General features: G+C 38.6%; 4 protein-coding genes and 4 pseudogenes across 6 annotated transcripts; 5 read left to right on the top strand and 3 right to left on the bottom strand.

Annotated features, from left to right (window-relative positions):
* Positions 1-10,651: 10,651 nt before the first annotated feature.
* Positions 10,652-12,956, bottom strand: LOC103328393 (ankyrin repeat domain-containing protein EMB506, chloroplastic). The gene is made up of 7 exons (XM_008230784.2): positions 12,429-12,956; positions 11,870-11,949; positions 11,551-11,649; positions 11,353-11,451; positions 11,172-11,270; positions 10,973-11,071; positions 10,652-10,845 (listed from the first exon to the last, which is right to left on the bottom strand). Exons 1-7 carry the CDS (start codon positions 12,877-12,879, stop codon positions 10,741-10,743), a joined length of 1,032 nt encoding a protein of 343 aa, XP_008229006.2. The 5' UTR covers positions 12,880-12,956; the 3' UTR covers positions 10,652-10,740.
* Positions 12,957-35,092: 22,136 nt separating this feature from the next.
* Positions 35,093-36,334, top strand: LOC103328392 (microtubule-associated protein). Its single transcript, XM_008230783.3, has one exon. The coding sequence runs from the start codon at positions 35,383-35,385 to the stop codon at positions 36,136-36,138; it is 756 nt and encodes a 251-aa protein (XP_008229005.2). The 5' UTR covers positions 35,093-35,382; the 3' UTR covers positions 36,139-36,334.
* Positions 36,335-36,402: 68 nt separating this feature from the next.
* Positions 36,403-41,947, bottom strand: LOC103328391 (mannan endo-1,4-beta-mannosidase 2-like). 2 transcript variants are annotated; one of them, XM_089049882.1, is made up of 7 exons: positions 41,797-41,947; positions 41,517-41,665; positions 40,610-41,165; positions 39,607-39,804; positions 38,558-38,680; positions 37,895-38,106; positions 36,403-37,233 (listed from the first exon to the last, which is right to left on the bottom strand). In XM_089049882.1, the coding sequence occupies exons 3-7, from the start codon at positions 41,003-41,005 to the stop codon at positions 36,828-36,830; spliced, it is 1,335 nt and encodes a 444-aa protein (XP_088906008.1). In that variant the 5' UTR covers positions 41,006-41,165; positions 41,517-41,665; positions 41,797-41,947; the 3' UTR covers positions 36,403-36,827. The 2 variants fall into 2 exon arrangements, with proteins under 2 accessions (XP_088906008.1, XP_088906009.1); XM_089049883.1 differs by having other exon boundaries at positions 40,610-41,135.
* A 3,897-nt stretch (positions 41,948-45,844) lies between these two features.
* LOC103328390 (uncharacterized) lies at positions 45,845-46,849 on the bottom strand. Its single transcript, XM_008230780.2, has one exon. The coding sequence runs from the start codon at positions 46,672-46,674 to the stop codon at positions 46,171-46,173; it is 504 nt and encodes a 167-aa protein (XP_008229002.1). The 5' UTR covers positions 46,675-46,849; the 3' UTR covers positions 45,845-46,170.
* A 3,417-nt stretch (positions 46,850-50,266) lies between these two features.
* Positions 50,267-50,783, top strand: LOC148917680 (protein FAR1-RELATED SEQUENCE 5-like; annotated as a pseudogene).
* A 963-nt stretch (positions 50,784-51,746) lies between these two features.
* On the top strand, positions 51,747-53,890 carry LOC148917679 (protein FAR1-RELATED SEQUENCE 5-like; annotated as a pseudogene).
* A 6,185-nt stretch (positions 53,891-60,075) lies between these two features.
* On the top strand, positions 60,076-69,177 carry LOC103328422 (uncharacterized; annotated as a pseudogene). Its single transcript, XR_016126098.1, has 9 exons — positions 60,076-60,199; positions 61,249-61,418; positions 61,681-61,772; positions 62,000-62,106; positions 62,868-62,974; positions 63,201-63,256; positions 64,550-64,727; positions 66,168-66,458; positions 68,100-69,177. The product of XR_016126098.1 is annotated as an uncharacterized LOC103328422 (transcript).
* On the top strand, positions 66,465-68,075 carry LOC148917678 (uncharacterized; annotated as a pseudogene).
* Positions 69,178-71,775: the final 2,598 nt, after the last annotated feature.

Here is a 71,775-nt window from a genome sequence, read left to right as displayed (position 1 = left end):
CTATTGTGTTTTGTCTCTAAATCTTTTTGACTTTTGTTATCACTTCTAATTTTGAAATCTAAAATTAAAATTTTCAGGCATGTAAGGGGGAGATATTGACTCAATGAGTGCATAGAATTTGTCGGTTTATTTTTGGAATTTTTTTTAATATATTATGAATATTAGTAAATAAATACAAATAAAAATATTTTTTTAATTAAATTTTTTAAAGATGTAGGGGAGATAAAATCTTTCAATGAGTGCATGGTAGTTGTCAGTTTATTCTATGGAATTTGTTTTGAAATTATTATGAATATTAGGAATAAAATATAAAAGTCATACAAAAATTAAATGACAAATGTACATAACCGATGCTGCATCCATTTACAACGACGTTAAATAACACATGACGCTGTCCTAGAATACATTAGACGTCGTAAAGTACTCCCCGACGTGGTTAGTATGTTACAACGTCAACCTTTTCTTAATAACCGTGGTAAGTAGAATTTACACCGTCAATTATTATGTTGATGACGACGTTGTTTAGATATACAACGTCATATTTTACCCTGTAACCGACATTGTATGCCTCTAACACGTCCACTATGTTGTACTAACGGACGTAGTATATCTATACAAATTTTTTCGTAGATTTCAGATTTAAATAATTTAATTTGAAAAATATTTTTAATTTTATTTAATTACTAATGAGTGCTTGGTAGTTGTTTATGGAATTTGTTTTGAAATTATTATGAATATTAGGAATAAAATATAAAAGTCATACAAAAATTAGTTTGTACAAATGTACATAACCGATGTTGCATCAGTTTACAACGACGTTAAATAATACATGACATCGTTCTAGAGCCCATTAGACGTCACAATGTACACACGGCTGTGGTTAGAAAGTTACCACGGCAACCTTTTCTGAATAACCGCCATGGGTAGAATTTACACCATCGATTATTATGTTAATGACGACGTTGTTTATATATACAACGTCACATTTTAACCTGTAACGGACGTTGTATGTCTATACAAAAATTTTCGTAGATTTCAGTTTTATATATTTACCATCATGTATATCAACCTTACATGACGTGTTTGAGAAATGCAGTCGATGTTTTCTTTCCCGCTATAATAAGACGGCGGTTGTTTATAGATATAAGATATGTAAATAAGAATGAGACGTCGGTTTTTGGGAATTAATTTACATTTTTATGATTTATTTTCATTTTATTTCATTTAACGACATAAATATCTTATACCCAAAAAAAAAAAAAAAAAACTGGAAACAAAAATATATTTCATTTGATTTTTTTTATGAATGTTCAATTAATTACCAAAAATATGTTTATATACATTATCAAAAAATTAAAATAAACCTAAACATTTTTAATATAAATTATATCACTTATTGTTCTGTAATTGCTTTTTCACAATTACCTATTTCACTGACTTCGTCAATATGTTCTTGAGTATACACAACTGGTTCCTTTTTCTTGTCAAACAGTAAATAAAGAACAAAACCAACGTGTCATAAATATTAAAACGACGGTTTTTAAAGAAAACATCGTGGTATTAAAATAAAGAAATTATATCTTAAATTTTACCTTCTTCTCAAATGCTAGGCCTTTATCATGAATTATATCTCTCATGAAACGCATCACGTAATAGCCACACTCTACATTTGTTGGTTATCTAGGAGTGCCTTGTAGATTTTTCCATATGGGTGATTTACGTGATGATTGTTTGCCTCTGTGAGAGTTATACATTTTGATTGAACTATTTCAAGAAAACAAACAGTGTTAGTGACAAAACTGAAAATCATCATAAAAAATATTAACCGCCGTGGTATATAAGTGAAGACGACGGTTTTGTAAAACAAATGACGTCGTAATTTATTTAAAACATCAGAAAATAAGAACCGTCGTTGTGTATCATTCTAACGTCGGTGAAGAAGAAAAACGACGTATAACCAATGTTGTTTTTAAATGAAAGTTGAACAAAAAAATTAAAACGTTCTAAAATGAAAAACACAAATGATGTGGTATTTCAATGAAGAAAACGGTTTCAAGAAAATACTGACGTTGTAAATGATTTCAAACGTCGGTTATAATATACAGTCGTTGTGTTTTCACTACAACGTCAGTATTTGAAAAATCCGTCGTATCATTCAAATGTAGAAATAAAAAATCTTCGATTTTCATTAATAAACTTACGTATTCACTATATTTATCACGTCCTCGTCAACAGAGCGGTTTGGCAATGAATCCACTTAATAGACAGTCTCCTTAGCTGGTCTCACAATTATTAACACCCAATGACCCCTACACAAAATGATCCATATAGATTAAGTATACTACCAAAAAAAAAAATATTACAAGGGACCAATTATAGAAGGGGACTAACCCTGGATTATAAGGCACCAAGTAAAATTTATCCCCATCTGCGTTTTTCAAGCATTCTAAGAGATGTTTTGAACGGTAGATAACGTTCCAGATTGAGAGCTAACTTGTCCAGGGTCCACGAGGCCAACAAGGTTTACCATATTTGCCATTTTTAAATAGTCAAATAGGTACCTAATTAAATATATGAAATTCAATTAAATGAGATTTTAATTTAAAAGAAAGGAAATGTAAAAAAACAAACTTGGATTTCTAGAATTACCTCATGTATATTGCAATCACTGTGGATCCAATATCAACCATGGAAGCAAACTGTAAAATGTCTTCACTCAAGAGCCAGGTATCATGATCAGTGCCAAACATTTCCTCTGGCATGTGAATTCTAATGGTCTCGTTACAATTTGGTCTCGACATATTGGCATAAGGCAATAGAGGAGCTGGCATGTCAAGCTTTGAGAGATCCTGTAACAAGAAATAAATAAATAAATAAAAGTTACTTTGTGCATGAAGTCAAATAAACGACTCCAACAAATCAACAAAACCGACGTGGTATATAATATCAACAACGGTTTCTAGAACATACTGACGGGGTAAAGGTTATAGACGACGGTAAATACATAACAGTCGTTGTGTAAATGTTATAACGTCACTACACAATAGAAAGGTCGTCTAGGTTAAAATAGACGACGGGTTGTAAAATAAAACCCAACGTCTATTTAAAATTTAAAAATCAGAAAAAATCAAATGCCATAGATTTACCGTTTCATCTTGACGGTTTTCAGGAGCATCAGCATCATTCGTGGGATTGTCTTCATCCAATTCAAGGGCTCTCACATTAGAGCAGCTCGCTTTGTTAGACATTGGATTTTTTGGGCTTTGCTCTTGAGGAATTGGATGGATTGAAGTAATTGGTGTAGTTGGAGTTTTACCTGAGCAAGTTGGGATCAAAGTTGGGAATTAGTTGACTAAATTGTTTCAACAAAATTTTCCTCTCTGCTCTGATTGCCTCCATAACACTTTCCTTTGCCCTGGCCTCCATCTTTTTGGTTTCCTCTCTCACTGCTTCCATAACACTTTCCTTCAATTTGTCAGCAAATTTTACTCTCTGCTGTCTCAGCAAATTGAAGAATTGAGTTTGGGAAACCCCAGCTCCAACACCTCTGACTCTCCCACCATGCTCAGGGGTTCCCAAAGCCAAGGTCAAAACATCATTGCTCCCAGAGACAGTCAAAGTGCCCTCGGAGACTTGTTTTTTCAAATCATCCTAAAAGTGAGAGAGAGAGAGAGAGAGAGAGAGAATGTTAGTGAGTGAACAGATAGTAAAACTAATTAAATTAATTAATATATTAACCGACGTGGTAAAGGGGTTAAGACGACGGTTTATTTAAAAATGATACAGAAAATCATTTAATACGCCGCCCAAAACTACCGTCGTGTTGTATACGTTAAAATGTCTGTCCATGAAAAAACCGTCGTTTATTTGACATCAGAGATAATAAAAAAAAACTTAACCATATTCATTGATCCAAAAATAGTGTACAAACCAATTGCAAAGAAATGGAAAGTGAGAGAGAGTGTGTGTGTGTGCGTCTGTTCAAAATTTAATTTAAAAAACCTAACACAGAAAACCGTCGTTGTAATTCAATACAGATGTCGATTTTATAAAAATACTGACGTTATATTTTTTTTAAAGGCGGTAAATAAAAACCGTCGTGCGGTTTCATGTCTAACGACGGTTACTAAAAAGATCGACGTCTGAATGAAAAATAAAACCTCTGTTTTACAAGTTTAGAATAGAGTCAATGAGACTTACGATTTATTTTGCCTTCTCTGCAACCTTTGGATCAGGGATGTTTCCTTGTTTATCTTCTCTTGCCTTCTTCCATAGTAGAGATCGATCAATTTCTTCAACGGCATGGTTTCTTCCAATTCATCCTCCAAACCAACATACCATTTTCGAGACAACTTATGGTTGTACTCGCATTTCTCCCTTCTCTGTGACTACTCAAAATCTGGGGATAACCTTGAAGCTACAAAGGCATCCCATTGAGATTTCTCTATGAAGTTATAAAGCTGAGGGGGCTCTTTTAACTTCTCCTTCTCATTTGCGAATGGAAGGATAAACTGCCTAGTTAAGGTAGACTTAAAATCCTTCCATTTTTTGGCTGCAGACGACAACACCATCTTCTTTCCCCCTTCCCCAACAACATAAGCCATTTGAACAGCTTCCCAAATCTGCTCCTTCAAGTCCGTGGGCAATTGAGTCAATTTCTTGTCCACAAGATGGACTCTGGTGTGTGCCAAAACACCAATGTAACTTTGCATCTCAATAGCAGCCTTGCCATGTGGCCTGCCACTTTTATTGTACTCAACCATAAGCTTAATCTTCTGGATTTTTCTCTTCACAACACGGCTCATTGTGTTGATATCGCGAGTCGATTTCGTCACTTCATCAAATGTCGCAGAGCTTGGGTCTTTCTCGGAGGATGAAGTAAATCTCATCTTCTTTGCGAGATTGCTTGGAACAGATTTGATTTCAACCATTTGTGCATTTGAAACTGCAATGTCCTTGCCTTGACCTTTTGACGCTTGAGCCTCCTTACTTTCAGATTTCGAAACCATGTTTAGAGAGAAATACAAACTGCAAGAAATACGACGATTAAATGAAAGTTCAGACGACGGCAACCAAACAGAATCGTCGTTCTAATCTATAGAAACGTGGATGTGCTAATACGACGTGGTCATTAACTAACACGATGGTAATTAAATAAACCGTCGTCGTATTATAAGTTCATAAAAAATTAATATATAAAAACCGCCCAGTTTTCTCTCTCCCACGTCACGGTTCCACTCGGGCGCAGTTTTATCTTTCAAACATCGTATTTATTAACACACCGCATCGGTTATTATGAACAGCCGTGCTATTGAAATAGCATGAATGTAATTACCATCAAATTCGAGAAAAACTCGTCGTCCTCACATGACCTGTGAGTGGGAACAGTGAAAGATTTGGCCTTTTCAAACCTGAGTCTTGTTTCAAACATCAGTGGGACTCGTTCTTTAAAAAAAAAAAACTTCAAATGATATGGAAAGCGAAGAAAGAAAAAAAAACGGAGTGAGAAAATACCTTTGGCTTGCAACAAAAGTTTTCTTCATAATCAAATTTTGGAGACGAAGACAAGGAAGAACGTAAAAGAGAGGGAAACCGAGAATCAGAAACGCAGCTTTTCGAAAATGAGAGGGAAAGTGAGAGAAAACTGAAAATTTTAGAGAGAGCGTAAAAGTTTAGGTCAGGTGACCAAAAAGTTTATATAGTGACCCAAAGATAAATACAACGATGGTAGTCACAAAAACCACCCTAAGCCTTTTGACTTTTTGTATTCCAAAAACGACATGGTTAGTTGGGCGCTACACGTCAAAAGTTTACTTTTGAAGAAGTATTATAATAAGTTACCACGTCGTTGTTTTATATGGAATTGACGTTGTTTGTCTAAACCTCGTTGCCTTTAGTTTAATGACCAACGTTGTTTGGATGTTGATGTGTGTGTATGTTTGTGTATATGAAAGACACAAACACACACACACATCATCAACTTCCAAAAAATTGTCTCTCTGAATGCAAATCTGTTTCTGCCGTCGTCAAATTTTAGTGGCAATTATTTGGATGTTGATGTGTGTGTGTGTGTGTTTGTATCTCACGCATCATCAACTTCCAAAAAATTGTCTATCTAAATGCAAATCTGTGGCTGCCGTCGTCAAATTTTAGAGGCAAATTTTTGGATGTTGATGTGTATGTGCCTTCGTGTATCTCAAAGACACGAAGCCACACACATCATCAACGTCTAAAATATTTTCTTTCTCTCACATTGGTGGTCCGATTATGATGAGGAACAGAGTTCCATCTAGTAAGATTTCGTAACTCTTGGGATCTCAAAAAAATCTAATTCTGTCAGTGGTTTTCAACATAAACCGTCATGGTTATTCTCAATTCTTGTCATTAAGTTGATCTACCGATGTAGGATACCAAAATCCAAGAAATAAATAGTTTTAAAAAAATTACTATTAAGACAACAGTTTAGATATAAGGTGATACGTATAAAGTGAATAAATACGACGGTAATTTTATCTTCACAACGTATCTCTTGGGATCTCAGAAAAATCTAATTATGTCGGCGGTTTTCTATATAAACCATCATGGTTATTCTCAATTCTTGTCATTAAGTTGGTCTACCGTCGTAGGATACCAAAATAAATAGTAAAAAAATAATATTATTAAGATGACGGTTTAGATGTAAGGGTAGACGTATAAAGTGAATAAATACGACGGTAATTTTAACTTCACTATGTGGTAAATTTTATTATACGGCGTTAATTCAACAAACCAACGTGGTTAGAGTTAAAGATATCGTCGTAGTACGCTACAAGAATTAAGTCAATAAATTTATCTTTATCGTCATTATACATTTATTTAATACAACGGTATTTTGTAATATACCGCCATGGATTCTTTTGAAGTTATATGGCGCGAGATGCGAAAACTTAGTCGTGTTTATTACGGAGTAAAAAGGGCGGTTGTTTCTCTACACCGTCGTCTTTACTTTCTACGTCAGTGGATTCATACCTTCTGTCGTTGTTTGTGGGCTCGAGTTTACTCGAGGAAAACCTTCAATAAGACGTCACTTTTTTAATTAGGTGTGTCGTTTTTTAAAAACTCCTATTGAATCTCCATTTTTAGGTGTTTAAGTTAATCATACACGGCTGTTTTATAAAACTGTCGTCTTTTCAAACACAATGATTGTTTTCCTTTGAACCGTCGTTGTTTTCTGGTCATCTTTTTCACTTTTTGTAGTAGTGATGGTGTTGGTTTTCTTTGTGCATTGGTTTCTGACCTAGGGCTTTGGTGCCGTTTCTTTTTCTTCTTCGATGTCTGATGTGATTAATTGCATGTGGACAATATCGTTCAAATTAGTATAGTAGTAAATAGTGTATCGTTCCAGCAAAGATCAAGTTAATCCAATTAAATATTAAAGTGATTTATTTCTAATTATATTTGAATTAAAAAAATAAGAGAACTATGATGATTAAATCTAATTAAGCAAGTAAAATAAATCGAGATTAAGTAAATAATGTAAAAGATGAAAACAAAGATGATAAAGCACTAGGGCACCGATTTCACCTAGCTAATCCCACCTAAATCCTTTTGCCTTGTTAATCATAATTACCTAACATGTTGATAATTGTTTTCTCTTACCTCACCAATACTCTCTTCCGAGTTATATTAGTTGTATTCCTTACCATCAACCTACTCTATTCCTAGTTATGGATTTAGATAGCTAAGAACCCATTAAGATTTGTGGAAAACATTGAAGATTACACAAACCATAACCTAATCTTCCGAGTCGGCTATGTAATTTATGGTACTTGTTATAAGAAGCTATTTACTAGGAATCTCCTTCCGGTATCAACCGAATTCTTCCAATCATACAATTAGTGGCCAATTAATTGAACGCATTAAGAGCGGTAACAAGCACTCAACATGTATAGATAAATAAAATTAACAATATCAAAGAATTTGAGTATTCATAGCTAGGCTACATCATAGCCCTAGTAAAGCAAATTAGTTCATGAATGACTTATTGAGAATCATGATGGTTGATGAAGAAATGGAAGGCACCAAATTCTCCAAGTAGAACGGCAAGGTTGCGCAAGCTCTCTTTGTATTCTCCTTTGAGTGTTTCGGCTATGAGTATGAATATGGAGGAATTTGATAGTGAAGGGATGAAGGATGATGGATCCCTGGCCAAAACTCCCTATTTATAATACTCCTAGAAATCCTATGTATCTAAGGTAAAATCACAATTGTTATAAAAATAGGATTCCTTCTCATATAAGGTTTTCTTTATTTCTCCTCATTTAACTTGGTAAGACTTGAATCATCTTGAACTAGGAAATTTGACAAAATTCCATGTGACAAAAGGAATGACTTAGCTTTTTTTTAATAATTAATCTCCAATCTTCATCTTTTTGCCCCTTTTTACCTCAATTTCTCATATTTCACAATTCCTTCACAAATCTCACAAAATCAATTAAAACAACCAATTTAATCCAATGAAATTAACAAATAAATAAGTAAAGGAGGTATAAAATATATATATATATATATATATATATATAATATATAGGCTTATCAATGTCGCTTCAGGTCCTCATTGTTGCGTGTTGTCACTTTTTATTTCCTTTCAATTATTTCTTCTAGGTTTTTGGTGTGTGGCTGCTTGGCATTTGCTCGAAGTGTTTGGGTGTGACGGCTAGGGTTACGGGCTCTATACCTTTGCCTACCTCCACGCTTTAGGGTTGGTCTATGTCAGTTGGTTTCTTGTATACTTATGGATGTCTTCCTACGTCTTCCTACGGTGATTCACAATCGCGATGTTTCTGTTGATGATATTAAGCGCTCCTTTGGGAGTCGTTTGATGCTCACCTCATGTGAACAGGCAGGGGTGGTTATTGGTTCTTCAGCCGTCTCTAAAAGTTTTATTGGATTTACCTATAGTCTTGTGGCCAAAGTCCTTGTGGATCACCGTGTCAACAGTGATGGTTTTATTAAGACTTTTTCGAATCTTTGGAAGGAAACTGAGGAGGTTTTAATCAAGGAAATATAGTCTAATAGATTCTAGGTTCGCTTTGTGAGTGAATTCAAATTTGATCTCCTTCCATACTTCACAAGCAGCAGCTAGTTCAGGACTCCATTTGCTAGCCTCGATAATAATTTCATTACCCTCACGAGCAAGATCACATCCCTCATTACGAGCTTAAACACATGCTTCTAGAGCTACTTGATTAGCTACTGCACCAAGTGCATTTCCCCAAGGGTGTCCCAAAGTTCCGCCGCCATGTAAATTGTAGTACAGAATCATCTCGGGATTAGAAAAAGGTCCTTGAAATGGAACCCTAGGTGTATCGACGCTCATTAGTCTTAATGGTCAAACCCCCAAATGATGATAATATGCACTCTATGCCTTTGACACATGGCACTTTTTGGGTTCAGTTACACGGGGTTCCTGGCTTCTATATGACAATTTTGTGGAGACTAATCTTGTGGAGTCTCCTGAGGGTCCACCTTAGTGTGCCGCTAGAGTGTGCAGGGGCTTGGCATTCGGCGAATGCTCTTTGCCACTAAGTCGTTTTCTTCAGGTTAAGTGGCCATCATAGGGTTTTGTTTGTGTTCTTGCTTTTTCGAGGAGCTTTCTTGGGTTTTAGTTTCTATTTTGATGTCCTTTGTTTTCCCCTTGTTTCATTGCAACTTTGCAGCTCTTCTCTACTCTACGTCATCTAAAGAACTGCACTTGGTCATAGGAGGTTTTCTTTGTCATGTTCTGAGTTGAGTTGGGGTGCTTCACAAGGTTCATTTTTACTATTGTCTTCTGTGTTCTTCAGCCTTGTGCTTTCTCGTGTTCTGCTCTTTGGTATGTCTTATGTTCATGATCGCAAAGGACTATGAGTTCTCTCATAGAAAGCTTCTTTTGACACTTTGGGATGCGCTATTCTTCATATGGGCTCATCATACGGTGTCTCGCTGAGTTTTCTTTTCTTTTTTTTTTTTTTGTTCTTGTAACTGCCTTTTTGGGTCTGAGTCGGACTCTTCTGTTAGTCCTTGGCATGTGTGGTACTCTTTCCTATCTTATAGTTTGTCCCATGTAATTTTCCTATGAAGATTTTAACAAGGCTACTGTTTTTATGCCTTTCTTTGTTTGCATTTTTTACTTATGAATGAAATCTTCTTCCTCGAAAAAAAAAACCTATGTAGCATAAATAACCATCACTAAATATCTAGCTACCTATAACGTTATTTGTTGGAAAGATCCTGTTAATTCTAAAAAACTTCTGCTGAATGTTCAACCAACTTTCTGGTATTCATAATTATTTGTTAGAATGATTTCCTTGTCCTCCATTCTATCTTGTAAATCTTCGAAATGCAGATTTTTCGTACACGTTGCTCATTTAGCACACCAAATAAAATTATGCCTTGGGATGAAATATTACACTAACAAATTATAGCAAGTCATTTATCCAGCAGCTCCTGTGCTGCCATACTCAGCAAACCAGTGCATCCAGCACGTTTGTATTACCTGTTCACCCTCTGATAATATATACATGCCTCTACTTACAATGCATTCAACCAATATGCTTCTTTTTGCATTCTCTCTGCCCCCAAATATTCCATCCATGTATTTTCAGCTTCCCACAAGATCTAAACAACGAGATAAAGTCGGAATAATTAGTTGATAAAGCCATCTTGGATGCAGGATTTTTGAACATATAAATACGAAAAACACACAATCGACTGTGTATTCTAAAACTCTCTGTCCATTGGCACTATCTTCAGTAGCTTGGTGAGGTCATAGGACTTGAAGTCTTTCCCATAACATAAGCCCAGATCTAGGGGAGTTCTGCCATCCTGAAAAATATGAAGCAACTTTGTTAAGATCACTTTTACAGATAAAAGGAAAGAAAAAAAAACGGAGTAGAAAAATCCTTGCTTCATCTCTACTAGAGATCCCTGTTCTGTATCTGGTTAATCCTACCTCATTTCTTCTACTCTTATCTGCACCATTGACTAACAAAATTTTTGCAATATCTCTATTTCTACTTTGTACAGCAATATGCAACGGAGTCCATCCATCCTGAAATACAAGCATATGAAGTTGTTAACAAGCTGGAGAAAATAAAAGAAAAAAGACAAACTGGATACAGCTTTGAGAAATTTCAAAAAATAAAACTCACATTATCTGCAACATTGACATCAACTTTATATTTGATCAATAACTTGACAATCCGCTTGGTGCCTACTTGTACTGCATAATGAAGTGGCGTAGCACCATCCTATAACACAATAATCATAAAAACTTATAGTTCCCCCACAGAAAAACGGACCAGGAGACATTAATCAAAATCTTTTCCTTACCCTATCTCTGATATGAGGACTTGCACCTTTTCTTAGAAGATGACTAATAACAGCTTCCTTTTTGGCTATGATTGCAGTATGAAGAGCAGTTAAGCCATCCTGTTTCACCAAATGAATCTGAGGTTTACTAATCCAGGTACTACAGGGTGCTATCAAATTGGAGATAGATATGGGAACTCCATTATAGATAAAACTCACCTTATCAACAACATTAATATCTACACCATCGTCAAGTAACTTGTCCATGAAAGTTACCAGCCCCGATAGTGCAAGAGTATGTACTGGATTCCATTTTGCCTGAGTAATGAAGGTACATGACACAATAAATGAAGGAAAAAAAGTAATCACTCTCTACTTGCATATTTGACTTCTTATTAACAGTTGTTTTAGGGAGTGAGAAACAGTTCAATCAATCTGCTCAATCTACAATTCATCATTTGTACTATAGGAGGTAGGTAATGGCATGAGCAGACTACTAGAAACTCATTTTAGTTAAAACTTGAACAGAAAGCATTACAGTTGATATTTTCTTCATATAGGGAGTCGCATGCTTTTGCAAAATTGCTTTTTCTTCTTGCTCCAAGAGCTGTTCCACCTCTGAAATAAACAGATAATACCAATGAATATTTGGTGTTTACCAGACACTGAGATGCCCAAAAACGTGTTATTTCATTGAAGAAGAAAATTATTAGACCAGTGTTTTAAGATCTACATGACCAAGAAATTGTAGACTACAAATCATCACCAGAACTGAATAATCTTACTACAGCAACAAATGTTCTAATATTGCAAGATAACATGGTAAGTCTAGGAAAAATGTTATTTTGTCAAACTATCAATTTTAACACAGCATGTCTGATTCTCTGCAAAGAGAACATTACCCCCAATAAGACTTTTCTTAAGAAATCATTTAAAAATAAATAAATAGTACGGAAAACTAGGGGTTTTCCATAAACTTTCCAGAAAGATCATAAACGCTCTAGAAACCAAAGCTTCTTTTAACTTTTAGAACACCAATTTCAGAGAAAACTGTAATATTGATGCAACAAGAAAATAAAAGGAAAGTAAGAATAAACCTTTCACAAGTTCCTCTTCATACTTGTTTGTTGTGGACCTGTCAACAGCAGCAGCAGCTGGAGCACCCTTCTCTTCGTCTCCTTCTTCTTCCCATTCACTTTGGAAACCCAAGTCATGTTCTTCTGTTTCTTCCTCATCTTCACTGCCGCTGCCATCGTCAGGATCTTCCCACGTTCCCCTGTGGGTCTGTAGTGAAGATGAAGATGTTGGGTTTGACTCAACCAAAAAATTTCTCAACTTGGAGTGCCTCTCAGCACCATGGAAGCTGAAGCTTCCCCTCCTTATACTATACGCTTTCAAAACATTGGTGTTATGAAGCAATTGTAATTGATGGCTATTTTCTTTGGCCGTGAAATGCTTGAAAGAGCTCAAAATTACAAAGGAATGGTAACGTTTTGGGGCAGAGAGTGAGTGTAGAGCTGAGAATGGTGAGATTGAAACCGTGCCCATTTGTTTTCAGCGACCGAAGTAGCCACTGTGTGAGTCAATGAGAGAACCCAAGGTAGAAGGGAGTTTGGGTATAGAGGAATGGATTAAAGGATACAGGGTTAAGAACTATCAAATGGGTCGGGTCGAACTGAATTTAGGAATTTAAATAGGGGTGTGTAAAATTTGATTCAATTTTAATTGATTTTGATGATTTGCGGATTGTTAATTTTTTGTTTCCCTCTTTTCTTTAGCGGCTGACGGAAGGAACTTTATCCTTCTTCTTTTTGAGCATTACGTACTATCGCTTCAACCGAATTTGGCTTAGATGGAATGTGAGTGTATGTTGCATCCGAGATTTGATTTTAATCAAACGATTGTTCGGCCGAGCAAAGAACCCTCACGGCCGAGGTACTTTCACTACCTCGATGTCAAGGCTTTATGTGAGTGACCAAATAATGTGGAGTGGGTGGAGATGAAGATTGAAGGTGAAACGTAATGAAACAAAGAACAAATGCATAAAGTAAAGGTGCTTAAACTTAAATATAATTTAAAGATAAATGCATAAAGTAAAGTGCGTAAGTGTTTGGGGGTGGTCAAAATTCACCAAATTTGCCAAGGAAGAATTCCTAGAGGCCAAGAATTCCTAGCGGTCGAAGAATTCCTAACGGGCGAGAATTCTTAGCAGGCGAGGATTCCTAGTGGCCGAAGAATTCCTAGCGACCGGAGCATTCCTTGCGGGCAAAGAATTCCTAGCGACCGGAGCATTCCTAGCGAGCGAGGATTCCTAGCGACTAGAGAATTCCTAGCGGGCTAGGATTCCTAGCAGGCGAAGAATTCCTAGTGGCCGAAGAATTACTAGCGGTCCTAGCGATGGAGAATTTTAGTGGGCGCAGGATTCCTAGCAAAGAAGAATTCCTAGCGCATCAAGAATTACTAGCGCCTAGAATTCTAGCGACCGAGAATTCTAACGGGCGAGGATTCCTAACAAAGAATTCTAGCGCCAAGAATTCCTAGAGGCCGGAGAATTCTAGCGGACTAATAATTTCTAGTGGGCGAAGATTTCCTAGACGTGAGGATTCCTAGCGGAGAATTCCTAGCGGCAGATTCTGTGCAAAGAATTCCTAGTAGCCGAGAATTCCTAGCGTCAAGAATTCTTAGTAGCCGGAATTCCTAGCGCGTAATGCTTTCTCAAAAGTGGTCGAGGTCTTTTCTTTAAAGGCCATGGTGCCTTCTCAAAATGCAGTGGTGTTATCTTCAAACATGGTGCCTCTCAAAATATGGTCGCGATTCCTTTACAAAAGTGGTTGGACATATCTTGCAAAGTGCGCATATCTTACAAAAGTGGCCAAATGCTTCATTCTCAAAGTTGGGCCGGTACTTTGAATACCTTGGTCGGCCACTCTTACAAAGTGGGCTAGGTAAATTCTCTCCTTGCTCACCTTGGCGCCCTCCTCTCAACACTTGGGCAAGCAAAGTCGGGCCAAGGGAGTTGAAGTTCGACGGGATGTATGTCCGCCGAATTCCCAATATTCGAATATTTGAGAACTCAAATATAGTCCAATGTAGGGCCAAGCCCAACATCCAAATATTTGGAGTTCCCATACCACCCATCTTGGCGGATGGTCGACGGATGGTAAGCCAACTCTAGAATTCTAAAAGCTCAAGGGGCACAAGTTTCCACCAGATGTCAAGATGAAATCTCGGAGGTTAAGGCCCAAGCCATGGATTCACGCCCAAGATTTTCGGAGGTCAATGTGCATGTGATGGAGGCCTCACAAGGAAACAAATCAAGGAGATTGATGATAGTTCAGCTTACTCCAAAACATGAGACAATAAAGCAATCAGAATATTTCCATCAATGTGATCCCACGAATTTAAGGGGCTTCAAAAGGAAAGAATTTTAAAAAGTTGACATTTAGCCATTCAATGGTCAGCCCATGGCCTGACGTCGAATCCCTATATAAATCTCACCAAAAGAAGACAGAAGACACACAACATCAGACAAACAAACTTATCTGTCGTCTCACACTTTTTCTTTCCCTAGACTTAGGATTTTACTTTTCATGCACCTAGTGTAGCGAGTTCTTCCTTTTCTTAGTGTAAGTTTAAATTCTCGTTCAATTTATATTTTCTTGTCATTTAAATTCAAGTTTATTTCAATTCCATTACTTTTCATTGTTATCGCACTTCAATTAAGTTTAATTACAAGTTCATTTTACTTTATCGTTCTTATCGCTTTCATTTATCGCTTTGATTCATTTTATCGCACTTTAATTCTCGTCTTTACGTTATTTATCTTTCGCACTTTACTTTACTCATTTGTCTTTAAATTATATTTAAGTTTAAGCACCTTTATTTTACACACTTGTTCTTCATTTCATTACATTTCACCTTCAATCTTCATCTCCACCCACTCCACATCATTTGGTCGCTCACATAAAGCCTTGACCCCTAGGTAGTGAAAGAATCTAGGCCGTGAGAAGGTTCCTTGCTCAGCCGAACAATTGTTTGATTAAAGTCAAATCTGACGAAAACATTATCTATCTACTTCCATTGAAGCCCAAATTGGGCTTGGTGGCACACCGCACTAAAAAAAAAACCAAAAGTTCCTTCCGTCGGCTGCCCAGCCGAAAAGAGGGAAACAGTAAGATAAATAATGTAAAGATGAGAATTAAAGTGCGATAAAATAAATCAAAACAATAAATAAACAATAATAAAATAAGAACGATAAGAACGGTAACTAAATTAAACTTGAATTTAAACTTAATGAAAATTCAATAACAATGAAAATGAAAGCAATTGAAATAAGCTTGAATTTTAATGACAAGATAATGTAAATTGCAAGAATTTAAACTTACACTAAGGAAAGGAAGAACTTGCTACACTAGGTGCTTGAAAAGTAATATCCTAAGTCTAAGAAAAGAAAAATGCAAGACAAAAAATAGGTTTGTGTGTCTTCTGTCTTCGTTTGGTGAGATTTATATAGGGCATTCGTCAGCCCATAGTCTGACCATTGAATGGCCAAAGGTCAACTCTTTTAAAAATTCTTTCCTTTCGAGACCCCCCCTAAATCCATGGGATTGCATTAATTGAAATATTCTGACATGCTTGATTCTTCCTTGCTTTAGAACATTCGGAATTATTATCAAACTTCTTGATTTCTTTCCTTGTGAGGCCTCCGTCACGTGCACACTGACCTCTGGAAATCTTAGGCGTGAATCAGTGTCTTGGGCTTGGACCTCCGAGATTTCATCTTGACATCTAGGGGAACCTCGTGCTGTTTGAGTTTTTAGGCAACTCCAGCAGCCGATTCCATCAAGTAAGGCATTGATCTTCATCCTTTTCCACTTTCTATCCATTTATGTAGTTGATTTGGATTGATTTCCTGGTTTGAAGAGTTGATTTGGACACCCAATTTGGCCGGTAATTTTGGCTGTATTTTAAGCCACCCCGAAACATTCATCTAGTTGTGCTTGACCTTTTGGTATAGGACTTGACCGGTGGTTTGGAAATTTTCCGATCGCCAAAATCTCTCATGCCACCTACTATTGGAGGCGGAGTGTGGCCGTGCATCAGCCAGATGTCGACGACTTGTGTCCTGCAATCCTCCTAAGCACGATGGTATACTAGAAGTAGCTAAATTCGACCGTTTGAGGGTTATACCAAAACTTACCTATTAGGCGTTTTCGGGTTCGAACCTTTAGACCTTGACGAAACTCTTGGGATATCTTAAAGGGGTTATGTTGAACCTGTAGAACTCTCATATTGATGATCGGAGGTCGTGAGCCCTGCGGGCCCCATTGACCAATATGAAAATTTTGACCACACAGTTAACCACGGGTCTTCTAAAATCATTTCTCTTTGCAAAGTGATAGAATGGGCCTAGGAACTTTCTAAGGTACACACTTTAAATTTTGGGAATTATGTTTTTTGAATAAGGGCTTGAGGCGGAGCTTTTTTATTAACCAAAGCTTGTATTCTCTCAATAGGTGTTCAGACTCCATGTGCCCAACCGGAGGGACCCTCGAAGGGTCAAGCAAGCTTGGACCCACAGTGAGTGGACATTTGTTTTATAAATGATTTTCATGCTATGATGGTTTTATAAAATATTTTATGAATTAATTATTTATGGTGTTTACTTTCCGAGAATTGGGTTTTGGTTGAGATTATTATTATTATTATTATTATTATTATTATTATTATTTATTAAATGAGATTAGTTCTGAAAGTTGAGAATGATTTGAGAACTGGATTTGAGAAAAGATTTGGGAAAGGTTTTCAGAACCACCTTAGGTATCCTTGTGTTGCCTTTGAATATTATGATGTCCTTGGACGTCTCAGTTGCCTTTGGAAATTAGAATGTCTTGACGACTTGCTGTTCTTGCATAAGTCTGCGCATATGACAATGCGCCCATGAGTCTTAGGGATGCCCGAATCGTGTGGTGCGAGGATTGCATTGTAGGCCACCATCGCCCGTCCGAGTTCTCGCGAGGAATGCGTCTCGAGGCCGACCTTGTGTCCCTGAATTCTGCGAGGATATATCACACATGTGGCCATATGTGGTACTTGGAATTGACAGTATATTGTTGGAATTGACTGATTTTTTATGGGATACACCTAGGAGGAAAGTATTTTCAGTTTGAGGAATTTTGTGTTGAAAGTGATGATTTATCTTTTCGCATGAGATATTATATGTACAAGTATGAATCTTGTTTTCTTGTTCGAATATAGAACGGAAGTGTAACTGGTTTTCAAATGGTTTTTAAACAGTGGGGGTTAGTATGTCCTTATTATGTTATTAACATTTATTTTTGTCCACTCATACTTTTATTGTTTTGCGTCCCCTAGACAAAAGACGAGTACCGAACAACCACTTGAGGGCATTCCATCTTCCACTATTTTTCCTCTGTCTCCCTTGTGTAGGAGTTTCCTTGTTTGTGAACATAATTTCCTTGTTGTAAACTTAAGTGGAATAGATATGTTATGATATAGGCCTGAAACTCTGTAAGGCTTGAGGCCATCCGAATTAGTTGTTCTGTGTGTGTAAATTTATCTTTTGCATGCTGAACGTTTGGGGATTTTAAATTGTGACTTGTTTATAGGTGAGAATTTGTTGGAAATGAGCCTTTTTCAAGGGAAACTCTGCCGATTTTCCGGTAGAAGTCAAACTCTAAAGTAGGTTTTGGGATTAGGGCAAAAGGGGTATTTTGGTCATTCGTGTTTTTCGACACCTGCCCTGTGTTGGACACGCACGGGGTTCGACACAGATTCCAAACTGGAATTTGAGTCGGAGCCTATCAATCAAAAGGTTCAAATTGAAGACAAAATTAAAGGGAAGAATTTTATGTGATTGACTTTAATTTAAATCAAATATTAATCAAGTCAATTAATTGAAGATAATTTGGCTAAATTGCCGAATTATCGGAATTGATTTTAAATCAAATCAAAATCCCACAAAACAAGGTCCTAAAGAAGGAAAACCATTTAGATCAAGAATCCTGCAGGATCCTATAAATAGGAGGCCTCAAGACAAAGGAAAGGACTCTTAGACAGACCAAGAACTCATAAGAATCAGAAAACTCTCTACATTCTTCACCCCACTTTAGAAGAGCCATCAAGCACAATAAATAAGTGCCAGTTCCTCCACCATAGAAAAATCCAATCACTAAACAAGCTTTGTGCTACCTGTTTGATCAAAATCAAGTCTCTATGACCCTTGCATCAATCACAATTTTTCTTTAAACACTTCGGAGATCGAATTAGAGGATTTCATACAGATATTGTAACCCTAAATTTTATTAATACTAATATTACTTTGTACACGTGTTCTTATCTCATTTGTCGTAGAATTTTCAAGTTTACAATATATTTTATAATAAAAAAATAATTAATGAATAATTATAAAATAACAATAACAATGAGAAGTATGAACTAGCTATTATGCTTTCATATTTCTTTATACATAAATTAAGCTCACCACTAATAAGAAGTTTGAAAGATGATTGAAGTTTTTTTTTTTTTTTTTGGGTAAATACCACGAGGTGTCCCCATATCTGAAGGATGTGATTAATCCCGCTCGGGGTTCGGTCTAACATATGGAGATCATTTGGTCAACTATATAAAATAAGGAAGTAAATCACCTAAGTAACTTAGGAAATAAATCTTCTTGATTTAATAAGTTAACTCACGTTAATAAAATAGAAAGTCTCATATAATAAATGGTCCACTCCTAATAAAACCGAGGCCTTTTGTATAAAACCTCACACTTGCTAAATATGTGGTTAAGTTTGGGACAATATCGATGTTGCAAGTAGTGGTGGTCCATTCCTCCTCGAAATCTTAACATGGTATCGAGCGGGTTGATAGTGATCGCCTAAATTGGGCCTTTACCCTTACCCAATATGTGGTGTTCACGCAGCTTGAATGTTTACCTTATCTCTACCCAATACAACGTGATGTTCACGTATTTGGCTTAAATGATTGATTCCAATGTGGACTTGGTTTCACGCTCGGCGCCCACTATGTAGTGGTCTGCGTGAGAGTGTCACATCCTGATCGACCGTGGCATATAGCACGATATTGTCTTCTTTGGGCCCCCTTACCTCACGGTTTTGTTTCTAAGAACTCACAAGCAACTTCCCAGTATGTCACCCATCTTGGGATTGCTGCTAGCCTTCAAACTAGCTTAACTTCTGAGTTCCCATGGAATTCGAAGCCAGTGAGTTCCCAAAAGGCCTCGTGCTAGATGGAGGTGGACATGTATATATAAGGCACATCACCCCCTTTCCGTAGGTCGATATGGAATGTTACAAGAGGCGTGTTGAAGAATATAAGTCCCACATCGGAAATTTGACTAAATAAAATACAATAAATAATGAATGGTTCCACTAGTAATATCACCAAGGCCTTTTGTGATAAAATTCCACATCTACTGGGCTTTGTAGGTGGTTAAGTTGGAGATAATATCGGTGTTGTTAGTAGTGAGCCGCTGACCCATCTCTCTGAATTTAACAAATATGACATGCCTATGTGGTAAAGATTCTTTAATCACAACATGATTGACAAGTAGGGTGTGCACTTAAATATTATCTTTTTTGGATTAACCCCATAGGACAACAAAAATGAATATGATTATATCTTATTAGAACACTGTTGAGGCCCAAAAATCCAAGGGGCTAAGCCCAAATTAATCCCTAGCCCAATATGGGTAATTGGATGCAAAATAAGCTCAATCGGGATAAAAGGAAATTTATAAGAGCCGCCAACACAAGCTACAAGCCACGAATCATGCTAAACAAGCACGTGCAGAAGGAGCCAAGGACATACCGATATTACTAAATCACGCTCACATGCTCATTCGGTGCTACTTGGCCCGACTCTAGCCTATCATGGCATAATAAAACCCCAAGCACGAGCATAGAAATTATGCGCATTCTAATACCAAGCTACGTCACGAGCTTAAGTGGGCCCAAGCCACGAAATTAACCGGGGCTTACTGAGAAGGTTGTGGTATGGAAGGTGACAAGCAATCACGGGGCCCATTGAGGGTTCAAGGAACGTAGGTTTCAAAGCCACTTGGGGGCTTTGGAACTCAAGCCGTTCCTAGAACCCAAGCATATGGGTTAGCATGAGAGAGAGGAGAAAAATTGACCCATGCTCTAGGAAGACACCAAAGAACCCACCAAAATATTTAGCCCAGCCCACATCAATAGAATTAAAGGGAAAGCCTTTCCAGCAGCTTGACGAAAGCCTACCAAACGTTAGAAGCAGCAAAGCCAGAGGACCCAATACCATATGTACAAGCCCAAACCCAACAACTTACAAAAATCTGGCGTCAAGTCCTATTCCGTTTGAATTCCAAACAATGGTCATAAGGGAGCCATGGCAAGACCAGAGAAATCCATGGGGGTGAGGGAAGTGTCCATCGGACAAAAGGCTCCATCTCTCCCCTTTCCTTTGTAAGCTCGCCTTGAGAAAACATAAGAAAGCAGGTGGCGCTTCCTCTATGGAAAGCCCACCACTGTCGTCAAACCGTTGGAACCATAAAGGGTTCCTTACCCATGCTCCTTGGATGGAGAAATTCATCAAAATAGGGCTAGGTAGGAGCTGCCAAGGAAAAAGGAAGAAGAAAACAGGCAGACGAAATTGGAGCTCCTAACGCCTATAAAAGGAGACTTTGGCTACCTAGAAAAATCATCCACAACTCAACGATCCAGACCTTGACCAAGCTTTGTCGAGCAAATCTGGAATTTTCTCAAGCCACCCAAACTCTCTTCTGTTCATCTTTCTTCTTCTTAGGATAGGGCTCGCACTGATATTTCCTCCGTAAGAAACCCACGCTGTTTTCTCTCTCTCAAATTGCTAAACTTGTGAAAGCTTAGCTCCCATGCCACATGCTCCTCAAGCTAAGCCATTAATGAAATCCTCGTGCTTATTTGGGTGTTAGTGAAGTGATCCTGAGAGTGTTCTTTTAAAATCTCATTAGATTTTCTAAAAACTCTCTTGGGAGCTTGTTTTTCGAACTCATGCATTTGGAGGATTTTTGCTCATTGCCTTCTCCCAAAGAGAGCCTCCAGCCCATTCACGCCATTGAACAAAACCCCTACATAAATTGGCGACACTGGGAACAAGCTGCCATTTTACTGATGCCTCCAAGAAAGAAAACCCGAAGCAACACCATGGCCTCCCAAGATGGACCTGACCATGGTGATTCTGAATCAAGGCAAAATGCTTCCTCTAGAGGACAAGAGCGCAAGTGAGAAGCCTTCACACCTCACCGATCTCATCACGCTATGCAGGGCCATGGGGAAACCTGTATGAGATGATGGACACTATCAAAGAATTAAAAATGCTGCTTCCAAGCCAAACAAAGAGGATAGACGTCAGCTGTGGAAAGGGGTCTGAACAAAGGGGACCGCCTTTTGTCACTCAGAGGATGTCGCTGCCATGCCGGAAAAGGAGCTTAGTCGGTCGAGGATTGAAATACATTCTCACCCACCGTACTCATAAGTTTACTCAGACCTATCCCAAAGGTTACGAAACACCAACCTTTGTTCTCTTCGATGGGAGGAAAGGAAGCCCGAAGGAACATGTCAACCGATTCCTTGATGCTTTGGGGCCACACGCTGGTGATTATAATTTGCGACTCCGAGAATTCTCAAAGAGCCTCACCGATCGGGCTTATACATGGTACACCACATTGGCACCAGGCTCTATGCGTTCCTGGGACGATTTGGCAAGGTGGTTTTGTAAAAATATTTTCAGCACGAGGAGAGGGTCACCACCACGCAGCTCAACTCAACACTCGCCAAAAGCAAGGGGAGGATCCCGTGAACTTCGTGAGAAGATTCCGGGACTTGGCTCTCGATTGCTATGACGAAAAAGATGAGGAGGCACTTGTTGAGATTTGCATCGCAACATTGTGGCGGACTATAGAGTATACTTGGAAAATATCGGCATCAGCCAATTTTCCCCTGCGGAAGCGGTAAGAAAGACAAGCATGTCTCAAACCGACTGGACAAAGGGGCTGGAGGAGTGAGAAGAAGGTATCACATCAAGTGTTAGCCACGGATGAGAAGCCATCTAACGACTACAGCTCACGCAAACGAAAAGATAGGGAGACGTACCCGCCATTGCCTTGCAAAGATGAAGAGTTTCATGCCATCCTCGACACAATGATTGCTGACGGCGCAATCAAACCTCTCAGGCCCTACAAGGTCCCCACCAGGGAAGAAAAAAGTGATCCCAGATCATCGCTATCACCAGTTTGTAGGACATCCGACCATCGCTTGTCAGAGTTTAAGGAGGATCTTACATGGCAAAATACATGAGGGAGTTCTTGAGCTTCCCTCTAGGAAGCAGGCTATTGATGAGGACCCTTTGCCAAAACGAAGGGGGAAAGAAACATGTTATTACGTGTTCAGATGATTTGCTCGATGATGACGAATTATGCCACCCATGGAGGAATGATCCAAAGCCACCAGAGGCTATTTGGGAGCCTTGTGGAAACATGGATAAAGCTTACTGGTGCAAATACTCAAACCGCTGGTTATAACACACCATGGCCACTCGATGGATGGATGATGTGCGCATAATGGGGTGTTCATGTTGGACATGCCGGAAGAACAATGCCGAAAGCTCGCCCAGACAAACAGAAACGCTCTGTGTGATATTTCACCCCTTGCGTGCCGAGGCGATCTGTAATGGAGCGATATCTGGGTTCAAGCAAGGACCCACAGCTTCACAAAGCCCTCCAGAGGAATCCTAGAGTTAAGTCACTCTTTGACCAACTTGGTTTCGGGCCTCAAGAGAGGGAAGTAGCGTGTAGCCCTTATGAATATTTCTGCAGGAGCCAACCCCCATTGCTTCACTGCTCAACCTCAAAGGTCATTCTTGGAAAATGACAACGCTATCGTTTTACAGCGAGACATGGAAGTTCCATACCCGGATCATAGGAGGCCGCACTGGGAGGGACAAATCAATGATGTGTTCATACGGAGGGCCTGTAGACACGGGTTCTTCATTAACATCTTGCCTCTGTCTGTACTTACAGAAAGCTGGTATTCCACTATCCAAGATCGTGCAGTCCCAAACGAGCATTAGCGGTTTTGGGAATCAAAGTGAGGTTACGGTTGGATATATGCAAGTAAATTTGAAGGTAGGGCCCATCCGGTCACTTACCAAGTTCTATGTGGTGGACGTAGACGTGGCTTATCATGCTTTGTTGGGAAGGCCATGGCTCAACAAACATAAACTTGTGGTCTCTACGTACCATCAATGTGTAAAGGGAAGAATTGGGCTAAGACCACTCCGTATACCAGGGAATCAAGCACCGTTCAATCAAAGCGAAGCTCACTACCCGGGCAGACTTACATCGAGTGCAAGGCGCGCCGTACAACCCATCCAAGAATTCTGGGACTTACCTGCCATCGTGGACCGAGATTCGTGATCTGAGCAACGAGGAGCTCATAACCATCGTTGATCGAGAAAGAAAAAGGCACTCGGAGGCCAACAACCATGCCTACGATCACCCTCAATGCTCAAAGGTCACGCTGCCAGATGGGCGCACTGTATATCGCTTATGACGGGATTGGGGGCTTGACCGTATCCTACGGGAAAGCCCCGAGTATGGTGGAGAAGCTATGCAAGCAGATAGCCGCGAGAGTCTAGATGGCAAGGCACCCTTGCCTTGTCCTTTCCAAGAACCAATGACAGCACCCAAGCACATGCAAGATGGCTCAACAGCAGTAAAGCTGAGCGGCTACCGGAAACAATTAATCTAAGTGATGACCCTCTCATTCTAAGACCCATCTCTGTTGTTCATTTAACGGGGGAAGAAAGGGAGGCTTTGGTGTCGTTATTGAAAGAATTTCGAGATGTGTTTGCTTGGAGTTATGAAGAGATGCCCGGCCTTAATCCAAACTTGGTAAGTCATACGCTGAATATTGAGCTCGGTGCAAGACCTGTTGTACAACCACGAAGGAATTTTCATCCAGAAGTTGAGAAACAAATCAAGGTGGAAGTCGAAAAGCTGCTAGCCGCTGGATTCATCAAGCCAATCAAACACCCGACATGGCTAGCAAATATCGTACCCGTGAAGAAGAAAATGCAAAATCGGAATATGCATGCACTCATCGTGCGATCTCAATCGGCCCGCCTAAAAGATGAGTTCCCGCTGCCCAACATGGATATCTTGATTGATTCAACCTCGGGTCAAGGCATGCTATCCTTATGGACGGATTTAGTGGCTATAATCAAACCAAGATGTCTCCCAAGGATGCCGAGAAAATAGCCTTTCAACACCTTATGGAAATTTCTACTACACGGTCGCCATGCCATTTGGTCTCAAGAATGCCGGCATACTTACTACCAACGGGCCATGACGGCGTGTGCTTCATGATATGATGGGAAAAGAGGTGGAAGACTCATGGATGACCTCGTAGTAAAATCCAAACCGAGAAAGTCATCGTGAGTTCTCGAGGCGTGAGGCGAAAGGTGCCGCTATATAAGTAAAAATGAACCCAAAGAAATGCATTCGAGTCTCATCCTGGCAAGTTCCTAGGCTTTCAGGTACACCAATGTGGTATAGATGTGGATTCTGAGAAAACCAAAGCCATATGCTCTCTTGCACCACCTAAGAATCCAAAGGAATTGAAAAGTTTTATGGGAAGATTGTCATACATTCGGCGTTTTATTCCAGGCCTTGCTGCAATGATGAGTGTTTTCACTCCTCTCCTTAAAAAGGGAAGCCAGTATATGGAGCCAGGATGCTAAGAAGCTTACCAATGGTACAACAATCGATCACAAATGCCCACGATGAGGGCACCTATTCCCGGCTTCCACTCGTTTTCTTTACTTGGCTGCGACGAATGCCGCAGCGGAGCTTGCTTGCGCAGGATGGCCATAACGGGGAGGAAAGCCCCGTTTATTATGTAAGCCGACAACTGAGAGGAGCTGAAGCAAGGTACCCAAAATGGAACTCTTATGCCTTGCTCTTGTCTATGCTGCACAGCGCTTTCGACACTACTTCCTTGCTCACAAGTTACAACTCATAGTAAAGTCCGATCCCGTAAGATATCTGCTCACAAGGCCAGTATTATCCGGACGTCTCGCACGTTGGTTATTGCAGCTTTCCGAATTTGATATCATATGCACAACTCCTAAGGCCATCAAGGGACAAGCTGTGATTGACATGCTAGCTCTATTCCCGGAAATAGAAGGATCAACCCTTTCCAAGGAAGTCCTGAGAGCTGCCGGAAATGGTTGCTACTGTTACTGAGAGGAGGAACCATGGACCCTCTACTTTGATGGGTCTTCCACATCAAAAGGTGGAGGGCAGGTGTTGTGCTCATTAATCCCTATGGGCAAGCTACGGCTCTCTCATTCAAGCTAGACTTTCCATGCACGAATAACGTGGCGAGAATACGAAGCTTTTATTGCGGGTTATTGTCCACAGCCAAGAGAAATGGGTGCGTAAAAGGTGAAGATCATTGGCGATTCAACTCGGTACTAAGTCAATTGTAAGGAAGCTTTATGTGAAGGAAGCAACCTGGCACCGTGATCGGACAAATTGCTGAAAGGCTCATTAATTCCTTCAAGCAAACCGTGATGAAGCACATTCCAGAGCCACCAATAGGTACGCTGATGCTTTGGCCACATTGGGATCAAAGCTCTCATTTATGCAGGAGCAGCCCAACATCACCGTGATAAGGAGAAGCACACCAGTGGTCGGCAATGGTCCAGGACCCACTGGAAGAGGATGATTGAGAAAGCCACCAAGAAAAAGTTAGTGAAGAGAGCAGCATTAAAGACTTGAAAGACTATGTGACTATCTTTGGGGAACTCTACAGACGTCTTCCGGGAGGTGTTCGACCCGGTGTGTTGGGATGGCGAAGGGCAAGAAGGAGGTTGCAAGAGGTACACAATGCCACTCTATGGCTTGGAACCAAGAATCACCACATCGCTATAACGCAAAGGTTATTATTGGCCAGAGATGAAGAAGCAAGCAGCTGAACTACAATTGATTGTCCCACCTGCTCTACGATACCTCTTTACGGAGGAGTCATTCAACGTTTATTTGCGTAAGATTACGGGCTCCATACTTGTATTCTTTGTTGGAGGAACTCGCCGACTAACCCCAAGCTTGCTCTATAAGCTCAAAAAGATCGTAAAGAGGTATTTTGTTGATGGGTCAACTCTCTATCGAAAGGGGTTTAATGGTGAGCCATTAAAGTGCTTGGGAGAATCAGAAGCGCGTCAAGCCATATGCAAGAGATACATGCTGGAGAGTGCGGAGAGCACCAAGGAATGAAGAAGCTTTACCGGCAGCTACTAAGCATTGGGTATTATTGGCCCACCATGAAGAAGGATGCACATGACTTTGTTAAGAAATGCCACACCTGCCAAATCCATGCTAACCTAAGCCACAAACCTCCAACATTGCTGCAAGACATGCGCACTCCCTGGCCTTTCCATACTTGGGGGCCCTTGATTTGATTGGGACAATCCATCCCCCTTCCGATGGCTACATATGGATCCTCACCGCTACGGAGTATTTCACGAAATGGGTTGAGGCAATTCCCCCAAAGGCCACAGAGCTGCCGTCTCGAATTTCATTCGGGAATACATTGTGTGTAGGTTCGGAATCCCATACAAGATGGTCACCGACAATGGCACACCTTTTGTTAACAGGCAAGTGAGTTCAACCCTTAGTGGGTATGGTATCAAGCATCGTCGCTCTACGCCTTATTACCCACAGGGAAACGGTCAAGCAGAAGCTACCAATAAGACGATATTGAGGATTCTAAGCAAGATGGTATATGAGTATCAAGAAGGCTGGAGTGTTCACCTGCCGGATGCTTTATGGGCTTATCGCACCTCACCAAGGAGCGCATGTGTTTTTCACCTTACTCACTGGTGTACGGATCTGAGGCTATTTCACCCGTGGAAATCACCATCCCGACAGCCAGGATAGCAGCTGTCACCGCATGATCTTGAATGGGATGCAAAGACATGCTCAGATTACGCGCTTGCTAGATCTCAAGCGCTTGATGAGAAAAGGATGGAAGCCGAAGAAGGATGGCACTTTACAACAAGATCATGCTGTCCAAGCCTATAACAGATGTTAAGCCTCAAGCCTTTGAGCAAGGAGATCTCGTACAAAAGTCGCTGAACATGTGAGAAGGCAAATGTCAGACCTTCCAAATTTTCCCCTACAATGGGAGGGTCCATTCGCAGTCAAGGAGGTGCAAAAGAAGCTATTATCGCTGATCTCTCCACAAGGAGGCATGCTAATGGATCCCATCAATGGAAAATGGCTCAAGCCCTACTACTGCTAAGTAGGCATAATATCTTATTTTCGTATTATTGCATTTCCTTTTATCTAAAAAAATGTTTTCCCCTTCTATGTGCACTTTGTTTTGAAAAGCTTTTGTATCATCATGGTAGCATGGGATTTGAAATGAAAATGAAGGAGTATTTTTTAAAAAAATTGTCTCTGGAAGTTTTCCCTTTTTGTACTCAATTTCTTTTTGACAAAGCTATAATTACATATAAATATACAATGGATATCTAAAAAAAAAGTGGAGGAAAATATTACTTAGCAAAAGACATGCCAAGCAAAGCCATTTGAATGGGATCCTAGGCTCAGAGTTAAATTCACGCTTGGGCAAAATGAAAAGGAACAAGCTAAGCTGAGCACATAAAAGGAAGCTAGCATGCTCATAAGGTCCGAGAACCTTCAAAGAAAATAGGCAGTGTCAAAGGGCCATCCTAACAAAATTTTGGCAACAACCACCATGCTTCAAAAGGATACCCGATCTAAAATTCAAGCAAAGGATTCTATCAACCAGGCATTTTATACATGTCGAAATAAGAGCTACAATGTGTTTCTGGCAAAAGAAGAAAAAGGGAACATAGGTTCCTAAATTGAAGTTCAACACAATAAAGACTAAAACGCCAAGCTACCACAGACAAGTTTTACAACATAAGTCAAGATCTGCTATACATGCTAAGAAGTAATGTGCTTCAACCTCCCAACGAAACTCTAGAATGTGTCAAGCTAGTCAATCCTACACCAAGCAAAATGCGACCTGCAAGATGAACAAAAAAAGAATGTCAGGAGAAATCGAGTAACATTGAACATATGTAGAATGAGAAACATGAGGGAAGGACGGAAAGTAACGAACCTCAAAGTACCGCCGAGGATGGCTAGAAGGAACGGAGGAGGCCCGTGAGAAGATCTTGTCACTGCCTCCATCACACAACAAGACCGGAAGAGATACCTGGGCGTAAAGGAGGCCATGCAATTCCTGGTTTCCGATTGGCTGCTTGAAGACCAAAGCACTCACTGCTGCCCTTATTTCATCGGGGCGGGATTTGACTTATTAGCGCCGTGTCCCAAATGCGACACGCCAAACCCTTCACCGAGTTCAAGAGACTGCGCTCAAAGCCTGAGTCATAGCCTGCAAATCGTGATCCCACAGCAGGATCTGTGATCGTGAATGTCCAGCGGTGCATAGTATCCATCCCATGGAGCACCAAGCCGAGGGCCCTGAAAGCAACACAACACGAGAATGAAGAAGTAATACCATCATGTCCATGAAATCCCCGTACTTGTCCAGAAATTTCTTCAAAGCCGCTGTCTCGTGGATAAACAAGAATTCCCTAAGAGTGTGTAACCATTAAATCGATGGTAGAGCGGCAGGAGTTCATCTGCGGATCGAAGGACTGAGCGCCGCTGTCAAAGAAAGCCATGAAGGTAGTAAATGATTCCTCCCACCTAGCCAAGACATGTCATGAGGGTGTTCTGGCAAAGACATTCCCTGCAACAATAATGATAGCTCGGCGTTTTGCTGCTCGCATTGTCACATTGAACCGAAGAAGTGCTAGGGACTAGGCCTGCCGCCGAGAAGTGGTTGAACGTGAGATGGAACGGCGGTGGTTGTATGGACGATAAGGGTGTTGCTTGAATGGTCGCTGGAAAGGTCAGCGAAATGGCGGGATCAAGGTCTCTCTGGAGAAAATGTTGGAAGATAGGTGGTAAAGGGCTTGTAACTTGGAGCATAGGCATTTCATCCCAAGAACCCGTTGGTGTCATGGTTGGAGAGGATCCTGTGAGGGCTGCCTCGACCAGTGTATCGAATGTGTTGAAGGAAGAAGGTACTACGGGCACAATTTCCAAATTCGAAGCAAGATGCTCACCGCAAAAAGAAAGGCGCATAGTACGTGATAATTGATGTGTAATGGGTATTGGCGGATGAGTAGGAGAAGAAGGTAATATAATATTATCGTACGGATACCTCAAGGGGGTCCGGCAGATTAGCAATGGCGCAAAGAGGGTTTGGGTCTCAAGAATGTCAATAACTGCAGGATGAGCACGCCGCTCGGGTGTCAGATTATGGTGTGAGGAAGAAGAGGGGGACAAAACTTAAAAGCGCGTGACACTCGCCTGCTAAAGCGGCAATCGCTACCAGCGGACTCAAGAAAACATCCTGAACCACCTTGTTCTCCTGGATAGTCACCGAATAAGCAAATGCATCCTCACCGCAACCCTCATTGAAGTCCCGTAATCTCCACTAGCATCGCCAACGTTCTCCGCTCTGGAACATTAGCCTCGGATTCGTGGTGTCACTATCATCACTATCATCGTCAACTGTCACTACAATTGGGGTTCCGGCAGCTTCAACAAAGATCTTGGTGCGTGTTCGTAAAATCTTGCATGCGAGAATCGCGCACGCTTCGACGCGTTTAGGGTCACCGAGAGATACCAGGGGTGTGTCACTTTCTTTCTCTTTGGGTGGCACCCATTTTCCTAAAAAGAAATATATGTAAATAAGTATCTACCCACATATCATACATAAAGCAAAGGAGGGGCATGAAGAAGCATCGAAGTCAAGAACACTTACGGCGGAGAGGGGTAGTTTCAAAGACCTTGCAGAGCGATTCCCGGATGCCGGGCTCAAGACTGTGGCTATTCTGGGAGTTGCTTTTGGTTCGAGAGGCCACTCGGGGCTACCTTCTGAATGAACCTTTGGGTTTACCGGCACCGCTTCTCACTCATATTGCTCCTCCTCGCTCTTTTGCTGACGGCGCAGCACTTTTCCGAGCGCCAGGACTCAGTACCCTGGCTTCGTCTTAGGAAATTCCCAACAATGTCACCACTCTTGGAAATGAAGGGCAAGTTGCGTTTTTGGCTGAGAGGGATGGCTTTCTTCCGAAACCAAGCCTGCAAGACGGGCCGTTGTAGGAGGCGATCAGTCCCGGGAAAGGATTGGAACTCACGAAAGGAAGAGAGACAGCGGTTCCAGTAGGCTTGGTAGCCTCTAGAGAAGCCACCGACCCTCGCCTTGCTTGCTAGAACGATGGGCCTGCAATTGGCTGGTATGTGGTCATTGCTCAGAAGATCCTGTGTAAAGCAAAAGGGTCATCATGGTTAGGGCTCTTGTACCCCTTGGTCAAGCCCGAACCGCCTCCCGACTTCGGTGTGGAGAATAGGTCACGAAACCTCTGCACGGTGGTCTCCAGAGAATAGGTAAGGCGATGGGAGCGACATTCAACAAAGCATGCTTCCGAAACTGGTCACTATGCGACACCACTCTGGAACCTCAACCGTATCACCGACGCAGTATAGAAGGGCAAAGTGAAGGACTCTCTTGAGGTGCCGTAAGGCGAAAGACAAAATTCTCGACATTGTCTAGCGGCTTTAAGAAATTCTGGCCTTTCCTCTGCATTCTCTTGAACCACCTGCAAACTAATGGAAGATTGTTTGGCATAAAGGAACCATTGCCCCACTCAGCCTAACTTTATAGCATGCGAATGAGGGAGTGAATGCACATCCAACCCTTTGAGACGCTCCCACAAGAACACCTGCAAGAAACCAGAATTTAGGAGGGTCTCCACGCCCATGGTTCCTGATGCACTCTTTTCCGGAAGTTGGGTTCGATTAAGTAGATGGTATAGATGTCCCAGGAACATGGGGGCTAAGGGGATGGTATCGCCTCGGGCTATGGCCAAAGCCAAGGGAAATACACGCTCATGAAGGCAGTCCTGAGAAAAGTCACAGAGCACGAACCGCCCAAGCCACAGAGCTATAAAAGGCGTAAGCCAAACGCAGGACTCTGTCTGCTTGCATCCCAAAATGTTGTATCAATTGCTAAATCGGGTGAAGTGGCCTTTGGGAGAGGTGGGGCGCCTCTTAGCAAGACTGCAAGGTTATCTATTTCTTACTGGAGTGGCGATGCCGAAAGGACTACGATGCGCCACAGACAGGAAGGCGAGAGATATTCGCCACATCTTCAAGGGTAGGGGTAAATTCCCCCCATGAGCACACAAAGGTGTGAGTAGCGGTGCTCCACCTCCGGACCACGTGACGAAGCATCTTCGCTTCGATATGGATGTCCCACAATTTGGAAAGGAAGATGGCATCAAGGACTTGTGCTCTGCGCAGGATGTTGCATGTGGATGGATCCCAGATTCACGGTCGACCCATTCTGACCAACCTTTACTGATGCCGCAAGGATATTGGAAGAATAGGGGAACGGCTGGAAAGAGGCCCTTTTCAATGCAGCATCTGGATATGGAGGCAGGATTAATTACAGGAGCGTCTCAGGGGATGGCTCATCACCAACAACGGGATTTTTACGGGCATCTTCAAGCAACAGGAGCGGCCCTTCTGCTTTAAGATTGTCATCCATGGAGTAGAGATGGTCTAGCATGATCGGCGGAAGGTCAGTGGACGCCATGGCAGGCCTACTAAGTCACAGACACCTGCGAAAAAAAAAGAGGAAGAAAGAACAAAATGCATAAGTTCCAGCACCTTCACGAATTGTTGAACGCACGCACATCTCTGTAATATCATGCCAAGACCACATCAAGAAAAAAAAAAGGGAGACCAATTCAATATCATCATGCAAATCTTTCCTATGAGAGGGGAAAAGATTATCTGGTGCTAAAAGAAAAAGAGGAGAAAATGAATCACAGGGATAAAATATGCGAAGGAAGCCATGGAGTGGCTGTTCCGTTCCTTCCACCATGCTTCGACACCATCTAGAGGTTTTGTGGTTAATCAAGGTAAGATATCGCCTCAAGCACGCTTAAAATCCCAAATCAGTGGTCTATGCCCGAAATTCGAGCCTAGGGCTTGGGAAATTGGATGAAACCTGCATGAGAAAAGTGCCTGTTCATGAGGAATTCTCAAAAAATATAAAGGGTGCCTCCACATGTACATATATGCGTATGTATATGTGTATGTGTATAGATGCATGTGCCCGGGGTAACGAGATGTAGAAAACAAGAAAAAAGCAGAGAACGATGCTTACTGATCGCTATTGGGAATTCTTCCAGACTTGTCAAGTTCGAAAAGGAGGGAACTGCCTTGCGATTCCACCGCAGAAATTGCTCCACACTTTGCCAAGTGACTCTGCTAAGCTTGGTTTTGGACGGATTGAAGAGCGAATTGAAGAAATTTGAGGGATTTTAAAGAAGAATTGTGGCTTTTCCCCGATGGTTGCGAGCGGTTTCTGACGTAACCAACCAGTTGTGGATAGCGCCACCATGAGATTTCGCTTCCCAAGGATTCCCTAGACTGTGTATGAGAAGGAACCAAAAAGCGAAAGGGGCAACTTGGTTTTAGGGCTCGCGTGCACTGAAGAGGGGAGTCGAGACGAAGAGAAAAAAAAGAAGAGAAGAAAAGGAAAGAAGAATAAAATAAAATAAAAGCAGGATTGATGGAAGCGTGCAGAGAATGCAAGGGACTGCTGGAAAATAATCATGGCAGACACACGAGGAAACGGGAAGGTCACGTCAGCAGCCTGGATTTGACTTTTCTTTTGGGACCAGGTTTGATTATTTGACCCATCTCAAAGTTACTCATGGCCCCAATAATCAAGGGGGCTAATGTTGAGGCCCAAAAATCCAAGGGGCTAAGCCCAAATTAATCCCTAGCCCAATATGGGTAATTGGATGCAAAATAAGCTCAATCGGGATAAAAGGAAATTTATAAGAGCCGCCAACACAAGCTACAAGCCACGAATCATGCTAAACAAGCACGTGCAGAAGGAGCCAAGGACATACCGATATTACTAAATCACGCTCACATGCTCATTCGGTGCTACTTGGCCCGACTCTAGCCTATCATGGCATAATAAAATCCCAAGCACGAGCATAGAAATTATGCGCATTCTAATACCAAGCTACGCCACGAGCTTAAGTGGGCCAAGCCACGAAATTAACCGACTTACTTGAGAAGGTTGTGGTATGGAAGGTGACAAGCAATCACGGGGCCCATTGAGGGTTCAAGGAACGTAGGTTTCAAAGCCACTTGGGGGCTTTGGAACTCAAGCCTCCTCAGGAACCCAAGCATATGGGTTAGCATGAGAGAGGAGAAAAATTGACCCATGCTCTAGGAAGACACCAAAGAACCCACCAAAATATTTAGCCCAACCCCATCAATAGAATTAAAGGGAAAGCCTTTCCAAAGAAATGACGAAAGCACCAAACATTAGAAGCAAAGCCGAGGACCCAATACCATATGTACAAGCCCAAACCCGAACTTACAAAAATCAAGGCCAAGTCCTATTCCCGTTTGAATTCCAAACAATGGTCATAAGGGAGCCATGGCAAGACCAGAGGAAATCCATGGGGGTGAGGGAAGTGTCCATCGGACAAAAGGCTCCATCTCTCCCCTTTTCCTCTATAAGCTCTGCCTTGGAGAAAACATAAGGAAAGCAGGTGGCGCCTTCCCCTCTATGGGAAAGCCCAGCTGCGTCAAACCGTTGGAACCATAAAGGGTTCCTTACCCATGCTCCTTGGATGGAGAAATTCATCAAAATAGGGCTAGGTAGGAGCTGCCAAGGAAAAAGGAAGAAGAAAACCAGACGAAATTGGAGCTCCTAACGCCTATAAAAGGAGACTTTGGCTACCTAGAAAAATCATCCACAACTCAACGATCCAGACCTTGACCAAGCTTTGTCAAGCAAATCTGGAATTTTCTCAAGCCACCCAAACCTCTCTTCTGTTCATCTTTCTTCTTCTTAGGATAGGGCTCGCACTGATATTTCCTCCGTAAGAAACCCACGCTGTTTTCTCTCTCTCAAATTGCTAAACTTGTGAAAGCTTAGCTCCCATGCCACATGCTCCTCAAGCTAAGCCATTAATGAAATCCTCATGCTTATTTGGGTGTTAGTGAAGTGATCCTGAGAGTGTTCTTTTAAAATCTCATTAGATTTTCTAAAAACTCTCTTGGGAGCTTGTTTTTCAACAGGCATTTGGGGATTTTTGCTCATTGCCTTCTCCCAAAGAACCTGTGCCCATTAAATTGAGGAACAAAAAACCCCCTACAAACACCAAATTGTCAAATTTGAATTTACTTTTCTAGTTTGTTGTACTTGTTTTTATATCCAATATTTGATTAACCCAATTGTCTTTTGATGTTAAGAAAAAAGCTTATAATCACTTCCTATTTGTGAACATTCAGGTTTGGAATTTGGAGGGTGGTTGGACCACCCATTAATTCTCCTTAACAATGGGGGAAAGGAGAGCATTTTTCTATTTGAATGTGGATTATGGATGACCCAGGTTAATTCACCTAATTGCGAGAATCCACATTTCCTTTGGGAGAGGCCACCTAATTCTTCCATAAAGGTTTCTTTTTTTATTTTCCTGACCAAAAAAAAAAAAAGTTGTTTTATTTTTGTTCCTCAAAATAAACAGAGCAGCCCAATTTTGTTTAAATATTTATATTTTTCTTCGACGACAATAAAAGATTGGTGATCTGGCTCCCTCCCTCCCATAAGAAACGCATCCCTCGTGAAATTCTTGAAATTTCTAAGCGCCAAATTGCTGGCGCCAAAAACTTCGCGCCACTTGCTCAATACCCGCCACACCACCTTCTTTATAACCCCCTTCTCAAAAATAAAATCCCATTTCCAAAATTTCATTGTTTCTTCTGCCCTCCATCTGTTTGGGAAAATTCCCAAAATATATTCCAAAGCTTTCTCATAGCATTTCAGCCCTATTTCCGCAGCCATGGTGCAAAAGCTCAAGCTTGCTAGCCCAGTCAAGTTCTACGGCAACAGCCTCCCCCGCCCCCGGATCTACACCGACGTCAAGTTCAACGACCACCGAGTCGATCCACCTGTTGCCGTCCTTGAGCCTCTGCTCTGGTGGGCCAACGAAGCTCACTGGTCCATGGGCGGCCTCAGTTTCAAGCGCCTAAGGCTCCAGGGCCGTATTGAAGGCAACGTCGGCAAGCTCCGCGTGCAGCGCGAGAAGACCGAGAGAAAGAGGCAAAAACTCGAGAAATCCGCAAATGGATCGGCCTCAAATCAATCCAATAGCAAGAGGGCTGCCTCTGATTCGCCTCCTCCGGCTCCGATTGCGACAAAGCGCAGGAGATTCTTGGATCTGATCGATGAAGATGATGAAGATGCGGTTGAGGTGGAGCATGAGGTTGAGGCTGTGAAGGGGAAGAGGCTCGTGAAGAATCTCGCCGATGCGTTTGATAAGGTGGCTATGGAGGGCGAGAGAGGCAACAGCCTGAGCCCATCGAAGGGTTTGGGTGGTGGATCATCTGAGGGAATTGCCACAAGAACTCGGAGTCGGAGATCGGAGGAAGATGAGGCTGCAGAGACTGTATTGAAGGTGGCAGAGGAGGTAAATAAGTTGAGTTTCAAGGACAAAAAGTTGAAGGGCAAAAGCAAGGGAAAAGAGAACAAGCAGCAGACCGGGTCTAGCAATGTAAATGGGACTAGGACTTCGCCCAGATTGGCAAACCGTATCTAAATGTTGATGTAGGCAGTCAGATCTGCAGTTTAATTTTTCTTCGTTTTTTTTTTTGTTGTAGTTTCTTGCCTTTTTCAGAGAAAAAAAAAAGGCTCTATATACATATCTCTTGGTGTTGAATTGCAGAGCTGAATTTATGTTTAATTATATTGAATTGCAGACATTATATTAATTAATTTTGTACACTTGAATCGAACTTAAGGTCTCGGGTGCAGAGTTAATTCTGTTCATCACTCAAGAGTATCGTAGACTTGAATTAACTCAAGTTCAGAATATGAAACCTCACCAGAGTCGAGGCAGTTTGTATAAATATCTATACACCAGTAGTTATCATTACAAAAGAGCTACTGCTATCTCTAAAAGAGCTATCAACCTTAAAACATTGTTTCAAGACTGCAACAAATACCATTGCATACAAGCAAAAGCAAAATATTCAATAATTTAAAATGACCTTGTTTTGCTTGTATGTACTTTCATTATGAAAAGCTTGATAACATCACAATTTATAACAGCTTCTATAAACTCAAATGAATCATTTAAAATGAAATTATATCATGCGTATTATGTGGAAAGAGTATGGTACACGACCGAGACCTGCTTCTCTCCTTCAAGCACTGTTGAACCATAACAGAGATCGCATTTTAGCCTCCAAGAAAACGAAATTTTTATGCTGAAAAAGAATAAGCATTTCACTGTCTTTGCGAGCACAAGTTTTTCAAATTTCGCTGTTGTTGAGTTGGTCCGTGGAGTCTAGCCAACCTGCATGATTGTTCTATTATCAGCTTATATGTAGATGGCCTTTCCCATGGAACAATCCCAAATTCATCATTATACTTGTCCATTCCTCCGACGAATAACTGCCAGACTAAAGAACCTGCACCAGACCCGTTTTTCTTTGCAGATTTGTAAATGGCATCTAAAATAACTTTGTAAAATCTATCGCGCTGAGATGGTTCAAAGTCTTTGTTCTGGTTTGACAATCCATATTCAGTGAACATCACAGGTTTATTCAGCTCTTTGTCCCCATCTTCTATGTGAGAATGCATCCACTTGGAGACAAATTTGAGGTTCTCGTGAAATTCTTTATCATGAAACCTACCCAAAAAGTAAGGATGAAGTGAATAGTCTAAGACATTTTGTCAGTTTGGATCACACATTCAAACAAGAATCCACCTGATCAATACTTTAAATTAAAAGTCTAGCAAATGAACATGAAACTATACATATAATTATTCTCCAATAAGGTGTGAGTAAAGAAGTTTATGCTTTTGAACCGTTAGATTGCAAATGAATCACTGAAATGTATGGAGATGTATCCCATCCACTGTACATCACAACTGTTCGTATAAGTATCTAAGGCCCTTATTAGATAATAACTCTCTATATAAGTACAAAAATGATTTCCATTTATTTGAAAAAGGTCCTTTATCAATAATTGGATTTTGATCCCTCAGTTGGCAAGGATTTTTTGGGTCACCTGTGAGCAGGACACACTCACACAGCCAATCTAATAAGGACTTCAGTTAGGGGTATGCATCTCAATTGATAAATCAGTTTGGATGACTGAGATGCATAGAAAGTAAGATGCATTTCAATATATCTCAATGTCCGTATCTGATAAGGCCTTAATAGAGTGGGTATAGATATATATATATATATATATATATGCTTCTCGCCTTTTAAATTTCTGATAAGTTTGTAAGATTGGACTTCCCTCATATTGACTTGAGAAATTTCATGTAATGGAAACGCTTACCAGTGGTCAGGGTAAATATGAACAGAAGCAAAATCAATGTTTGGGATCTTGGAGTTGCGAATAAAATCTGATCCAAGTCTAGATGCCCACATTTCTGGATTCACAGTCAACCTTTTGGGGTTTTTAGGACCATAAAATCCTTCAAGGCCCACAGTCAGTAGATGTTTCTTGTCAATTGCTTTAACAAATGCTGACATTTCTTCTATCCAGTCCTGCAACAGTATGCCATACAATTAGTTCATGTTTTGAAAACGGAGAACAGAGGTTACAGAGCCGACCATCCCCCTCTCCCTATCCATCTCCACACCTCCCAACTCACCCTACCCTCTAAAGAAAATAAAAGAATAAAACGCCCTTCACTGGTAAAGGAAAAGATAAGAATTAAGAATCGTTGAATGTTAGAATAAGTAGCTCTTTCCCCAAAGTAAGAGGAAAAATATTACGTAGTGGTAGTAGCTCTCTACTAATTTCTATTCTTTTCCTAATAGGGTGTATCACAAAGAAATCACAAACACGTTAAAGGAAGGTTCCATCAGAATTGCACTTTGTCTCAAACAAATAAGATATTTCTGACTGAATTTCAGTGAAAATATTTTGTAAAATCCAGGGAATCCATCAAGTAGAACTGCACAACTCCATAATTTTTAAGAACTGACTACATACCTGGAGAGTGTCGCCTGAAGCATCAGTAATGCAACGGGGTTCATTTATTAACTCCCATGCAAAAATGGTAGGATCATCTCTATATTCAATTCCATTGAGAGTATTCTTCCTCGTTAGGAGAGTCTGTAGAAAAAAGGAAATGAATTAAAATTGGTTTGAAATCACATATTATCGTAGCACCAAAATCGATGTAAAATATATTATCAGGAAGTCTGTTATTACAGGGAGAAGAATCAGTGGATGAAAGTAATGACCTGTTCAACATACCATACCAGTTAAGACCAAAATCATTTATCTCATAACATTCAAACTCATTAGCAATCCACAATACTTCTACATGCACTCCAGAATGTTATTTTCAGAAATAGCTTCCAGAATTCAGAGATATCCCTTCTCATAAATCTTAAATGCCACTATCCTCTTAACCAGAACTTGATGCTTTTAAATTCTAATTTTTCCCTCTACAATGCTTTAAATCCATGCAGCCATCCGTAAAAGATATAGCATACAATTAGATCCTTTTGTATCTTAGCAAGAACTGGGGAAAGGGGGAAAGGGAAGGAAACAAGAAGAAGGCCAAAGAAAGAAAGCTATTTCAAGATCTCCTTCTATCCACATCATTCTGTGTGAGATCCAAATGGAGATCAACCAGAACCTTTTCCTTGTTGATAATGACACTAAGTTTCGCATTCTTAGTCATTATACCTTTTGCCAGTGACCACTTTGCAACCAAAAAGCTTACCTGACATAATCTTTCACCAAATATTCAGTAAGTATAACCTAGTAGTAAGTCATCTTGCCAACAAAATTTTGTCCCCATACCCTGCCTTCACTGGTGAATGTAAGTAATACATGAGAAACTGACACTAACAAAATTTAACCTTTTAATAAAATTTTGTTTTTTCCATTCCAATATAAATAACCATATTAAACATACTAAATAGTTTTCCAGTCATTAACAAGAAAATCTAGGTTATGAAGTGTCAAAGAGGCATCAAAGAGTTGTGCAATATTTCTTTCCGGGGAAGAAAAGCAACAAAAAAAGTTACCTTCACGTAATTCTTGAAATAATTTCGAATGGAAGGATCGAAGAAAAAGGAATCATTGGAAGCGCTCAAACCAACACCTTCGTCCCACGCCCACTTCACATACTGAGTCTTCCCACCATATGCTTGCAAGTTATTAACTAAGCTAAAAAGCAACCTGATGCCCTGTTGTCTAGCTTCTACAATGACATGATCCAAAGCCTGTCACGAGATCACAGTGTTGTAAGAAATAGTTAAAAAGGGCGAAACAAATACAAAAATAATGGCAAGATAACAAAAAGTACAGTAAACCATTTTATTGTAGTTATTCCATTAGCTATATACCATGTAGCATGGAACCTTTGATTGTCTTCCCCTAAAAGTGCACTTTGAACAGCAAGAAAAACTTCAAGAAGTTACAGAGAATTCCCTTTATCTTAGCAAAAATATGGTTATCTAAAAAACAGTTCCTACTGGGCAATGGTCATGCGTGTGCTTTACTTTATATTAAACAACAACAAATCATTAATCTTAAAGAGGTTAAAGAATGTGGCAGAAGCATTGCAATACTGGGAAAACTTTTACTACATTATAGTCCAAATCATTTCGCATTAAGAAACACCCAAACATGACTGATCGTCTTTCAAAGGTGCTGGATTCTTAAACACATTTAGTCAATATGCAAATATACAAACTCTTCGTTTCAACCCTCATTTTGTTTTGGGTTATTCCCACTTTCATAATGCAATATAATCTCTATCAACAAGAAACTGACCGGCATTTAGTTTGTACTAGACCTGCTGATTTACCTTCTCAGATGGAACCATAGTTTTATTACTTCAGTTGCAAACCTTCACTGATAAATTATGGCAAAACATGATCACCACTCAAGTAAACCCACAAACTGAAGCACCCAAACAAGTAGTACAAGGAGAAAGTTTCGAACTCAACGAAAAACAAAACACAGAGGTCAGAAACTTATGTTTACTATAAGACAGAAGGATGAAAATACATGAATTATTAATACCTTGAACACTTGCTCATTGAAGCGACCAGGCGAAATCTGGAGGGCATTGTAGTCTCCATCATTGAAGGCCCAAGTTCGGCACACGGTAAGACCCATTTTCGCACCAGCTTGCAATATCTCCCGCACCCTGGGTTTGGTATACTCATCCACACTATGATCCATTAACCAGTAAGAATTCCACCCATTAATGTAAAATGCTTTGCCATCTAACATGAACTGAGTCCCATTCCTCTCCACAAAACCCAACTTAGTTTTTTCCTGTAAGTTCGTCCCCAAGCCACCGAAGGACATGTAGATGAAAGCCACACACGATGCAAATCCAACAATTGGGTAGAACAGGCCATTTCCTGCCACTACCATTTTCCTCCTATACGTTGGAGAGGACCTCAAGACCATAAAAGCCCCAAAATTGGCACAGATTTGAAATAATTTACTACCCAGATGAGATTCTGGTACCTTCGAACCCAGATGCAAACAGGAATGTTTGCAAAAACCCAATCTTGAAGACACCCAGATCCTTCTCTAGCTGTAAAGGGCACCTCAAATCCTCAAAGAACTTCAATTCTCACACACATTTAATACGGAGTGAGAAAGGAGAAGAAGCAATAAACAGAGAAAAATGCGTATTGCTGTCCTGAAGTCTTTGGGATTTTATAAGTCAAAATTAAGCAAGAGGAAACCTATGACACTATGCAAGAAATGTGAAAGGTTTCAGACCATGTGGGGAATATGGCAGAGAAATCACAGCTAACATGTCCAACCTTGAAAACAATGGTCAAAAAATTTGAGAGAGAGAGAGAGAGAGAGAGAGTTTGAATTGAATGAATTTTCAGTGAAAGTGAGAGTGGTGGTGGGTGTGTGGGTGTAGTGTTGGTATCAAGCTTGCTGGTTGTTTAGATCTGAGCACCTGATTTCACTGCATTTCTTCATGTTTACTATTTGTACTGAGCAAGTCTGTCTGTGTTCAACACCCATGGGGCCATCCCTCAATGTGTAGAGAAAAGATATCCCCCAATGTGTAGAGAAAAGATATCCTCAATGGCTGAATCTCATCAACTGATAAAAAAATATGAAAAGAACACAAAATTATAAAAAATAAAAAGCCAAAACAGAAAAATAGAAGAAACTCTCATATCCTCATTGCCAAGATTGTGCCAATGATTTGATTTAAGCTCACAAAAGTTTACCATTTGATTGCCTGCGGACAAAAGTTTTTGGGATTGACAGATCTGAAAACTATGTCCATGTGAGAGAGGCATATACTTTATTTATACGGTGTTTTTCTTTAAAACTATTTTTTGGTTTAATTTGTGAGTAATGAATTTATAGAATGTTTCTGTGCCACTGGAACGAAACATATACAAGAATCCAGTGCACCAACCATTTCATAATTACAAACAAAGATTTTACTATATAATTCCACGTTATTGAAAGAGATTTTTACCTCTTGTGGATGTCAATTTATTGTGTTAAATAAAATTAAAAACAAGGATTTATTCTCTTTCTGTTTATTATCCTCTTGTAATTTTTTGATAATCGAAACTGTCTATTTTTTAAGCGGCAATTTAAATTCTTTAAAAACTCAATTAAATCAGAATGATTCGTCTACACATTGAAATTAGATGTCACAATTTATAATTTGGTTAATTTTTATACAAACAAATTTTTAAGATGACTTAAAAATAGACGGTTCCGATCATTAAGCAATATTATTGGATGAGAAGGAAATAAAAGGTTGATGAAGAAGGTTGAAAAGAGAATGCTTCTAATTTTTATTTAAAAAAATTAAATAAATAAAAAGCAAAAAAATAGAGAAAATAAATGGAAAATTACAATAATGAGATTATTTAAAAAAATAATAATAAACAAAACACTTGTAAAATGTAGGTCTCTAGAGGCCAGAGTCAATGAGTCAGGAACTCATCTCTGGTTGCTTGACCCAGAAAATACAAATCTTTGGTGAGGCCACAATAGCACGCGCGGGGAGCTGAGTTTGGTTTGGACACACAATTCCTGCATTAAAAAGGGCACGGAATTCCTGAATGTCAGCCCTGGTCTTGTCTGTAGACTCCAATTTGTTTTGGTTTATTGATGTGGTTTGGGCGTCGCCCTGGGGATTTTAACTGGTATAGCAACTATGAAGCTTGTTACTCACCAACTTTGAATTTAATGTCATTCAATTGGTTGATTAGCTTAAATTCCTTGATTCATAAAGACATGAAAGGAGCTTAGGAAGTATGAGATTATTGATTTCATACTTCCTAGTCAAATGATAGTATCAATTATTTGTATTTAAGTTTTCGCAAATTGATTCGCCCATTTTAGAAAAACCAGTGTTGTATGAGCAGTGGCGGAGCCACTCCTAAGCCTCCAACTTTATAATTATAGCTCTGTCCTGTGTATAAGATTTATCGTCGGACCATTAACCAACATATAGCTTTTAACCAATTCATGACTTGCTGGTTTGCTAAGCTTCATACTAATTTTGTATTAACCGGAATGAGAGATGTTCCTATGCTGGTTTAAAAACAGATGAATATTTGAAGTATCATTTAAAACAAGTTTATTGTTGTTGTTGTAGTGATTAAGACTTATAGTTCTGTTATCACAAGTATATAGTTGGAGTCAGTTAGAAGGAGAAGGACAAATGGAGGGATGCTTTGTGTTTTTGTTTTTTTTGGTAGAGCAAGTTAGGAGATGCCTTGTTACTCATTGGAGAAAAAGTCTCAGGTCTAACTTAAAAAAGAAAAAGAAGAAGAAAAAAAAATATATTGAAGTTCAAGGAAGAATAATTGGACGGTCTTTTCCTTTACCAAAAGAAGAAAGAAAAGGAAAGAGAAGGAAGAACAATTCCTTTCTTCCTCCTAATTGTCATCTTCTATCATATCTTGTATTAAAAATAATAAAAATAATAACGATATTTGTTTCCTCCTAATAATATATTAATTCCAATTAATTAGTGGGTGCAACTTTGTAGGGCTTTGATTGAAACTTTGCACCATCTTAGGTTTTATATAGATTATATTCCTCATCCCATTATTTTCCGTACAAAGTTTTGGTTATAATGATTAGCCCCCATAATTATCATCGTCTTGCTGAGTCAAGACTCAAGTTAAACCCCAAAATATGCTCAGTAAAACCTCCATTTAAAATAAAATATATATATATATATATATAGTTTTTAAGGATATACGGAGGGCTTGCTTGCACTAGATCAAAACCACTCCACCTCACTTTCTCTCATTCACTCATCTCCACAAATCGTCCCTCCCTAATCCTAAATCCTAAATCCTGGAGAGAGTCTATTGTCCCTAACCCCAAATCCGCGGCCAATCTCTCAGGCCACCGCTCTCCACCGCCATTTCTCACCCTCTTCTCCTCTCTAACTCTCTCAATCAAAGTGGAGAGAGTCGATTCCCTATGGTTCATTCTGCAAGAAAGTGATAATGTGATTCTAACACATGAAGTGGATAGGTACTTGTTGAATCCACTTGAAACAATTAACGTAAGTTTCATATACTAGGGTGGTGGAAAATAAATGGCTCAAATATCCTGACTTGGCATTAATTGCAAAGTAGCTTCAGAATCATGTTTTAGCACAGGTGAGAGAGTGATTGACTCCTTTCGAAACTTATTGTCTCCTAGGATGGTTGAAGCCTTGATTTGCTCTCAAATTGGCTAAGCTCATAAGATATATCTTCATTACAATATGTGCTAACCATTGAAGAAACGAAGTTCTATGAATCAATTGGATAGGGTAATATTTTCATTTTGATGTTAACATTTGTTAATTATATTTGAATATGATTTTTTCTACTTTAATGTGTCTTAACTCAAATTGTTTGATACATATTGAACAACTGAAATTGGGCTCAAGCCCAAATTGACCAAACTTGCAAAATAGAATTGAAACCTATTCGGGTTGGCCCATTCTGGTTTTCAGCCCAATTTTTCCCTTAACGAAACCGAACCATGAACTGCTGATAAGGATTTGATTTGTAGGATATTCAATGGATAATCACCATCATACCTCCCAATTTTCTCCTTTCCAAAATTTTATTTTCAAACAAAATTTCACAAAAAATAAAATTAAAAAATTGAAAGATAAATCGAAATAGGGAATATAAATCGGAAAGTGAGTCAATCACCACCAAGGCTTTATAGAGGGTGTTCAAGAAGAGTTCTTTCTTGCCACTGGGATGCGATTAGATTTCAGCTAGGCGCCAAAAACTCTTAATTTCACCTAGGCTCCAAATACTCGGTTTGTGTCATTTTTAACAAAACTTAACAAATCAAAACATTGTCCGAATTGGTTGAAAAAGTCACTTACTTATACTAAATTGAACCAAACCAGCCCAAATCGACTCGTTTGGCCCAATTTAGTCAGCTCGTTTGGTCCAATCTTTAGGACTGCTACTTGGTTATAAAACACAGTTTTTCTCGAACCAAATGATTCCTGACCAAAACCTTTTCTTTCCTTTTTTGTAAATGAAGTTTTATTTTAATCGATATTGAAAAATACACATGTGATTTAAGGAAAAAAAAGTAATTTGGTTTGGTGAGCTTCAAGAGCAAGAACGATTTGAACCGAAAAGCAGGCCTAGCGTGTGCACAGATGTTGATAACAGAAAGATTCCTATGTAGACTTGTACTGAACTCCACCTCCTGCTTTAAACCATTTTTAAATGTTGGGCAGATTAGCTTGGATTGGAAAAGGATTTCAGTTTAAAGAGAAAGAAGACAGAAGATTAGTGCTCTACATCAAAATATTCTCATCTTTAATAAAAGACAAAAGGTCTTCAACTAGCCATTGCCACTCAGAGAAGCTAAAACCTGCAATTTGGCATTAGAAAATTGGTAATGCTAGCAGCCAAGGACAATTCAGTAAGAAACACTTGTGTGGGACGGGAATAACACTGTTTTGCTATCCCGATCAATTATGATATGCCAAGTGAAAAAGTTATCACACGTGACAACCGTAATTGGACTGGAGACAGAAAAACAGTGACATCCCCGTTTCCACAAGTTTTTCTGCTAATTCATTAGCTAGTGTTGGATAATGAATAGAAGGGCATGGGCAATGCGTGCTAGCATATCCTAAACCTAAAACCTGGAGACTTAAACCAAATGCATCATTACATGTCTCTGTTTCCGTATATTAGGGCCCTGATAGATTTTCTCCTTTGCGCAGTCAAATTCCAGCATATAGCTACTATTGCAATTGCTCAAAACACATACCAGAAATCAATCGGTCCTTGTTTATCACAAAGAAAAAAGACACCCATGATTTCAAACATGTATAGTCTACAAAATTGCGAAATTGTGGAAGGATAAAGATAACACAAGAAAAAAGAGTCAGATCCCACAATAAAATCAAAAGAAGTACTGTTACAGTGGGGGTTCAGAGCTTTACCCTTTCTATTCTTGAGTAGAAAAACAGAAATACCAAACAATGTCTTAGGAAAGAGAGGGGAAAACTTTACCAAATCCAAAACCCCATCCTTCAAATCTACACACCCATTTCAACCCCCTTAGAACTAGCAAAAATCCCAGCAACCAAATCATTCGATCACCTCAGAACTCCTCCTAAAAAGCGCAAAATACCCCAAAACAGCACAAGCAGCAGCCACCAAATTGCCTTCCTTCAACAAAATCCTGATCACAATCCCGAAAATCTCTCTTGTAATCTTCCTCCCCTCCACAACCAAAGTACTCCTAGGCTTCCCAAAGAAGGCCAGCATGACCACAATAGTGATCCATGTGACCAAAGTGGCAGGCACCACGACTGCGAGAGCTGCAAACATGGAAAGCAGCCCAAAAACTGCCCCAAGAAGCACCGAGGCATAAAGGGCAGGCCACCCATATGATGAGGCAGAAGGTTGGGCTTGCAATTCATACCAAGACAGTATGGATTTGAGGAAATTCCATAAAGAAGTTAAAAGGATAGCATAAACTAACACAAATAGACATACCCATGTTCTCCTTTTGCTCATAGTTGTTAAAAACATCATGTAATATGATCGCGGCGGCGGTGTTTCTTGCTCATCTTCTGTTGTATCTGCCATTGAAACAGCTTGCTTTTCTCTTTCTCTATATGCCTTAGCTCTGGGTTTCTTGCTCTGGACTTACTTTTCTCAAAGAAAAGCTCCACAAGATTTTAAAAAATAAAGCTATCTGAGCTTTGGGTTGGTTTTGGTGATCTTGTTGTACATCTATGTCTGAGTGAATTCTGAGATTGATTATGAAAAAGATGGGGTAAGGTAGTTGACGACCACATGCACTTGAAGCGCGTGGAGTAAATTCCTTAATGAGGGTGACAAAAGTTGATGCCACGTGATAAGAGCGTGGTACACGCGCTTCTCATGGTGTGTAAATGTTAATGTGCTGGGATTTACATGCCCAAAGCAAGAGCACCTTCAATGTACACACTAATAATAATGAGCTTTCTCGTTTTTTCCTTCTTTATTTTATTTTAGGGGGAAATTACAAAATCATACCCAATCTTTAAAGACTCATTTGACTGGTACCCTAACTTAATGAAACCTTTCAAAAGACACCCTCCATTAATAAGACCGTTAAAAATTCTGTTAATTGCTCATGTGGCAAAAGTAAATCCCATTTTTTAGGTTGGCGTAACATCCAAGTAGTCTAAAAATTAATTAAAAAATTCTTTATTTTTTTAAATTAATTAAAAAGTTTAAAATCAAACCCCTCATTCCTAGCCTTGCCCGCGACCCACCTTCCCTACTCCCTCCACTATTACCCAAACCCAGCCACTCCCCATCTCATCTCCACTATCACCCAAACTCAGCCACCCCCACCACTCTCCTTCACTTACACCACCATCACCTCCTTCCTTTCTTCAGCTCTGTCTCTGTCTCCATTTCTCTCAGTCTCTCTCTCCCTCCCCACACCAAACCTTATCAAGACAACCAAAGATTCCATGGCTTCCATTGTGTCTTCCAAGTCTCTTGTCCACCAAACCCATAGTCATGGCCTTCCTTTGTCCTAGTTGAACTCAGCCATGAGCCTGAAACTCAACCGAAGAATGAAAAAGAGAACTTTGTTGTTGCTGCTTTAGAAACGTTGGAGGATGAAGAGACATTTCAGAAGACTTGGAATCTCACAGCAAACTTGTGAATTCCCAATTTGGATTTGATTCTAAACCCAGATCCAAAATCCCCAAATTTGGCTCTGAGATAGAGATATCGTCATTTTGAGCTTCGACCAACAACCCACATCCCTTGCAACCAACAACCCCCAAGCTCGACAAAAACTACCTTTCCCTTTTGCTATATCCCAGTCCCCATCTCCCTATAAACCTGACACCTATAACCCCCCCAACCATATATGCAACCCAACCTCTTCGACCCGATCTTCAGCTGGTAATGGTTGGGTTTCAGCCGCAACGACTACAACAAAGAACCTAGAGATGAAACACAACTCATATATGAAATGCAACCCATATAAATCCTAATTTCTCGATAGAATTATGAATTCCTAGTTTATAGGAATATGAAATGAGATGAATTTTAAGACAATTAAAGAAACAAAAGGAAGAAGCTAAGAAACTACTTTGAGTTCTGCTTTCAGAATTGCTTGATTCATTTCAATGAATAACTTATGTTATACAAGGTTTGGTTGCTTAATATCAAGGGTTTCAAAAATATCAATGGTCCAAAAACACGGAAATATTAATGGAAATATTGAAAAAATATTGATGTCGATAAAAATTGAATAAAAATGACAGAAAGTAGTGGAAAAACATGGAAATTTGTGATGAAACTTTAGAAGATGTTTAAGTAGTCAATTATCTATTGCTTTGACACAAATTTTTTTATATAAAAAAATGCGTTGTATGATGAGTTGAAGTGATTTAAGTTGAGTACAGTGCGAGCTAACAGACATTGTAACTTAAAAAATAAATAATATGCAAGTAATAAAAGGGGTTTATATATTATTATGTAGGTTAAGAATAACAAATGTAAAGACACATAATAATAATAAATAACTTTATATATATATATATATAAAATAAGAGTGATTTATGTAAATACATAACAAAAATATATATAGTAAAAACAGGATCCAGATCCTCTACTTTATATATTTTGTTTATTGCAAGGAGGGTTTTTGACTGAAAGATAAGCGAGATTATTGTAGGGGCTTTTTCGTTCGCACTACTAATGGGCCTAGGTGTTGTAAAGAGCCAAATGTGTGAAATTGCCCTCGTCGAGTTCAAGAATCAGATCCAACATTGCTTGAAAGGGTAGTGAACTTTAGGAAACACATTGGTTTCTTCACCAATGAAACCAACAGTTGCTTACAGATAAATTCTTGGCTAGGCTTGAGAAGCTTGTGGCATGAAAGCTAAGCATTCATGAGTTTAGCATGAGAGAGAGAAAGACCAGGTTTTCTACGAGAAACAGAGGTTAAAGCAAATGATTTCATGAGGATTTGATGAGGAGAGAGAGACAGAGAGAGACATAGATTAGGGTGGAAGAATGGGTGCTTTGGGTAATTTTTCGACAGCTTGACGAAGGGTTCGTTAGGCTCTGGAATGGCTCGCAAGAAGAGAAGATGGGAAGAGATGGAGGAATAAGGCTCGAAATTGAAGGGTTCCAAGGATGAGAGGTGAAGCTTGCTCTCTCTGGATGTGATTGCTTGCCTTCAATTGAGTTTCTTCGCTGGGTAGAAGGTGCCTCCTTTATAGGCACTGGAAGCTCCTTCTTCCCAAGAAACCGTAGTTGGTTCTTCCCAAATCAGCCAAGTCTCCCCCTTCATTTCTCTTCTCTTCCTTTGATTCATCCCTATTTTATGAAATCTTTCTCAATCTAAACACATATAGACAAGATTTTTGGAGGCTCTAGAGCCTTCTTGCAGCTGTCCTTGTGACAATCTCCTATCTTTGGCTACCATATCTCCTTCTTTCCTCCCTTATTTTATGGCAAGAGTTGGTAGGAGAAATGAGTGGGTAATGACGTTGGTCTGAAGGGTGTTTTGCTCAAGTATCCTTTAGTTTTTTGGATGGTCTGTGTTGGGATTTGTCTTTGGCCATATGCTAGAGATTCTCAGCAGCCTGCATACATAAGTAACCTTTGGCTTTTGTCGTGGTTTTGTCTCCAGCCATGTGCTGGAGGCTTTTAGATATTTTATAGGTCATTTGGGCGATTCTTTAAGGTAATGGGCTAGTTCACTACGGGGATGGCCCAACTTTCCAAAGTGATGGACTCTTTTTACTAAGGTGATGAGTCAATTTTCTAAGGTAATGGGCTACCTTTTTCTCTCTTTCATGCTTACCCACATATTTGGGCTCAAGAAATGGGCTCGAGTTTTGGGCCTCCCAAGCAGTCCAAAACTTCCACTTCTTGGCTCATCAATGGGCCTTGTGAATGCTCATAACCATCTATACCACAACCCGCTCAGCAAGCCTCATGCATTCTCGTGGCTTGGGCCCACTTAAACTTGTAGCGTGACATGTTGCTCATTTGCTCGGTGTGGCACGTGTGCAAGCACATGTGATGAACTCTTGCATACTGTAGTTGGGTTTCTTCCCAAGTTAGATGTTGTACTAGGCTAGAAATATATTTGTGCCTACCCTTGGATTTTTTGGGCCTCAACAATTATTTAACTAAAAGTTCTTGGGCAGAAACAAGGATGGGTTATGATGATAAAATGAGCATTAAGTTGAATAAATCTAATGGTAAGTATTGGGTTAGCCATTTTATGGAAAAACACAATCATCCTCTTGTAAGACAAGAATGCACTCATATGTTATCGTCTCATAGAAGAATATCTGCTTCACAAGCTACTGAAGTAGATTTGACAAAAGAATATGGGATTCCACTTAGGCAGGCATATGAGTTCATGGGTAGGCAAGTTGGTGGAAGAAAATCTTTTGGATATATCAAACAAGATCAAAAAAATTACCTTCGGACGAAGAGGCAAAGAAAATTGGCATATAGAGAAGCAGGAAACTTACTAAAGTATTTTCAGAATGAAGCATTGGAAAACCCTTCATTTTTTATGTTGTGCAATTAGATTGTGTGAGCAAATTATGAATATATTTTGGGCTGATACGAAGATGATTGTTGATTATGGTCAATTTGGTGATTTTGTGTGTTTTGACATTACATACAAAACTAATGAAGCAAATCATCCATTCGGAGTGTGATAAGCCTATATTTTATATATATTTTTATGCCTCCTTTCATTATTTATTTGTTAATTTCCTTGGGTTAAATTGGTTGTTTAATTGGTTTTGTAAGATTTGTGAAGGAATTGTGAAATATGAGAAATTGAGGCAAAATGGGGCAAGAAGATGAAGATTGGAGATTAATCACGTCAAGAAGCCAAGTCATTCCTTTTGTCACAAGGAATGTTGTCAAATTTCCTAGTTCAAGATGGTTCAAGTCTTATCAAGTCAAACAAGGACGAATAAAGAAAACCCTATATTAGAATGAATCCTACTTTTATATTAATTGTAGTTATACCTTAGATAGGTAGGATTTCTAGGAGTATTATAAATAGGGAGTTTTGGTCATCGATCAAAGCTCCATGATCCATGCTATATCCTCCATCCTCCATCATCTACCACCAAAATTCCTTCACATTCATACTCATAGCTGAAAACATCCAAAGGAGAATACGAAGAAAGCTTGCACAACCTTGGCATTCTACTTGGAGAATTTGGTGCCTTCCATGTCTTCATCAACCATCATGATTCTCAATAAGTCCTTCATAAACTAATTTCTTTTACTAGGGCTATGATGTAGCCTAGCTATGAATACTCGAATTCTTTGATAGTGTTAATTTTACTTATCTATACATGTTGAGTGCTTGTTACCGTTCTTAATGCTTTCAATTAATTGACTACTAATTGCATGATTGGAAGAATTGGGTTGAGACCGGAAGGAGATTCCTAATAAAAAGCTTATAGTAACAAGTACCATAAATTACATAGCCGACTCGGAAGATTAGGTTATGGTTTGTGTAATCTTCATTGTTTTCCACAAATCTTAATGGGTTTTTAGCTATCTAAATCCATAACTAGAACTAGAGTGGGTTGATGGTAAGGAATACAACTAATATAACTCGGAAGAGAGTATTGGTGAGGTAAGGGAAAACGATTATCAACATGTTAGGTGATGAGGATTAACAAGCTAGAAGGATTTGGGCGGGATTAGCTAGGTGAAATCGGTTCCCTAGTACTTTATCATATTTGTTTTCATCTTTTACATTATTTACTTAATCTCATTTTATTTTACTTGCTTAATTAGATTTTAATCATCATAATTCTATATTAATTTGAGCGATATTGTCCACTTGCAATTAATCACATCAAAGTGTTTGTGGGATTTAATCGTCATCGTGAGATTGCCATTTTTGGGGCAACATTGTTGTACGATGAGACTGCCAATTCATTTATATGATTGTTTGAAACATTTTTTGAGGCCATGTCCAAGAAGGCTCTAAAACCTTATTTACTGATCAAGATGCTGTGATGGCTAAGACTTCTGCACATGTGATGCCTAATACATATCACAGGCTTTGCACATGGCATATAATACAAAATGCCATGAAACATGTAAACAGTTTATTTAGGTGCACATGTGGAGTTAGGAGCATTTTAACACAATTTACGGATTACTATGAGGAGGAAGATGAATTCTTAGTTGCTTGGGATTCAATGTTGGCTGAATACAATGAGCGTGGACATCCTTGGTTAGAAAGCATTTTTTATTCAAGGAAGAAATGAGCAATGACATACTGTAAGTGGTCTTGGTCTGCAAGAGTAAAAACCACACGGATAAGTGAAAAGTTTTAATACTACCTTAAAAGACTACTTGAATGTGGACCATGATGTGGTGCAGTTTTTCATGCATTTTGAAAGGGTACTTAATGATAAGCAATATAAGGAGTTGGAAGCAGAGTACGCTTTGTGTCTAAAGTTACCTAAAGTGACAATACTTGTTTCAATGGTGGTTAAGGCAGGAAATATTTATACCAAAGCAATATTTGAGGATTTCCAAGCTCAGTATATCAAATCACTTGAATTAGACATGATATCTTGTGACGAAGATGGTGATGATTTGGTGCATACAGTTGTCCTACATGGTAACCCGAAAGAGCGACGTGTTAGAAAACAGAAAGATGGTGATGTCTCTTGTAGTTGTAGGTTGTTTGAGATGAAAGGTTTCTTGTGCAGCATGCACTGAAAATTCTTACTAATTACATGAATGTCAAAGAAATTCTTGACTAGTATATCTTAAAAAGGTAGACAAGAAAAGCAAGATCTGAAAGTGTGAAAGATATGCACGGACGTAACATCCAGACAGATGTGACACTACAACAAACATCTCGATATAGGTCTTTATGTTCCATGTTTACCAAGATATCGTCTCGAGCTGTTGAGAACGAAGAAACATATAAGATTAATTTATGCTAGTCATTTGAATCAACTAAGCAAAACCATTGAAGAGATGTTAAGTTCAAAAATTAATGGTCAAGTACATGATAAGGATGGCCAAGGGTCACCTTCCACCATAGTGACATATGGTGCTAATGAGGCATGTTTCTTGGATAGTGCAAAAGTTATCCAAGCAAAAGGATTAAAGAAGAGGGAAGCCTCCTGAGGAAGAAAAAGAATAAAAAGTTGTTTGGAGAAAAACATAGCTAAGAATAAAAAATCATATAGTTCTCGTTCATCACAGGTATTTTCTTCTTTTACATTCAAAGTTCAATTCTAATATAATAATTTTGTATATTATGAACAAGTGCATCTCCAAATGCAACATTTAACAGATAATAACATATGTCATCCAACTACACATCTTGTAAGTATCATTTATTTAATTCTTGTTTTCATATCATGTTTCTAGTTTAAAATGTTACTGTAATACTGCATAGGCACAAGATCACGAGGCACCTAATACAATATCATGGATGCCTTACCTAGAACCCCAACATAGTTTCCAACCATTACTTAACCCTACAAGTTTCCCTTTACAATTTCAAGACTTGCAAGTTTCAAATAACATTGTGTGGAGTCAGGTATATTAAGATTTATAATATCCTTTTTATAAGTCATAGTAAGTTTTTTATTTATTATAATCAATTTTCATAACTACTTTATACAGGCTATGAACTTGTTGATCGAGAAGCCACATACAACTTCAAATGTTGATCAAACTGGAGATGGCATCTGGAATCATGGGTATGTTATGCTCTTAGTAATACCGTTATTATTAATTTTTTTTATACAGGTCAATATATCAATAGGAATGCTTGCCAAAGAGACACAATTGTTCTTTCTTTTATTATTAATGTGTAAATTTATGTTTGTCATTTGTTTGATGGGAAGATTATAAATATTTTGTCTTTATAAATACTTCTTCGATTCTATCTATTTCCTACATCCTTTCTTTTCTTTTCTCTTTAGCACTCTAGTTAGGTAGATGATGGCATGATGGTTTATGCAAGGAGAGAAAAAAAGAGAGAGGAGAAAATGATAGAAAGAGATTTAAAAAAAAAAAAAAGAACAGAACAGAACGTGAATAAGGAGAAAAAAAAAAAAGAAGAACAAGATATGAATAAGGAGAAGAGAAAAAAAAATGTTGGACGTTAACTACTGTTAGTTGGGTGTTAGGGGTTTTTATTCTTTTTTAATTAGGAGTAAATTGAGTTTTTGTTTTAGGATGATGTGTCAACTTTTAAATCCGTTAGATTAAATTTTAATGAGGTGGCGTATGGAGAAAAAAAGTAAAGCAGATCATGACAGAGAAAATCAGAACAAAAGATCTGAATCCGTAAAAATATTAGCAATATGTGTAAGTTTAAATCAATATACCATATAAATACAATACAAACACCAAATTCACGAGGACATTGCGATATACCAGGTGGAGGAGAGATAGGGATTGTGGTCTTTAAGATGGGTTCAAAACCACCTGGTGTCAAGTCTATCAAATTTTGGATTTATTAATGGCTAGGGTGGAATGGCGATAAATTGGCGATACGAAGAAATTTCGAGAAATGGTCAAGATTTTAGTAAATGCACACAAATGCACCCATAGTAAGGAAATTTCAATACCTGTGGCTTAGCCGCCAAAACCAAACAACCACTCACTCTTCCTCTCTGGCAACAAAAGCTGCTAGGTTCAGAACTTCAGAGCTCAAAACTACAACCTCTTTTGAATTTTCATCTTGGAAGAACTATTTTTTGTTTCGTATTACATTTCTGACTGCTAATTTTTTCGTATGTAATTTGGTTTATCATTAATTGTTACTTTATGAAATCATTTCTAAAGCTAAAGCAAGTGGAAGCGTGTTCTGATGAAGGCATCTTTAGGGTTTGAGGAAGAATCAACAGATTATGTCTGTTGGTCCTTTTTCGAACTCCTCCGTTCCTTTTCGCCACTTGCGGGGATGGGCTCTGCTCTGAGGAACAAAGCAGATCGTTGGATCAACACCAATGCCCCGATCGGATGGTGTCTCTTGGCTCGCAAAAAGGATTCCTTCAATTTTTGAACAAAATTGAAAGTTGAATCAGTTTGCCAAAGCGAGTGGGCCTGGTCGAGGCCCTATCCGTCGAATTTTTTCAATACTAATTCACAGTGTTGCGTAGGCATGCCACTATTGGGTATATAACCATCCTAATAGATCTAGTTTGAATGCTTGTGAATGGTTAACTTAATGTTGAGCGTCATTTTTGGACTTCTTTGCAAGCCATTATGCTCCAAGGGGGTACTGCCCTGGATTGATTCTTTTCTATGCCTCAATCAAGAGGACTTCAATATTCTTTCCTTCGCGAATGTCGACCTGACAAGTATAAGCGGTACCTGAACACGCAGAGAGAGAGAGAGAGAGAGAGAGAGAGAGAGAGAGAGAGAGGCCAAGTTTTTGGTTAGTAAGACCCTATTTGGGTTTTATCAACCGGTCTCAATATTTTGTCATCCTCTGGCTGGATTAACAGTTAATTCGTGCTCAGTGGTGTAATTTGGGCCCAACTCAACTTCCTATTCCTTTTGTCATTTATTGTTTCATTCGAGCCTCTGTTCACTTTCGGCCCTGAACGCTAGTTCTTCTGGAATTTTTAAAGGGGAGAAGGCTGGAATCCAATTTTATGTACTAAAATAGTGCGCGATTCATTTTTAGATAATTAAGTGAACTTTATTTATGAAGATTTTTATGCAACTTATACTTAATTCGAGCGTAAACTAAATAACAGAAACTTCTTCAATTAATCAATCAATTATCTTTGAATCCAAATTACAAAGCAAAGAAAGAGAGACTAGAGATTTCTCAATCCAGCCAAATGATTACATGAATTGAAACAGATTACTTCTTAAAAGAAAATCATACCATGGATATAACAGAGCTACGAGAGATAAGCACAGGAGTTGTCAACTGGTTATATAGAGAGAGTAGGCAAATTGTTATCTTGAGAGTTTTCAAGTGATTTTGGAGAGAGAGTCCTCTTCTTATGAAGTAGACATTCTCTATTTATAGAGGTGGGGGAAGCCTGTAATGATGGAAATTGGAACAAGACGTTTGGCTTGTGGTTCAAGGTCAGCTGCTGGTTTGTTGACCTTAACCGGTTTATAGAGGAAACGATAGAAGTCTTCTGGCAATAACCGTCAGTTTTCCTTGTGAAGCTCTTTTGATTTGACTCCTTTGTACTTGAAGACCTGGCTGACAATTTGATCCTTATCTGGTTTTGGAGGCTTCAGTACGGCTTGTTTTCTTGCTGGGAGAGAAGGAGGTCAAGTTGTCATTAAATGTGATAATCCCTTTCGACCTCTCACGTGGGCTTAGAGCGGTTCCTGCTATCAAAGGCGAAGGCCCTAGCAAGCCCAATGCAGCTCGAGCGCACCACTTGCGGCCCAGGCAAGCACAGGTCCCACCAGCCTAGGCAAGCCCAATGGCGATTTTGCCTAGGCTTGAGTCGACATCAAGATCGATGTTATCTTGGCGTCGTGAGCAAAAAAAAATCAATAAAATTATAAAAAATTCAATTTTTTAAAAAAATACCAAAAAATTATGGATGTTTTCCCTATAAATACATAACAATTTTATTCACTTTCCCTATAAATACATAACAATTTTATATTTTGTTGCATGTATATATTTTTTTCTTGCCCTTGACTTGCCTTAGACTTTGCCCTCATGAGTGGAACCACAAATGCAAAGGCTGACACTATTCACGTGAATAGTTGCAGCCCTTGTTTGCCCTTGCCTTATACTTAGAGCATCTGCGAGTGCCCAACCCAAACTGGGTGAAGGGTGCAGAGAGAGCCCGAGAAGCTCCAAAGACAGGGCCCGTGAGCGGTTTCGAGGTGGGTCCCACCAGCCCGAGGAAGCCCAAGGGCAAGTCTTGCCTGGCCGAGTTAGGTGACGTCGGCCACAGCGTCACGCCAACAAGACGGTAGCGATCAATTTTTACCGTTGGCGTGTGAATTACATGCGCCAACGGTAAAAATTTGACTTCCGTGCCTGGCGTCGCGTGAAGCCAGACGCCACCACCGACACTCAACGGTGTTTGCCACGTGGCGCGGCGGGACTCTTCGATGACTTTTTCCAATCCGACATCCTCGTTTTTGGCTAAAAATTGAAAAAAATCGAAAAAATTCTGAATTTTTTTTTAAAATACCCAAAAATTATGTATTTTTTCTCTATAAATACCTAACCATTTTATTTACTTTCCACACTAAATCTTCATACAATTTCTTCTCCATCCAATATTTTTTACTCTTTACTCACATTTCTAAAACATTCCACACCAATTCTTCATACAAACTTTTCTCCTTCCAATATTTTTTTATCTCCACTCACATTTTTCACTTCCACACCAATTCTCCATACAAACTCTTCTCCTTCCAATATTTTTTACTCTCCACTCACATTTTTCTACTACTTTCCATTTGTATAAAAAAACGAATGACATCTTCTATTGAAGTCGGAGGCTCGTGGTCAACGAATGAAGATATTGCGTTGTGTCAATCTTGGGTGAACATTAGTCATGACCCTATCACGGGCAATGAGATGAAGTTTCATCACATGTGGAGCAAAATTCATGGAGAATTTTGTCAAAGATCGGGTTCTATTCGGACCGAAATGGCGTTGTCTAGTAGATGGAAACTTCTGAATAAAGAGTTAGGGAAATGGAGAAATGCCTTGACAAAAGCAAAGGCGAACATTCAAAGCGGTCAAAATTTGACCGATGAGGTAAAATATTTATAATTGCCATTTTAATCAATTCAATGTCACTTTTTTTTTATTGCATATTCTATTTGTTTTTCTTGCATATTTTTTTTTTCTTGGTGCACCTTTAATTTGTCTATATTTTCTTGCATAATCAATTATATTTTTGCATTTCAAAATAGTTTATATTTTCTTGCATAATAATTTTTGTTTCTTGCACTTCCAATTATTTATTTTTAATAGATGATACAAGCACAAATGTGGTACGGTGCCATGGGGCAAGGTAAAAAAAGTTTCGTGCATTTCCATTGTTGGAAAATTGTGAAGGATTGTTCGAGATTCAAAATTATTCCCACTGGTTCGCCGATTGTGATGAATGAGACGCCACTTCACGATTCTCCATCAACCGATTCTCCATTGGACTCTCCAATGGAAACGGAGTCACCATTTGTGCCACGTCCGCCAAGACCTATTGGGAGAAAGGCGGCAAAGGCCAAGAGAGGGGGCACTTCGACCAATGAATGTGTACAATTATTGGAGCAAATAGCTAAGAGCACCTCACTAAGAATGGAGAGAGACTTGAAAAGAGATGAAATGGACATGGCACGAGAGGAAGCATTTGTTCTGCAACAACAAATGGCACAAGAAAAAGACATAGAGGATAGAGAGATGAAAATCATGGCCATGGATACGAGCCATATGTCTCCCGAAACAAAAGCCTATTGGAAGCTACGACGAAGAGATGTGATGAGAAAAAAACTTTTCAATGACGACGGACCTAGCAATACGGATTGGTTAAATGATGAAAACCATTAGGTTGTATTAAGACACCTTTGCCATATGTTGTATTGTTGTATTATCCTTTAATTTGTTGTATTGTTTCCTTTTTATTCAATAAAAAATGCATTAAATAAAATGACTATTTATTAAAAACATTTGAGCATCAAAACAAATATTAATTTTAAAAAACCTTCATTTATTGCAAACAACACACAAAACAAACCATACGTAAAAGCATAATAATAAAAAGCATAATTCCAAAAAAAAAAACCACACACAAAATAAAACATAATTAAAAACAAAGCATAATTCCAAACAAAGCACTAATCTTGACTTCATCCATTGTGATTGCCTTTCATCTCCCACAAGTGCTCGACCAAGTCACCTTGACGTATCTCGTGAACATATGAAGATTGCATTTCTTGATACCGATCAATCATGGGGTTGTTGAATTGACCATCCCGAAGTAAGGGTTCGAGCTCCAGTGGTAGTCCATTTGGTCCAATCGGCCTTTCATATATTCTTGTCGACGATGTGTTCATTGGATCGGGTTCAAACACCTCTTGAGCATCATAGTCATACTCATCCTCCACAATCATGTTGTGAAGGATGATGCAAGTCATCATAATACTCCGCAGCACCTCCTCATCTAGCATCCGAGCAGCACCTCTAATAATTGCCCAACGAGCTTGCAAGATACCGAAACACCTCTCCACGTCTTTCCTATAACCTTCTTGAAAGGAAGCAAAGTTTCTTTCCTTCTCGGATTGGGGATTCGGAATTGTTTTCACGAATGTCGTCCACCTAGGATAAATTCCGTCGGCAAGGTAGTACGCACCAGAGTAAACGGTATTGTTGATTTGGTACGTGACTGGGGAGAATGACCTTGCAATACCTCGTCGAACACTGGGGATTGACCAAGGACATTGAGGTCATTCTGAGATCCGGCAACCCCGAAGAAGGCATGCCAAACCCAACAATCGAATGAAGCTACGGCCTCCAAAATTATACTTTTTTGGCCCTTCCGATTCCCATACTCCCCTTGCCAAGCAGTAGGGTAGTTCTTCCACTGCCAGTGCATGCAATCGATGCTTCCAATCATTCCTGGGAAACCTCGAGCCTCGCCTTTTTGTAGAAGCCGTTGCAGGTCTCTTGGCGTGGGTTTGCGAAGGTACTCCCTCGTGTACAAATTTTCCACTGCATCACAGAATCTCACCAAGCACTCTAGGACAGTAGATTTTCTCATCCTTGCAATCTCATCCACCTGCTCTGCAGATGCCCCATAAGCAAGCATCCGCAAAGCAGCTGTAAGTTTTTGCTCCGGGATAAGACCCAAAGCTCCAACAACATCATGCTTTTGAATGAAGTATGTGTCGTAATTACAAATATCATGCATGATTTTTTGGAACAAATGTGGCTGCATTCTATATCTTTCTCGAAACTTAGAAGCAGGATATAACGAATTTGGGATAAAATAATCCTCCATGAGATTCTTACCCCGAGACTCCCTACGTTTGTCCACATTCGAGTGCGACGACGACGGTGTTGCCTTGATTGATCCATTATACACACCGCTGCTGCAAGCGGTTGTTCCTCTTCTTCATCAGCGTCCCGATCTTCTTGAGCATGTCTACGCCGGATTTCTTCCCTTTGTTTCTGTTGCCTCTCCAACACCCTCGACAAGTTTGACATTGAGAGTAGAATGTGTTTTCTAAAATCTAAGAAATGAAGGAATAGCTATGAGATGATGTGAGAGGTATGAGTTGATGGTGTAGTTTTATAGAGGGATTTAGAAGATAGAGATGACACGTGGCACAATTTTAGAGGATGAAAATCTTATCTAAAATCTGAGATTATAATTTTTTTAAATTATCTGAAAATCTTATCTGACATTTGACATGTGGCACAATTGTAGAGGGTGAAAATCTTATCTGAAATATGAGATTATAATTTTTTAAAAATATCTGAAAATCTTATCGACATTGGACACGTGACATAATTTTAGAGGTGAAAGTTTTATCTGAAATCTGATATTATAATTTTTTTCAATATTTGAAAATCGTATCGATATGGGACACGTGGCACAATTTTAGAGGGTGAAAATCTTATCCGAAAATTTAATTACAAAAGATTATCAAAATTAATGGTTTAAAGTATAAAAAATAGAAATAAAGTACAATGAATGAATAGTAATTGCCTGCCTAGATTTTTTTTTTGATTTATTCTAGGAAAAGGATGATCTTTTAAGAAAAGGAAGCATCGATCATTTTATCATGGTAGCGTATCTTACTATTGAAATATAAATTTTTTTCATTCTCTCGCTTGCCTTTCAATCAAACGCTTTTGTCATTTATGTTTGGATTGTGTTTGTATTTTTGTAAGTCATAAGGCATAAGTTTAACTCTTTTGTTTGTAAGCCATAATGCATGAGTTTTAACCATTTGGATTTGATGAATATGTTGATGGATAAATATTGATTTGGTTGATTTGGATATTGAATATGTTGATTAGGAGATATTGGTCTGATATTTTTACAATTTGGGCATTCTTTTCAGATTTATTCAAAAAAGCTCGTTAGGAAAAGGATGATCTTTTAAGAAAAGACGAATGTTAATGGACCTGGCCTTAATCTATAAAAAATTCCTTTAACCCTTTAGACCATTTACCGAAATTGGATACAAACAATGTCCAACTTGGGATATCAACGTCGTCATGATCATCCTACAGCTACAAATTAGTGCCGTGGTTGAGCTGGGACGAGTGGCTCTTCGTCGACGAATCTCTCTTTTCGAATTCACCTAATTCTGTGGCCTCCGCTTTAAGAAGAGTAAGAAATTCACAACTTTACTATATCAGAAATTTCATGTTGTTGAACTCTTTCTCGAAAGAAAAAGAAAACTCTTTCGGCGTGCTCACTATGGAATTCTTAGCATGTTGTTGAATATGATTGAATCTTATTTATTTGTTCCTATAATTTGTAAACGGTGGAGGAAGTTATTTTTTTGAAGTGGGTTCTGCTTTAAATTGAATTTTCTGGTGGTTTCTGGAAATGGTATATATGTATTTCATCTCTGACTACTTGTTTAAAGATATCAGCATGGAGAAGCAGAGGATGTCTTCCTGTTGTAGTTGATGTCACGTAATCGATTATTGAAATTCAGCAAAAAGATCCTCACTTTAGGTACCTTTTACTGCCAAATTCTCTGAGCATGTTTGGATCAACTTCTTATGTCTTTCTTTTTTTTTTCCTCCCCAGTGAGGGGCAGGGGCAGGGGATAATGCCAAATGTTCTTTGCTTTGCGGTTCTGTTTGTATTTTTATGTCATTTATCGCTTTAAATTCCAACCGAAGATAATGTAGTTGTCCTACTTTGGTAACAACTTCATGTATGTGTTTTGTGAATTATAGAAAGGACCAGTCAAATGATGCTTTGGATAATTGCAGAGGGGATCAATCAAGTGATGCTTCACTTTCAGACGAATGCTGGCCATGTTATATTGTATGGCAATAATGAGGTGTGGCTCCTTTCTCGTTTTGGTTCTTAAATCTCTCCGTTCTTTTATCGACTCCCTTATCATATTGTGTTGTATGGATGTATATGCTTAGTAGTACTACCATTGTAACCACAGTGCAATAATTTGTAGAAAAGGGTCCTTGATCAACTATAACGCTCAGTCAAAACACAAACACACACACAGCTGTTTGTGTCTGTCTGTCTGCCTATCTGTTTCTTTCTCTCTCTCTCTCTCTCTCTCTCTGTGGTAGTTTGGAGTTGGTTTGAATGGCTGATCAAGAGGTAGACTACTTGTAAGATGCGTAGGGTAGTTGCATGATGTGCTGTATTTTGTGATGGTTACCTGTTCACCAATATCAAAATTTTGTTTTGATTGACTAAAATTTTTTAGGCCTTAGAAAGAGCTCCAGCAAGATATTAGGGATGCGTGATAGATGTATATGTTCTTAGTACTGGTAATTTGGAAGAAAATCCTTAAGTATCCAAAATTCTTGTCAGGAATTTTTCTTGATGTGTGCATTCAGTGCTTAATATCTTCAAGCCAACAGAGAAACTAAGTGTTTGTGATTCATTGGCCATATGAAAATTGTACTTCATATACATATATATATATATATATATATATATTTCTCTCAAAATTTTAGGGGAATGCTTAAGCTCATATATATATATATATATATATATATTTTTTTGCGTCCTGTTTATATGCGTCACATGTACTGCTACATATTCACAATCATTGTCTTTTATTTATTTGTTAAGGCTTGTGAATGGTGTTGTTGAGAAGACACGGAAGAAAGCTGAGGTTTCCATTGCTGTGGCTGCTGATGCAATTGGCATTCCATGCACACTGATTGATATTCATCATGGTGAGCAACTCGGACTTTTAATTTGTATATTTATTGTTTGTTCATTGGTTCAGTGGTTAAGCTTTTGGGCTTTCCCCTAGTCTAGACTACCAGCCATGCTGCCATGCCCATTCGGCCGAAGAATACTCTCTGCTGGGCTTTGGGTATTCAAGTAATCCTTGGAACGCTTATGATACCCTGGATTGATCTTTGGTTTTTTTTCACTTGGTTATTGCTTAATTTTTAGAGGGTTCTCACCGTGAACTTCCCGCACTTGAGGTTGTACGTAGTGCTTCAGTTAAGGTATGCATCATGCTTGGTAATTCAAAATTTGTTCCGTCAGATTCTTCTAATGCTTACTCTTTAAGACTAGATTTTATGTCCAACACATCTAGTTTATTCGATGATGAATAATTATAATACAAATTTATAAATAAACACAATCCTAGACATGTATTTATAAAAAAACCCAAGCACTATTTAAACATAGAAACACACCCAAAATCAACAATTGTATATTTTTTGGGTGTGTTTATAAATGGGGTTTGAGTGTGTGTAATGATGGGTTTTGGGTGTGTTTATAAAGTGTTTTGGGTGTTGAGTTTTTTTATAATTTCAGCCCCCATTTTGGGTGTTTTAGTGAAACTCCCTAATTATAATAGGCTTCCTACTAAGACTTCGTTTGTGTTTGGGTTAACTGACTGTGGTGCTGCACAGAATGGTTGTTTTTTTTGAAAAGATTTCTGAGTTCTATTAAAAGTTGTTACAACTGGCTTTGGTTTTCCATTTCACTGCAAGAGACAATTTACGGAAGATGTAACGTATTCATTTATTTAACTTGTGGAAAATTCTAAACTTTATAAGTCCCTAGTTTTATAAATGTAATATAATAATAGAGTTTATTATTATCAACAATTTATTTGTAACATCATATAAAGATATTATGCAAGAAACCTATATTTTCTGATAGGACGGATTCTTGTTTCCTGTTTTCCCAATCAGATCCATGAACACTTTTGTAAGTACACCAATACCTTTTATGACTGGCAGGCTCATAATGTGCATTTCACTTCTAACAAAATGATATTGTTAACTTGAAGTGTTTCTAGTTATCAAGTTTGTGGGGTAGAACTTTCAGATCATGGATACAGAAGATTAAACTAGTTTATGAGAACAAACTATTAAAGCTAGTCGCTTATGGTTCTGACTTCATGAATATCAGCAAATATTACCAAGTTATTTTTTAGGATAAAAGTGGCCCTCCACATTTATCTTAATCCTTTATGGTTTGGAACATGGGATAACTACTATGAAACTTGTCACTGTATGGAATAATTAGATTGAACATGGCTCAACTGCAAGTTCATGTTGACTCATCTCTCCAGCTTCAACTAGCTTCTTATGTATATTTTGTTTTGCTTTAATTTAAGGCAATTTTTTTTTTCTCCTTTTCTTTATTTTTTGCTAGACTTCAATGAATTATTTATTTATCTCTATTGTTGTTCTGCACAAACATGCATTTACCAATTATATTTGCAAGGAACGACTCAATTTAAATTTGGGAAGTTAAACTATATCCATGGTTGGTGTTTTTAGGCCCTTGATTGGTTGAAGTACTATTACTGGGAGCCACAGAAGAAAGCAATTCCATTTCATGGCAATGAAACTGCTGGCAGCAAAACTGAGATAAGGTCGAAATTCCATGAATTGGCCTTCTGCTTAAGAGTTAAGAACACTCCTCAATTGCGTTCTTCAAAAATCAAAGAAAAACGTGGTATGAAAATATTATTTCTTCACATTATGTTGATTATAGTGCCTAAAATCTTGTGATCTATAAGATATAATACTTTCCAATGATTTTACATGTAGTGCAATACACTGTTGCATCTATGACATATAGAATTTTCATGTGAATTGCAGCCGCATTTCGTAGGGTTTGCATTGTGTCATAATCGAACAATGAAATATATGCTTGTTGGAAATTTCTGAAAATTTGATGTCTAGGAGATATTTCTTTTGTATCTGGCATGAGAACTTTGACACCCTTTCTTTTGTCAAGGAATAATCTAGGACCGTATATTCGGAGTTATTTTCTGCAGATGGAAAATCACTGCATATGAATGAATTAGGAAGCTATAATTTTCTATATGCTTAAATTCATGTTTAGAGTTTGTCCTTTTAGCTACCTTTTGGAGAACATTCTATTTTTTTTTTTTAATGGAATGAAAATAGAAATTATCATGGTATGTATTTCGGTCAGCAAACTATCTCGCAAACACATGGGAGAGTCAGAATTATGTTGTGTTCTAAGAAAAGGGAATTTACACAGCTAAGGTGCTGTAAAGACCTAATTGTCTACATATATCATGCATACAATGTATACTCTCTATTCAGACATGTACATATATTTCATATGTTAAGTTTTAGATTTGATTTAACATATTTTCTTTGAAGTAATGCTGCACCTACATATTTCTTTTTTAGTTTTTATATTTGAAAGTGTTTTACTCCGTGATATGTGAAACCACTTGTCTTGCCACTGGATTAGCATTTACTGGGCACTTGCTCCAGTAGGCATAAGTGATAGGGAATTGGATAGGTACTAGTCATAGAACAGAGTACATATTGAGAATCTCTTATAGTTTGAAAAATAGAATTGCGTATCTGAACCTATTCCCCTCTTTCTTTTTAAGTTGTGGATGATGTAATGCCCCTATTTAAAACTTTGTTTGATGTTCCCTCTTGGCTACCTTTTTAGTAATTAGTCATTGCAAGCATTGTGAAGGATATACTTAATATATCACATTAATGAGCTAAGAATTGGGCTCCTTTACTTTGCCTTCTGAATTTAGAGGACCTGGTCTTTCACTGTTACTGCCAATCATAATTAGAATGTTTGAAAGCATGTATTAAAGAAAGTCACTTATCTTTAAAGAATAGCTGTCAACATTTGAAAGACAAATGGGGAGGAGCCCAAGCTGTGATCTAAAGTTTGAAGGATATGCTATTGCATGTCTTATTATTGATTAGAATGTTCAAAAACTGTTTCAGAGAAAGTCGCTTATTTTTATAGTATGCTCACATTCATCTTAAGCATCACTAGATGTCCATTTGAAGGGCAAATAGAGAGGATCTCAAGGTGTCAGCTAACTTTTGAATGATGTCTTTAACTACTTGGATGTTTTATATGTTGATTGAGGTACTTTCTTTTCAGGTTCTAAGAAAGACCTTACCAAGATATTGAAAAGCCTTGTAGGGTTGTATTCTGCCTTCTCCTCAGAAGTTGTTTCTGTACTGTTGGAGTTCTTGTTGAAGGCTATAAATTCCTCAGATTCCTCAGAGCTTCCAGTAAACACCCAAAATAGCCCAAGCCTACAAATTTCATTGAATGAGTGGAAGCTTGTGATAGCAAAATTTTCAAATAAGGAACCAGAGTTACTTCTGGCTCTTCTGAATGCAGTTCTTGATATGATTGAGAATCAGGAAGCAGTGATATATGAGACGGGTAATCACATGACCTGATTTTTCTTTGTATTAGTTGCTCGGTATTCAGATATATACTGGTAGAACTTATGGTGAGTCTGTGCATGAAATCTAATCATATTTACTTGGTTTCAACTGGACTGCTTTTATAAATGGACACGGATAAGTGGTCTAGTCTGCAATAACAACCAGACAGTCTGATTTCTGAGTTCAGAGAGTTTTGGGATTTGCATGAAATAGTTTGAGTGCTGTGATATATTTCTTGTGCCTATCCATATTGCATATTTCAATTCCTATATTTTATTTGGTCGCAACTAAAGTATTTTAGGTGGGAAAAGTATTTGGTTACGAAGCTCTAAAGTAAAAGATGCTGAATTAGTCCAAATGAAAATCAATATTGATTTCGGTTGGGTTCGCACATCATCAGACCATAGGGCAGAAACACTCCAAGTTGAACACCTCTCTTCTCTGTTTAAGTGGCTGGTCAAAATTTTTAAGGATTAAAGCCTCATGTTGAAAAAGATTCTGTAGCTGAGATCAAAGTTTCTTCAGGAGAAAAAATAATATCGAAAGCAATTCTGATGGAACTCCTACGTAAATGTCTTGTTCTATCAGCCTCTGCTAATAACCAGCTCATGGATTCTGCTGTCCATCTTGCTCAACTGACGGGACAACTACCTATTGGGAAAACTGAACAAACTGTCTTCATTAGTTTCATCAAATTCGGATGTTACTGAAGAAGATGATTCTCTTAGACATTCAAATAATGTATTTAAGAAGAAAGACGAATCTATGAGTGAAGCAGCAAAGAAGCTTGAGATGATTAAACGTCACAAAATAAAGAAAAAAGTAGTGAAGAGAATAGATGCTGATGCCAGAAATACTAACAGATAAGTTCTGGCAAAATCATGGAACCTGCGTCCAATTGGAATGTTGCCTCGAGCTGTTGGGTTTTCTGGTTGCCTTCCTGTGCTGGTCTTTAATATTGTCCCAGAAAAGGTTTCTCAATTAATAGGAAGAAAAGAGAACTGGGAATTGAACCAGTGTAGTGGCAAGAGAGAAGCTAGTTCTGATTTGCACCTACTAGACAACCAATGTATTAAGAAGTTGAGGGAAACAGAGGATGGCTGTGTATCAGACAGTGAGCATGTTTCATCCATAGAAGATGTCAGTGGCCATCTCATGATAGACGGGGTCTGGAAGAGAGTTGGGAAAGAAGAACTACTTGCCATAAAGTCTGCTTTAAGGATATTAATTTAGTCACTGATTTATTCAAAGCTAGGGTAGATGTGATTTTGGAAGCTTTTGTGACCACCTATGCTGGCTTGCAGTATGAGCTTCAAATCTGAGTTACAGTGGTGATAAATTAGCCACTGAAGCAATTTTGGTTTATATTTTTTCGTAGTGCACATTGTGACTATCTGGGTTATAAAAGTTGTAACCAGAGTAACATTAGTGTTGTAGGGTGAGAGGTAGAGCAATGCAGGAAAGCTGGTGGATTTTACTATTTTCCAAAAGTTAAATCCTCTTTTTGAAAATACCCTCTTGTATTGATTGAAAGAACTCAACTTATGTGATGTATTGTGTTTTATACAATGAGATGTTTATTGGAATTTATATCCTGGTTTCATGAAATAAATTGTAGTTGAAGATGACCTTTTAGTGTATGGCAGGCTGCTAGATATCAGGACATGGATGACATTGTAAGCTTAGCATCTGCTGGTGTTTTGCTCGATTCGATTCTAAGGATTCTCATACCCAAACAGGTTATAATTTTCGTTGTTTATATGGATTCATCCCTGTTTTACAGTTCGAGCTTTTTTTTTCTTTTGTTGATGATCAAATAATGATCAAATCTCTGTTTTTTTTTCTTTGGTTGATTCCCTCTCCTCTCATTTATCATACTTTTTCAATATTAATTCTTTAACACATTTGACATGTGCTGAAAGTGGTAGATATTTTTCTTCTGGCTTATGGTTTTCTCCTCTCTTATTAAAATGTGAAATTTTTTAGTACTGGTTAAGGAATTCATTTGGACTATTAAAGGAATTATAGATTACGCATGAGATGACACTTTGTTGTACCAAATTGTTCTCTCAACATGCATAGGTTTTATTTGTTTGCTGCTTTCTTGTGCATAATCACTTGTGAATTTGTTGAAACTTGGACTGCATCTCCTCAACCTCTTATAGTAGTTGGTCTCAATAAGGTAGATACCAAGACAACCAGATAATAATTTGCCATGAACATTGCTTATTGAAAATCTGAAAGATATTTATCTGGTTGTCAAATTTGAAATTCAGTAGGTCACTTTTATGTGGTCTCAGAGGTTAATGATATTGATATTTGATCTGTGAAGCTTGTGACCGGAAGTAGATAGGCGTGGAGCTGCAGGGTGATTTTGGAAGGATAGAGATCTGAAGAGATCTGTGATAAAACAGTCCACATCTGTAGTAAGTAGTATAGACTTGCAGTTCTATTTCCACATAACAGCTGCAGTTCCAAATTTCAAAAGCAGAATCAAAACTTCCAAATTGAGGTGAGCGGTTGCTGTTCAGTTTGTATGAAATAACTCTTTGTTAATCTCTTACTTGTATTGTATTGATTGGGTTCTTAACTATATTTGAATTCCCACCTTTTTTATTTCATTGAAAAGTTGTACTAGAGTTTCGTCACCAAAAAAATTGTGGAGTTATAGAGAATTTTTTGTACCAAAAAAGAACTATTTCACTTCACCTTTATTCCTGGCTTTCAGGTTGGTTTTCGGATGTTTTCATCCTCTCCTTTGTACTCTTATGGTGTTCAAATAAAGCATCTTTCCCCAACAAAAAAAAAAAGAAGCAAAAACACAACCATGATAAGCACAAAAGCTGCTACTGACCCCCCAAAAATATAAATAAATAAATAAATAAATATATATATGCGCAAATTCCTTAGGCAGATTTTTAACAAAAAAAAAAACTTTATATATTTAAAGTAAAAAACAAATATAATTGCAAGAAAAAAAACAAAAAAAAACAAAAAACGAACAGCCAAAGCTTCAACAAAATTATAATATAAAAAAATTGTGCGACGACAAAAAAATCAGAGCCCCTCAGACCAGGAAAAAAAAAAAAAAAAGAAGAAGAAAACAGACTCGTCCTTTCCGTCTTTGTAATTTTGCTTTTTGTTTTTTTGGTTTTTGCCTTGTTCTAGTTCAATTCTTTAGTAACTGGAGTTGGGTATGCCAATCCCAACCTTGGAGGTAGACGACGACCCCATTCATCAAACTTCCTCCCGCGCAGACTCTTTGGGGCATTTCAGCGAATACTTAGTAGGCACTTTGGGGTTGCCCATCAACCTTCCAAGGGGTCAAGGTCGAAGCTTTCAATGCAGAATTTGGCTGATGAAAGAGTTTCAACAGGTGGCTATTGTATATATCTCGCTCCCAATCTCATTCCTTGGAGCTCTAAGAAGCAAAGTGGGGGTTCCCGTTCAAGTACTTAAGCAGAGTACCATCAACTTGCTTATACCGCCGCAGCCATTTCTTGGATACGCTCTTTGTCTCAAGTCTTCATCCTCGTGTCCTAAAATCTGGTGCGATAACATTGGTGACACAATAACTATCACATTACAAATTTAAGATAGTGCACCTCGGATGAAACACGAAGCACTAAATAAAAGCAAGCACATATTATCAAGAAACTTTGTAAACAAGGAAAATAAAAACGAGGCAGAGTAATGATTAGGAGGAGACGATGCTGCAGACAAGTTGACATGCCATGCTTTAAAATGTTGAAATACCATGCTCAAGGCTCACAAGGGTCGCTTGATCCCTCTCAGCATTTTGAAAACCTTATATTTATTTATGTTATTCAAGTTGTTTTATAGCTATACTTATTGTTGACCTTTATCCAAGTTGTTTTATAGCTAGCCCAAGATCGAAGGTATTTCACATTTACATACATTAGCCATCCATGAGATATGTTAGTGGATTACCTGTTTTTCATTCATGCAATCCAATAGATGATATTAGAAATTCTTGACTAATCCTCAATATAAAATCTTTAATGGAGTGTTTTCGTAAATAATACCATGCCATTTGATAAGAACAAAAAAATATTAAAACAATTGTTCGTAAATGTAGGTTAGGCCAATTGGCTAAGACAGTGTGCCCATCTTGCATTTGAGTTCGAACCTCCTCCCTCTACATTAAAATAATTTAGAACATCATCCTTATTGAAAAGAAAAAGATAGAAAAATTATCCGATAATTAATAATTATCTCTATCAAATATATATATAATATAATATATATAGCTTTGGCACAACCCTACTTGCAAGTTGTACTAGTCGCCTTCTTAGAACAATGCTAGAAATATCAAATTTGTGCCCCACATTTGAGCCCCAGTTGATGTGACAAATGACACATCATCAATTAATTGCCAACATGTTTTAATTACAGAAATTAATTTCTTTTTAAAAAAAATTAAAGCATAAATGTTAACTGAAATCCCAAAACTAGTCACCACCATATTCCCAACCACAATTTTTTTATATATGTTCTTAGTACACCACGTAGAACCTACATCGCCCTATCATCCCAGACAATTTAAGAGGATGGATTGTGTATGGCAGATTGCTGGGCTATCAATTCTAATGGAGTATACCATACAAGAAAAACATAAAAGCTTTTAGATCTGACAAGTTTGAAAAAATTCATGCTTTGGTGGTAAATCAGAATTGTTCATTTTTTATTTATTTAAAACTATACATAGTGCACTAGGAATATGTTTCTATTGATCAAAACTTTATATAAAGAAAATATTTAGAAGATTTTATCGTTTAACAAAATCAAATGGGGAGCGAATGGTTGGGCAAATTTTTTGTTTACAACACTTTTGCTGCTTGAACGAATCTATGAAGTTTGACTTGGGGCAGGCTGAGTTGATGGTAAAGGTGCAGCGGCGGTAGGACTGGTTGTGGTGGAACATGGTGGTAATTAAGTTTGAGACTTTTGGATTAATAAACTTACATGGTTTTTAAATTTTTCTTTTTAGAATAATACATGTTGGCAATTTTATTAAGTTAAAGTGATGAGATGGTGTGAGCCACATCATTTGAGACTCAAATTTGGTGCACAAATGTGATGTCCCTAACATTACGGTAAGAAAAGTGACTATGTTTATTTATTTTTATTTTTTAAAAGGGTTTATTAAGAAAGAAAAAAGAAAAATGAGTACACATGAGGAACTTTTCTTGATTTTCTATTGGATTTTCCATAGCCTTCACACACAACTCTCAGAGTATCTGCAATAGTTAAGATTAATGCAATTTTAGTTCATTGCAATACATGCAATT

Source organism: Prunus mume, linkage group LG4, assembly GCF_029339155.1.
Source record: "Prunus mume cultivar Tortuosa linkage group LG4, ASM2933915v1, whole genome shotgun sequence".
In the NCBI taxonomy this organism is placed as follows: domain Eukaryota; kingdom Viridiplantae; phylum Streptophyta; class Magnoliopsida; order Rosales; family Rosaceae; genus Prunus; species Prunus mume.
Note: the sequence above shows the minus strand (reverse complement) of the source record. Positions and strands in the feature narration are given on the sequence as shown.

Excerpts from the sequence above, each read along its gene's own strand:
- LOC103328393 (XM_008230784.2), bottom strand. The coding sequence starts at position 12,879 with ATGGGCACGGTTTCAATCTCACCATTCTCAGCTCTACACTCACTCTCT. Across the intron at positions 11,950-12,428 it reads TGAAGAGGAACTTGTGAAAG|AGGTGGAACAGCTCTTGGAG; the intron begins GTTTATTCTTAC and ends TGTTTATTTCAG. Across the intron at positions 10,846-10,972 it reads ATAAGAGTAGAAGAAATGAG|GATGGCAGAACTCCCCTAGA; the intron begins GTAGGATTAACC and ends CATATTTTTCAG.
- LOC103328392 (XM_008230783.3), top strand. The coding sequence starts at position 35,383 with ATGGTGCAAAAGCTCAAGCTTGCTAGCCCAGTCAAGTTCTACGGCAAC.
- LOC103328391 (XM_089049882.1), bottom strand. The coding sequence starts at position 41,005 with ATGGTCTTGAGGTCCTCTCCAACGTATAGGAGGAAAATGGTAGTGGCA. Across the intron at positions 39,805-40,609 it reads TCAATGAGCAAGTGTTCAAG|GCTTTGGATCATGTCATTGT; the intron begins GTATTAATAATT and ends ATCTCGTGACAG. Across the intron at positions 38,681-39,606 it reads ATTTCAAGAATTACGTGAAG|ACTCTCCTAACGAGGAAGAA; the intron begins GTAACTTTTTTT and ends TTTTTTCTACAG.
- LOC103328390 (XM_008230780.2), bottom strand. The coding sequence starts at position 46,674 with ATGGCAGATACAACAGAAGATGAGCAAGAAACACCGCCGCCGCGATCA.